Raw genomic sequence first — 71974 nt, forward strand, 5'->3', positions numbered from 1 at the left:
TGGAAATTTCGAAGATTTTAAAATTTCGATAAAAATTAGTTGGAAATTACTATCAAAATACGGAAATTTTTAATAAAACTTTACCATATGTTTATTTAACATATTATTTACTAAATTGATAAAAAATATTAAAAAAACCAAATTATATAGTAGGTTTCATGTAATATAAGGTGAATATAATGCGCACTGGAGCAAATATTGTTCAATAAAATTAGTATATTTTTTATACTCTATAATTTTATTATACATTAAAATATAAACTCTAATACTCTATATACCATAATACTCTTTATATTCTATAATATATATATTAAACCATATATACTCTATATTCTTTAGCATATTAGGTTTTAGACCCCTTATGATATTTTTAATTATTATTTTATATATAAATGTATTAGAGTTTAGGGTTTAAAATAACTAAACGAAATCTCAAACCTTTTTTTTTTCTTTCCAATTGCTTAAAGACCCCAAACCCCCCCTCTTTTTTTCTCTTTTTTTCTTTCCTTACTTTTTTTCCCCATGCCTCTCTCTTCAGTCTTTTTTTTTTTTTTTTTTTTTCTTTCCTTCCTTTTTTCCCTTGCCTCTTACCCAACCAAGCTTTGTCTTCACTGAGTGTAACAACCAAGTTATTAAATTTCAAAATTTAAGGGGAAATTTACCGAAATTTACCGAAATTTATCAAAATTATCGAAATTTTCCTATTTTCTCTAACTTCATAAATTCACCAAAAATAGCTTGAGACTCCAAATAATTCACCGAAAAATTCTACGGACTCACATTAATGAGTACTAATTTCTTATGATCTCAAAATAGTCAAATTACTTTCAGAAAAATTATGAAAAATTCTACTCTCATAATTTAATTGTGAAAACAATAATAATCGCCAAATTCTTGAATTTTCCTTTTCTAAAATTTATTTCCACACAACTAAGCTCTAGAACTACAACCAAAGGTCTAAGTTAGTTAAAATAAACTGAAGAAAATTTCTAATTCCTTTAAACAAACCTTAAAACAAGTTTGAAAAATTTAAGTAACAAAATTACTGTAAGCCAAAATTTGGGTTTTTACACTCAATGAAGACAAAACTTGGCTGGGTGAGAGGCATGAGAAAAAAGGAAGGAAAGAAAAAAAAAAAAAAAAAAGACTGAAGAGAGAGGCATAGAGAAAAAAAGTAAGGAAATAAAAAAAAAAAGAAAAAAAAAAGAGAAAAAATGAGGGGGGGTTTGGGGCCTTTGGGCAATTGGAAAGAAAAAAAAAGTTTGGGATTTCATTTAATTATTTTAAACCCTAAACTCTAATACATTTCTATATAAAAAAATAATTAAAAATATCTTAAAGGGCCTAAAACCTAATATCCTAAAGAATATAGAGTTTATAGGGTTTAATGTATAGATTATAGAGTATAAAAAGTATTACGGTATATAGAGTATATAAAGTATGAGGGTTTAGATTTTAGTGTATAATTAAATTATAGAGTATAAAGAATATACTAATTTTATTTATTCATTATACTAATTTTATTTAACAGTATTTACTTCAGTGCGCATTATATTCACCTTATATCACATGAAACCTACTATATAATTTGGTTTCTTCAATGTTTTTTATCAATTTAGTAGATAATATGTTAAATAAACATATGGTAAAGTTTCATTAAAAATTTCCGTATTTTGATAACAATTTCCGTCGTTTCTGTCGAATTTTTGTCGAAATTTAAAAATCTTCAAAATATTCATCGAAATTTTCTTGAAATCTAAAATTTAATTCCTTGCTAACAACCCAAATTTTAGCTTATCATAATTTTGTTACTTAAATTTTTCAAACTTGTTTTAAGGTTTGTTTAAAGGAATTAGAAATTCATTAAGTTTATTTTAACTAACTTAGACCTTTGGTTGTGGTTCTAGAGCTTAGTTGTGTGGAAATGAATTTTAGAAAAAGAAAATTCAAGAATTTGGCGATTATTATTTTTTTCAGAATTAAATTATGAGAACAGGATTTTTCATAATTTTTCTGAAAGCAATTTGACTATTTTTAGGTCATTGGAAATTAGTACTCATCAATACAAATTTGTAGAATTTTTCGGTGAATTATTTGGAGTCTCGAGCTATTTTTGGTGAATTTTCAAAGTTGGAGAAAATAGAAAATAGGAAAATTCTGATAATTTCGATAATTTTCGATAAATTTTGGTAAATTTCGCCGAAATTTTCAAAAATTTTGGCGAAAACTTTACGAAAAATTGTTGAATGTGTGTTTCGATTTCGAAACCCTTAAAAAAACGAAATTTAATACCTTGGATGTAGCCCAAAATTGTATATATAGTCCACCCACCTAAAAGTTAGTTAGCCCAATTTTTTAATTCTTAACCCCTTAAAATTAATATTGTACTAAATATATTATCTACAATTAAAAAAATTATTTTTATTGCTACAAGAAATGAAACGACACATTATTCTCAAACCCAATAAAAAATCGTGTTAAACCTCAATCCCTAATTTATATTTCTTTTGTTGAATAGTCCAATGAGTTCATTAACTTTAAGGTACTCACAGCCCAAAAAGTTAATCAAAAGCACTCAATCTCACAAATTTAATTTTAAGGTACAACCATAATTTTAATTTTCAGGTAACATTAAACCACCCAGAACCACAAATTTAATTTTCAAGTAATATAAACCCACCTACAACCCAAAACAGTTTCAGCACTATGCAAACAAATTTAATCGTAAAAGTTTTAATTTTCACTTGCAATTTCAGTTTTTACAGCAGTTTCAGTTTTCACTCGCAGTTTTAGTTATGGAGAACACTCTTATAAAGTCGCAGTTTTAGTTGTCTGACACAGTTAACAAACTCAAAAAGTTGCAGTTTCAGTTTGCATTTTCATTTTGCAATTTCAGTTCATAATTTCAATATTTTTCTAGATCTGAGTTCTAGATCTTTTGACCAAAAAAGAAAAAGCTCCACATCTGCAAAGAAGAAGAACAAGAAAATGATGAAGAGAGACATAGAGGGGAGAAAGAGAAAGAAGAGGAAAGAGAAAGACAAAAAATAAAAAATAAAATGACAATTGATTATATTTCAAAATAAGCCAGCTGACACCCGCTCCTCTAATGCAATTAATAATTACCTTATTGTTAAATAAAATTAATTGGTGCACTAGGGATTAAATAAGATGCATAACATGCACCCTATAGTAATTGTCCACAAATAGAAGCATTTCCCTATTGGCATTCATCATTTGGTAACTTTCATGCCTTATTCTACTTATTTCATAATTTTATTGTTAGGTAATCTACTTGGGCTTGGGTGTTGGAGATTTTGGGATACTCACAACAAATTTGAACCAATAAGCAGTTTTCATAATATAGGCAAAAAAAAAAAAAAAAAAAAGACATTAGGTTTTAAGGTGATAATATAACTAACCTTCCCCACTCCAAAATCTGGCCTCCACTAACAAACTAATATAATTTTATTATAGATCTAAACAAATTATTTTTTTTTTTTGAAAAAAAAAATTATAGATTTGGTCCCACTTATTTTATATATAGTTCAATTTTGGTTCATAATTTTTTTTTTAATTCTGTTTTGGTCTATTTATTATTTCACACTTCACTTGATCCTTCTTATTTAGTCACTTAATTTAATCCAAATAGCATTATTCTATTCCTATATATATTAGCAACATAAGAATTGAGAAAAAAAATGCACAGCAGTATCATAGATAACATTTGAAATCACATAGAATATACAATACAATTATCTTATTAATTAAGTTATAATTTCAGTCACTAAATTAGGTTGGACAATATAGTATTTGAACAATAATGATAATATTATTCTAACATGGCAAATTGTCATGTGTGTAAAAAAATTTGCCACATCAGATTAGATTAGGGTACATTGTTCTAGGCGGCACAAAATATTTTCCCAATTAATAATCCTAGAATTTCTCAGCTAAACTCTAAATTGCTTGATTTTAGAAACCAATTAATTTACTAGCAGCACTGCAGCACTGTAATTTTGAAAAATAAAAATACGAAATTTAATAGTCAAGGATTATTGTGCCTTCCAACCATGAAATTGTCGGTGGTGGATCCAGCTGATGTAAGATGGTAGATATATGCCGTCAACGTGGCCTTATCTCATTCGACTGTGACCAACTGGCAGTCCTTGGATTGTGTAGCACTTCGACCCCGCAATTGACCTGGATCACTCACTCCCCTTCCCGCTAAACCACCCTCCTATTTCAACAAAACTACAAAACTACCCCCGTTTGTGTACCGACATGCTACTGGCGAGCAGTAGCTGAAATCCAACGGTCATATGTTCAGTCATCGTGGTGATTGGGCGTTGAGGTCAATGAATTGACGGCCAATGATTACTGATCAGGAGTGTCAATTTGAAAAAAAAAATAAAAAAATTTATGTGACGAATGTATATGGTTGAGACTTGAGAGTTGATATGTACACCATTTTTCGTCTTATAACACACCATTCTCTCTCATATATTGAATTACGAATTTATTTATTACCATGATGGATGAGTGACACGTGTTATTTTATCAATTTTTTGTGACACATGTTATCGATCCATCATGGTAGTATCGATTTACTATGGTGATAATGCTCACCACCACCTTTTTGTAATTAGCAAAAATAAACTCATTGAATTACAATTCTAAACCTCACCCGAATGACTATAAAGAACAGCCCACCCAACTCAAGTCTCAATCCCGACCGCACTATAAAACTTTCGTGGATATGTAATCGTATAACTCAGATATAGTTTAAGCTTGTTTTGCTCTTAAAGAGTGGGACATACTTTATTGACTAAATAAAGAAAACAATATTATGTATAATTGTAATACGATCATATAAAATAATTAATTTATATGTTTTTAATATAAAGAAACGACATATTTACATTTGTAGTATATAATGTTACTAAACCTTCAACAATATTATAATACGTGAATTGATATATTAAGTGACCATATTACACTTATACAAAATAAGTATTCATAAAAGTCCTAATTCGCGTTAATGATGATGTATTTTTGGTGCTAAGTAAGACTGATTCAAAAGAAAAAAAAAAAAAAAAAAACTTTGGCGAGTGCATGCAGCAAATGGTACTGTACTGTGAGGTGGGTCCCAAAATATCTATTTGGTCCTACAATTCGCCGACTTTACAACGTGGGAGAGAGGAGTAGCTGATTCTATGCGTGCGAGACGGTGTTTGGGTTGTATTATATGGAAGGTAATTTTAGCAGTTCCTTGATTTCTGATCAAATAGATGCTAAGAGCCTAAGACCACGTGATATGCTCCTAAAAAACAATAAAAACAACTCCCTTCTTTATTCATTTTAAATCTTCTTTCTTTAATAATTCTTAAAGCTTGAAACCATTTGCACACCCTTTTTGCCGGCTCAAGTAACTGGGATTTGGTCTATTGTTTGTGCTATTTACACCGCATATAGTTTATAATGATGTCTCATTATAAATCTCACTCCTCCATCAACCATAAAGTCGCATTAATATACAAATTATTTCACTTGGTTATCACATTTATTTGATTGGGGACCATAATTAAATATGCAAATCTGCCATGCTAGTAAATATCAATGATGAGGTCCAACTAAAAATAAGAAAATCTTTTCGGTCTTTTGAATGCGGTTGTGACATTGTTTAGTTAGGTTGTGTTTTGGTCATATCTTAAATGTAAACAACTTCACTCAAACATTTTGATATCATTTAATATCTGCATTATTGTTATTCAATCTTGGATTACTAGTTCATTAAGATTTGTAATCTCTAAGATCGGTTAAATTTTCATCCACAAGACCTAAACTTGATTGGAGGCGAAAAGATACTACTCAAACTAATAATAGCATATTTCTCCTAAAGTTTCTCTTTTAGATATAATTACAAATCAAACTTAAATCACATTGTCTTGACATGGTAATTAGTGAGCAAAAGTTGGAAAGGTTGATGTTATAATGAAATTATTGCACATTTTATACTTAATAATCTTAGAGTATTTTTAGCCATTCCCTTAAATTTGGTAAAAAATTACATAAAGGAGAGCTCTAATCATTTTCTACAATCTCCCTAAATTTCAGATTTTCTTAAAAATTTCCTCAAATCAAGTTTTTTTGTTTTTGTTTTTTTTTTGGCCGGGTTCTCAAATCAAGTTGAATATATGAGAATTTCTAACTCTCTCAAATCAAATTGAATGAACAGGAATCCCTAAACTTTTTATGGTCAAATTTTATATGATTTGAAGAAATTTCAATTTTAATACCTTCCCAAATTTAATTTTTTTCTTAAATTTATTCTAATATTTAAAGAAAATATAAAAAAATGACTAGAAATGCTCAAAAATGCCCTAACCTACCAAATCCCCGTTTCTTTTCTCACTGATCGAACTCTTCTAGACATAGGAAAAGAACAACACAAAAACACGAAGGAAGAAAGGAGAACTGGAGAAGGACCCACTTCACCCCCAAGAAGCTTCACTCAAAGTCTGAAACAACAAAAAGACCAAACTCAGTGGCTTCACCCGTAATATATTCCATATCTAAGCCCCTTTCTTATAAACCCCTCCTTCACTTGTATACTTTCCTCCACTCACACTCTGACTCTATCACTTTACACCAAGCAACCCACAGCTTCCACAATCCCCATCTCTCTCTCTAGAACCCTCAGTTTCTCTCTCTAATCCCAAATCCAGATCCAAGCCAGCCCACAATGCAGCTCCACCCGGCCATCACCGCCGGCACCCTGGTCCTCTCCCTCATCTTCCTCTCCTCCATGGCCCACGCGCACAACATCACGCGCCTGCTGGCCAAGCACCCGGAGTTCTCGACCTTCAACCACTACCTGACCCTGACCCACCTGGCCTCCGAGGTGAACCAACGCACCACCATCACTGTCTGCGCCGTCGACAACGCCGCCATGTCGGAGCTCCTCTCCAAGCACCTCTCCATCTACTCCATCAAGAACATTCTGTCCCTCCACGTGTTGCTCGACTACTTCGGCGCCAAGAAGCTTCACCAGATCACCAACGGCACCGCCCTCGCCGCCACCATGTTCCAGGCCACCGGCTCCGCCCCTGGCTCCTCCGGCTTCGTCAACATCACCGACCTCAAAGGCGGAAAAGTCGCTTTTGCCCCTAAAGACAACGACGGCACCTTCGCCGCCCATTTCGTCAAATCCGTCGAGGAAGTCCCCTACAACATCTCCGTCATCCAGATCAGCTCCGTCCTCCCTTCCCAAGTAGCCGAAGCCCCGACTCCCGGCCCGGCCCAGCAGAACATCACTGGGCTCATGTCGGCCCACGGCTGCAAAGTCTTCGCCGACACATTGTTGGCTTCCGAGGCCCAAAAGACCTACGACGACAGCCTCGGCGGCGGACTCACAGTGTTCTGCCCGATGGACGATGCTTTCAAGGCCTTCCTGCCCAAATTCAAGAACCTGACCACCGCCGGCAAAGTGGCGTTGCTCGAGTACCATGCCGTGCCGGTGTACCAGTCCATGTCCATGTTGAAGTCCAACAATGGACCCGTGAACACTTTAGCTACAGATGGCGCGAGCAAGTACGACTTCACGGTCCAAAACGACGGCCAGGATGTCACTCTCAAAACCAAGCTCGTCACCGCCAAGATCATCGGCACGCTCGTCGATGAGGATCCAGTGGCTATCTACACCATCAACAAGGTTTTGTTGCCCAAGGAGCTATTCAAGGGTGCTCTCGCTCCGGCGCCGGCGCCTGCACCGAAGAAAGCGGCTCACACGCCCAAGAGTTCCAAGGACGACGCGCCCACTCCCGCCTCCGACGCGCCTGCGGACTCGCCGGACGATGAGGACCCGGCTGATCAGACCGCCGATGATAATGGAGCCGTTAGATTTGGAGGAGTGACTGGGTTTGGGGGTTTGGTTCTCAGTGTGTGGTTAGGGTTTTCACTGCTGTAAGTTTTTATTTTTTTAACCACTGGTTAATTTTACTGGGGAATAAGTCAGGCCAAATTTGAGGTAATTTTGTTTCTTTTTTGTTTTCCTAATTGTTTTGTGTGTGTGGGTGTGTTTTTTATTTTTCTTTTAATTAATGGGGGGGAATTTGTAAGGTTGTGATTTGTTTTTTGTTGGTGTAAGTTTGGTTAGTGATTGATATAGATTTATCTATATATACACTTGGGATGTTTCATTCCATTATCATACAATTCTTGCATGTACTTTGTTTCTATTGGGATGTTTTGTTTTGTTTTTTCTATTTTTGCATAATTTCTTTACCATTTTTAAGCTAGCTTAGTATATTTTGGAGCAAGAATAGTACTTGATGCACTAAATTTTAACCCAGCTTTTAGATCTCAGCTGATGTGCTAGAGGTGTCACCGTGTCAATAGAGTCAACATATTATTTGTTTACACCTGGTTCATTTTGGACCTTATTATTTGGTAATTTAGTTATTTGTGCTTGGAAAAAAAGTGGGTGTGATACTTTATCATATGCTTAAAAGGGTGAAGTAGGTTTGCACTTTTTTTTTTTATAATGATATTATTGAGAAGGCACATGGCCATAACGACCTTATGAGCCTGGAGAGTGAAGCAGGTTTCTAATTTGATTTGAATTGTGGTAAACAAGAATTATATTAATGAAAAGAAACATCAGCTTACAGTAGAGGGAGAAGCCAATCTGGCTCATCCTCTATACAGGAGTACAACTGATCCAATAAAGCAACTTGTGAAATATGAAAGGCTATAAACGTTTGATAGACAGAGTTGAAATAGCTGGAGGTGTGCAAAAGGTAATGAATGATATTGCTTCCTTGAATTATTTTGGTGTAAGTAGTCTATCACATATAGATGTCGCATGGTGTTGATTTGAAGTGGTTATGTTGGATTATATATGTCGTGTCCTTTGGGTTGGGGAGGGGTTTTAAAACCCAATATCGTAACTATTATAATATTTTTTCAAGGATCAGAGAATTTAATTAACTAAACATTCAAATAGGTTACTGGTAGATCTTTAACAATAGGGAAAATTTTTTATTTTTTATTTTTATCACAAGTAGTCCTTCAATTTTGACAAAAATAATTTGGTCCTTAAAGTGTAATTTCACTCGTTGTATTTTTCATATTTACCACCATACATCAATATTTTTTTTTCATTTAATTCTATTTGAATTATCGTAAAAAATGGTCACATGAGCTGCTCAAAACCTCTTTCTAGGGGAAAATTATATCTTAAGACACCCGGATAGGGTCCGTTAAGACTTAGGTTGGGGAAGATTATTTTTTCTTTTGTCTTTTTTAATTATTTTATTTTTTATCTTTTTAGTATTTTTTTTAAGGGTAAACTTGAAATTAAAAAGTGACAAAAAATTTATAGGTTTTTTTTTTTTTGGTGGTTATGGGATGTGTACAGACCATTTTACCCCTGAAAAAATAGCCACGTGCATTGTACATGACAATTTGGACAAAATGACAACATTGATGTGCAGTAGTAAAGATGGAGGACCACATTGAGTGAAAATGCACTTTAAGAACCAAATTGATATTTAGATAAAAGTAGAGAGACCATTTGTGATAAAAAACACCGATGAACAAAATAGGAATTCAGGCCAATATGTTCAAAAGAAAAAGAAAAGCCCATATGAAAATTCAACCCTACAACTTGGGTAAAAGAGTTTGTGCTTATGTGCACTCAAAACAACTCATTTGTTTGAAAACTCAAAAATCATTGGCAACTTCTATGTCTTCAATTTTCAGTGTATGCTACACAAAATCTCTAACTTCACAGATCCAAGTATTTCCCTTTGATATCTCCAGTTGCATCTATAGACAAAATCCACGAAAGCCATCAAAAATTGATGAAAATTATGTGCTCAATTTTCCAACTCTATCTGCTTCATTCCTTTGTTTTGCGCATCATAGTTTCCTACAAAACATTTAATGAAATATTCAATATGACAAAATTTAGATAAACAATATTATGAAAATATTAAATTCAACCTTCCTTGAATTATACAAGTTACTTGAAGCCGTTGACTGAAAGACAAGTTATTTTGAAAATTTGTAGTTGCCCCAAAGTGTTTACTTGAAAATGATACATGGCTTCCACTATTAATATATGATCCCTATTAAGAGCACATGATAATTTTATTGAAAATTAGTATTCTTTTTTCACGACAAATGAAGAAATAAAATTGAAAAAATAAGAACAAGTATATCATACTTGAGTTGATACATCGAATATCGAAAATTCATGTCCAATGACCATTTGATCTTCTGAATTGCCACTAATAGGAGTATAATCCTATAATTTAAAACAAGGGAAAAAGACAATTTTGGTCCCTATATTTACCACAAAAACAAATTTGGTCCCTATGGTTTCAAAAGACCACATTGATCCTTGTATTTTATATTGTTTTCAATTTAAGGATATTTTATAACCAAGATGAAATTTTTTTTCAAATTAAAACTAATAAACTCGCGAGTTTTACTAAAAAAAAATCATGTATATAACCTTCAACTTGATTTTTAACAAAAATTGAAATTTTGAGTTTGTTAAAATTGTTCTCATATTGCAAAAATAAAAAATAAAACTCAAGGACCAAATGTAGTGTTTTGAAATCACATGGAGCAAATCTGTTTTCAGTGTAAAACACAAAGACTAAAAATGTTTTTTTCCCTTTAAAAAATAAAACTCATTAGAATTTAAAATATAAAGACTTGCACATAAATTAATAAATTAATAAAGACTTGCTCATAAAAATCATTATAATCTATCCAAATGATCACTCACAAATTTATGAGAGATGTGGAAGATAGATCATTGCAAAGAGAATGACAAAAGCCTAGGCAAGGGTTCATATCATAATTAATTAAAGAAGTGTGAAACAGGACAAATCCTTTTTATCAGTAGAGATTTCATGCCCAACAGAAGAAACTCAATTTTAAGTCTGCCATGCATGGAAGATATATATAATATGATCAAAACCCGTAAAGATTTTATACCTAGCAGCAAAAACCAATAATTATGCTTAGTAAGAGTATCTTACCTTTTTTTTTTGGTAAAAAAAAAAAATTGAGTTAATATATACATCAATCATCGAAAATTCATGTGGCATATGTTGGAAAAAAGGGTCTAATTTGCTATATTTATAGATAAATACATAAACAAATCAATGCTAATTTAATGCATACTCATAACATAATTCAAATGAAAAAACTTTAACATAACTTTAAAATTAGATTGAGGCTAGTATTTGATACTATGTCCTTAAGACGAGATTTCCCCTCACTGGTGCCTCAAGGTTTGAATTGGGAATCGTCTTCCAGGATGCAACGATTTTTCTTCTTCGGAACTCTAATTCACAAGAAACAACGAACACATATTATATTGATTTCTCTTAATAAGTGACTTTGAATAAAACACAAATTGCCTTTTAACTCTTTTGTCTCTATTTTCTCGACTTTGAAATGACAAATGGGTTGAGTATTTATAGAAGATGAAGTGTCTTTTGGAAGAGTTGTGCCTGTTTAAGAAAAGGTAATAGTAGTACCCTCTTGTTTTAAGATATACCCATTCACAATTACTGCAGCTCATAGGTAGCTTTTCCAAGTAGATGTCACTTGTACCTAGGGGTGTGATTTGGATTGGAAAATCCGAATCCGATAGACTCTTATCTGAAAATTTCTAATTTTGGAACGTCCGAATCAAATCCGAAATCCGAAAATACCAAATTTCGAAAATTCCCAAAAAAATTAGATTGGAATTGGAATATATCTGTAAATTTCGATCCGAAATTTTCCAAAGGCATTCCGATTTGATATTTTCGAAATTATGCCAATTTATTCCGTACTTATATAAATATTATATCATTTATTTATTTTTTATTATATGTTTCATTAATTTGTTATTTGTTTCAAACATACACATACATATATATTAAAAAAAATAACTAATACTATTAATATAATTATATGTATATTATAAATATACATGTTTCATAATAACATAAATGTTAACAAAAACACCCACATTTTTTGTACGTGTAATTACTAATTTTTTTTGTTTGTTTTTACTAATAACAAAAAGTAACGTGAAGATTCCAATTTTTTATCTGAAAATTTCAAATTTTTATCTGAAAGTTTCGAAAATGTGATATTCCGAAAAAATCCGAAAATTCCGAGAAATCCGAAAATTCCGAATTGGAATAAGATGTTGAAATTCCGATTTTTTGGAATAGAAATTTCATTCCGAAATTTTTTGGATTGGAATTGGTTAACACCTTATTTCCGATCCGATCCGTCTGAAACACACCCCTACTTGTACCTATTCAAAGATATAATTGGCAAATGGCAAACACCTCCCAAATTTTCTTTGTTTTTTTTTTTTATTTATCCAAATATGAAAATTGATAATTTAAATATTAAATTTTCCAACAATCCTCCACATGATAATATAAAAATTCATTGGAACTAGAATGACAATATAGATTACTTGAAAGAGTTCAGTTGGAAAAATACTGCATGGATCCAGGTAGCTTTTGGCCTTGAACCTTCCTTAGTGAAATACTATCGGATTTACTAACTAATCAGTGAACGCAATGTCTTGAACTGTTCAGCCGTTTGTGTAAACCAAGACAATAATATTCACACAGTACCTCTCCGGACAAATATGGTTCTACGGTTGTGTTCATTTCGGCCTTGAACAATCCCGAATTCATAAGTGCTTTTAGAGAATTCAGCCTGTGAAATTCTCATAGAAATGAACACATTTCACACTTATATAGGTGATTTCCTATTAAAAATGTTCTATCATATTCCACTTGAATTTTCAAGTAATAGGAATCATTAAAAGCAAAAACTTATCCTAAACCACGTGCTACATGCAACACTGTTTCACCATAGGAATGGGCAAGAAAGTATCTCCTCAGTGCTCCAACTAAGTCACATACAATTCGGTTGTCCCTTGGAACCTTGATCTTGGGATCTCCAGTCAGCTAGGTTAGGTTGCCATTATGGCGACTTTTAGATATAGGCTTTAACCTCATTCCCCTTGATGATGATCAACTATCTCTCTAGTCAAATCTTTAATAACTTGGATCCACTCTAGGTTGACTATTAGCTAACTTATGGGAATTAACAGATTCCATCTGCGAGTAGCTGCTTTCACATAAGTCCTTGACGTCATACCTGTGTAGACTTGTTAGTTGTGTATACTAATATCCATTTAGTTAGACACCTCCACATTTTGAGAAATTTATAGGAAGGTCATCACTTTTCATATCTCATATTGTATATTTTGAACTTCTTTTTGGAGATGATTTAAAATGTGAAAAGCAAAGCCTCCTCCACAAATTGTGGTACTTATGAACTTCTTAGGAAAACATCCCTCCACATTTGTGGTGCTTACGAACTAATTAGTAAAGTGACCCTCCACAATTTTGTGGTGCTTATGAACTTTCCAGCAAAATTTTCAATATTTCTTTTCAAGAATCAAAATTCTTTCGGTCTTCTTAAATAAATGTGTAAAACTTTAGCCTCACTCCACAATTCTCTCACATTGTGCGTGTTATTAATGTATTAATCCTATTACCAAGAAGTAGGGAATTTTATTTTCTCTTCTTTTATAGAATAAAATCTAATAAAATAATTATAATAATTACAATAATTATTTGATTCTCAATGAATTGTAACTTAAATACTCTGAGATATATCATTCTTAGAAAAAACAATTACATATGAAGATATTCTCTATCTTCCTTAAACCTTAGAATTAATTCTCATGGCCAATTAAAACACTCCTTGACACCTCGTCTTTTTTCTTTGAACTTTTGGAGTTCCCAAGACCTTTCTTGAAGTGTTTTCTCTTCTTCTTGTCTTTCTTAGCCTGTCGAATCAAATTCTCAATCCTCAACCCCGTGGGCCTATGATTGATAAAGTCCTTAAACTCTTTCCAAGATGAGTGTACTTCATCTATTACAAGAGTCTTTCTCAAAGCTTTAGCAACTTCTACATCATTGACAGACAATTTATCCAAAATAAGTTGAAACTTTATAATTTTATCGAGGACTAGAAGTACTTTTCGTTGCCATAACTCGAAGTCAAGTTCATTGAACTTATTAAACTTCACACCATGGTTAGCATGAACCCCTTTGATGGCTGCTATTACCTTCCTTCCCTTCGTGGAAGTATTCGTCATTTTCCTTCACAACAAAATTTGCAAACTATTTTTGGACACTAAATAATTTGACAAATAGAAAATGACCATGCGTAATTTAAACATTTTACCCAATTTGCAAAACCAATTCTACAAATTTCAATCTAATGCCACGTGTATAAATGGGTAACAACTATCATAATGCATATGTGCACCTCTAAGTGCATGCATCATTAGCAATTTTCAATTCTAAAAAATATAAACCCAAAATTTATATCATATAGTATAAATATTACCACGTTCCTATGCTGGTAAAACCAACATTATCTGTATGGTAGTACATTTAATGTTTAAATGCTATCATGTATTGGACAAGAAACAAAATTGAACCATATATACAATGTTTCTAACTAATACACACTACTGCTCCACATGATTATCAATTTATACATGCATACTTTAAAACCTTTAGAGAAGTCCGTACATTTCTTATTCTTAAAAAATTCATAGTTTGAATAGTTATACTTGATCAAACCTTCAAACATGCATGTGTCTGCATGGTTTTTTTAACCAAGATTAAATCATGTAACGATGAGATAAGAGAGAATATATAAAATATTACAACCATTTCTTATTACTAATATCATGCATGTATAATTAAGTATCTTCTTTCAAAAAGAGAAGAGATTCAAAGCACAGTAAAAATTCAAATTCAATAGTCACGGCAATGCATGTATAGATTGAAAATAACCAACATCAATTCAATAAATGAAGAGACACACTACTTCATAGGTTGTCAAGATTAATCTAAATAAACCCTTGAAACATAAACGCATGCCATTTAGGAATCAACAGACATGACTATCCAAATGCATGCCTTCTTCGATGCCATTTTGGCATCTGTGATTTTACCTTGTTTATATATCTTCACATGCTTTCATCCATAGAGTAGCACGATCAACATCTTATTGGTCAGAATCCATCTCATTCAACTACAAAAAGCCACATGCTTAGAGAACGTATAGCCAAGTATTACATACCTAAATAACATGCTGCGAAAATCACAAGGTTGAAAACCTAGCACTTACCAATTCTTCCTCCAAGCCAACGTACCCCTTTTGTACATTTGATGCTGGTACTCAGACTTTGCACGTCTCGCTTTCTGAAGGTCATGAAGTTCCTACAATCCAAACAAGTAGTAAATAACTAGTATTGCATAAAATAGGATGTTGTGACAGTAATTGAAGGGGATAAAATAGTAATAGTGTTGATTGTTTTCTTAGAACAAAATAAAAATGTATTATATTCTAAGTATACTCGCAAGTGCACGAGTTGCATCAGTAGCAAAGCGTACAGGCACGAGGTTGATTCCACATGGAATGGTTAATAAACAACAAATCAATTTAATTAATCAATTAGAATAACTAAACGGGGGGTTTTGGGAGTTGGAAACACACGCACACATCACCACACGCACACACACTTACAGTATGTTAAGCAGTCAGCCATCAATTCAAATAAGCATACTCTAACCATCCAAGGCTAATGATAAATCAATTTAAACAATATCAAAGTTTGACTGCTAAAAAGGTTTGGCTTGTTACTTTCTCGCAATTGTTCCCCTAAGACATAATTAAGAGCTTCTTAGGCTTCCCATAATCAGTTAACTTACATGTTCCCTAGTTCTAAGTTAAGGCAGCTGTTACCCATGCAAGAGTCATTAAGATCTATGAGAACGTCAAACATGCATAACATATAAGTTTTGGCTATTTCCTTGTAAAGGTCTTACAAAACCATTATCAAGAACAATCTCTTATTCTTTTGTTACTTATGATTTAGTGTCTTTGACTATTTTACAATTAAACCTAATAAATAAATTAGATGCAATTATCCTAAGGTGGCCAATCAAAGGATGCAAACAACTAGCAAACAGATTGAAATAGATAATAGGAATTTGATACGTGCAAACATTAAATCAATTCATCAAGAGACGGATAAACGATTTGTTAGAGCATGACATATCTGAAAATCAACCTTTATCATGCAAAATAGAATAATCTACTACATAATTAAAATAGAGAAACAAAACTGAATTATATAAATAAATTCACAATCCATAATGAAAAACAAATTAATTAAACAAAACTAAAAGCAAACAAGAATTCCACAAGAAAAATTAAAGAACATCACAAAAGGGGGCTGCGGCAAGAAGAGGAGAAGAAGGAGACCTAGCAAGCAGGTGGAACTCACGGCTAGGGTGAACTAGGGCTTGCGGCACAAGGGTCCCTCTTTCTCTCACTTGTCACTTCACCCTCTCTCTCTCTCTCTCTTTCTCTGAAATTGTGAATTTTCTGAATGAATGAATGAATTGTGAGAGAATATGATGTATTTATAGAGGTATGGGATAAATCCTTGTGAGGCAAGGTAAAGGGGTGTGCGGCATAGGCTTAGGGTTTCTAACACATGGGTTGCACGACATAGCTTCGCTCATTGGGCTTAAGTGACATGCGCATAGGCCCTTAGGGTTTCACTTACAGATGCGCATGGGCTTGGCGTGATGGGCTTGTGCATGGACTGCTAGAGTTTTGGCGCATGGGCTGCATGGCTTGCATGGCATACGCATGCATGCATGGGCTGCCACCCTTGATTTCGGCTTCATAGACCCATGACCCATTTGACTTCATGAAGTGTCATAACTGACCCTTGACCATTGACTTTGACTTCCAATTTCGCCCCTATCTCCCTCTTGGATTCGAATTCATTTCTCTGTCCCATTTGATTCCATGGATGTCCAATACCTTCTAGAAGCTTCTGAAACCTTGATTTGATTGAGTTGACTTTGAGCAACCTTTCCTAGTCCCACTAGGATTCTTTGTCCATTTCAACTTCTCATAATGACCATATTGCCCCTAGTGATTCCTAGTCTCATTAGGACTCATTTCCTTAGTAGGGTTAGGTTTCCTAGTTCAACTAGGAATTCCTGCTTCAAATATGATTTCTCTTTTCTGGCTTGACAATGATGGTTCTAGGCTTGATGTTCTCTCTTGTGTCTAGGAATCCTCATTTGACTAGGATTTTGCTCTTTTCCTAGTTTGACCAGGAAATGTCCCAAAACGGCTTCATTTGCTCATTTTTCCTATTTATGCTTCATTTGACCTGAAAACACAAAAACAAGACAAAAAACACAAAAGTATCGAGTTCTAACACTCTAGGTTAGGGAATTAGTATCATAAAATGATGCAAAATGCACACTCATCAAACAATCATTCAATTACCAAGAATCTAGGTGCTAGTCTTGACTTTACAAACTGGTTCCAATTCAGATTGCTCAATGAAGTTATATTCTGCAGGGGGTTTCAAAAGCTTCTCAGGGCATCTTTAAATGGTAGTACCAAACCAATCGTGAGACGGGACTTGAATTCCCTCCATTTAGCACCTGCTGATTTCAGCACCATCTTTTTGCTTTCAAGCGCTACATCAAATGCCAACTACACAAATCAAGTCCAACATGTTAGTTGCTACATTACCCCTTATGGAGAATTAATTAAGGTCAACTAATGATTTTGGATTTTATTAATCATATATATGTTAATATGACTTTACAATGTGTAGCATGTTTATTCTTTAATTAATCACATATATGTTAAAAAATTTAACCAAAAACAAAAACAGAGAGCAAATATAAATGTATACTTACCTCTATTTCTTCCTAAATCTTATTTTTATATTCGTCGTCCACCTCCTTCCATTTAGGGATGGTAATTGGGACCTTCGAACGTGCTAACACCCCAATGTAAGATTGCATTTATGTTGCCAACTTCCCACAAGGCTGACCCCTCTTATTATACTCAACCACCTTCTTAATCTTCATGATTTTTCGCTTCACAATGCGAGGCATTGTCACCATTCCTCGTTTGTTCTTCACGCTGCCTTTTGAAGTAAGTGTCTCCTTAGAATGAGAACTTGAAGCCTCAACAACATTGGATTGTGGTTGCTTGGCCTTTTCTTTTCTAGGTGTCACCTTAGATTTGCCTTTTCTATGTGGAGCCATGGTCTGCAAACACAAATAACATATCAATTTATAAACACTTGGAATAAAGCCTTTATTATTAGAACACACAAGTATACAAACAGGGCAGAGGCACTATCACTATTATTAGACACAGGTATACACATAGGTATAAACACTTTATTACACATAAACAATTGGAATAAGTATTAATTTATAAACTCAACTAAGTTACACATAAAATTGTCATGTAAAAGGAGTATACAAAGTCTAAGTGCATAAGACTTCGTATGCCTAATCAATTCATATGCCCTCGCCTCCGAGTCGCACATATCCGTTTCCACTTTCACTAGATATATCATCAAACGTCTCTACGGGAGGCAGACTTATGGTAAATGGTTGAAGGTCAATTGCAGTGTCACCCAACTCATTTTCCCAAGCACTATCATCTCTATCTGGGGTTGATAATACAACAGACCACCTCACATCGGAAGGGTCTTCCACATAAAACACTTGTTTTACTTGTCTTCCCAAAATGAACTTGTCTGGCTTATGACTCAACCTACTCAAATCGACCAATGTAAATCCAAGTTCATCTATCTTAATTCCATTCCGATTCTCAACCCAATCGCACTTGAAAATGGGTAGCCTAAACTTGTAATAGTCTAGTTCCCATATCTCTTGAATCACTCTATAGAAGACCATATCTGTGATTACGGGGTTTTTTTCTTTCGAACTGGCAACCTGCATGGCATCTACCAGTAGGTAAACACCACTGTTTTGAACCGTTTTTACTTCATCACGTTTCTTGGTGCTGAAATGAACCCCATTAATCTTGTAAGCATTAAATTTCGGTACGTCCAAACAAGGTCCATTAGCTATCCACCTCAAAGTGTCAGGTATGTGATTAGGTGTAATAGAGAGTGCATGCTTCACCTACAAAGATAAACATCCATATCAAATATGCTTCCTGAAATTTAGTCCATGAACTAGTGAAAAAAGTTGAATGTATCACCCTTTTTTTAATCCAAGAGATGAAGGTTCGGTTATGCTTCTCTTGCAACCACCTCTTTTTCACATTGTTGCACTTAGCGCAAGGACAATGAATGAGATTTCCATTTCTCATATTATCTAAAGCAAACTTGAAGAATGCTTCCATCCCTAATAAAAATGCCCTTGATCTTCTATCAGCAAACATCCATGACTTATCCATCTTACAATTACAGTCACAAAAAATTAAAGCAAACTTGTCAATAACTGTAAGTAGAATTCAATATATTCAACTAGCCTAATATTATCCCAAAAATTTCAGTTACAACAAGCTCACGAGATCACACAAGGACAAGTGAGAATGTAGGGATGCAAGGGAATGTTGCTATCAAATTTTAAAATTTCAAGGCAGACTTTGGAATTTCACAAAAAAGCAAATCATGACTCCTTACCACATGATATAGTTTTCTAAAAGTATACAGTAAGGTCAGACACTACTAAACCTTGGGGGTTCGGGTTTGTGTACCAAATGTTTAACTTAAAGGTGAAAAGACTGTAATACCAAAGAGAATTGCTGAGTTTAGTATAAATTAGTAATTATATTCAACCAAGGAAGATGATGCAACTGTCACATTGATTTAAAAAATCTTACACATAATGCAGCTGTCACATTAAATGAACGCAATTCATTTATATCACAGATACAATGCTACTATATATATATTGTATAAAAACAAACAAAGCAAACTACAAAAAGCCACACTAACAAAGAGCACCTGCAGGGTTATTAATTATTCTCCTAAGGTAGCACCAACACTTATTCTATAGGTTCCATTTGATATCATATTAGAACTAATTTCGCACACACACAACTAGTTCACAACTCCAAACAAGCTCTTCAAACAATGCAAAGGTCTCAATTTCAATCACACACAATATATATATATATATACACACACACATATATAACAAAGCTTAGAAGTTGTGTGGGCTGGCTCCCCCTTATCTCAAGCAATTAATCACTATTCCAAGTCCAAGAAAAAGAAACAAATAAGTCACAATTACTAGCAGCTAGGAAAGGTTTTGTTTGAATACAAAGTATTAGTAATCCACTCCATACTTTCTAATTTCTCTTTGTTTCAAAAGTGTTTTATGATTCACAATAATAGGCCCAACGAAATGGAAAAGTATAGAAAACCGAAATTAAATAAATGCTAATTAAATAACCCAATGAAACATGGAAATTTCTTTCTAAAACCCAAATTGATTTCAATGTCATGCAAAGAAACCAAAGATAGATCATTGTTGAAACCTTAAAAACCCAGAAACCATTTTAAGGAAAACCCCCAAATAACCCAAATCGATTTCAATGTTTGGCAAAGACACCCAAGATCGATCATTCATGAAACCTTAAAAACCCATAAATGATTTTAAGGAAAACCCCTTAATGAAAACCCATAAATGAGATTGATTATATGGTCCCATTCCGAAACTGAATAAAGCCAAACATTTAAAATCCTAGATGGTATTTACCTGAGTCAGACAACAAGAGAGAGTCTGGGTGATAGCTCGGGCTCCGTTTGTGAAGGAGAAACGATCGAAGACGGAGTCTCTAATCGAAAGAGAAAGTCTGGTAGAAGACAACCTCTCTGAGAGACAGATATGAACCTTGAGGGAGTCTCTAAGCGATGGAGCTGAACGTTGAGGGAGTCCCTAAGCGATAGACTCGATCAGACAAAGGGTTGATCGTGAATTGATAGAGCGAAATTGAACGTTGAGCGCGAAACTGATAGAGGGAAATCGAAAGTGAAGGTTGAGTGAAAGGTGTGAAGTGAGAGTGAATTCTGGGAAGGAAAGTGACAGAGGGAATGTGAAAATATCAGGAAAGGGACATTACACAACGGGCTTAAGGTACAGTGAATTTTTTCATGAAATCATTGTACACCGATTTTTTATATATCTCTCGATTACACAACGCTTAAAAGTTCTATTGTGTAGGCAAAAATAAATAATCAACAGCCCAAAAACCATGGGATTTCATGCATTAGTACAACAATTTTTTAAAAAACCATTATGCTTTAAAACTACACAACAGTTTTAACAAAACCGTTATCTATTAAATGTTGTCTGTTTACATTATTGTAGTAGTGGTCTGAACATGAGTTGATTTTATAAAAAGGTTCTTGTGTCTGTTGAAGGGAAAATTGAAGAGGCACTTTCTTTCTTGTGTGGGAAAGGTTTCTAACAAGACTTTGGGCTATTTGTCAGGGCTTTTGGTTTCCTAAAAAGCTTCTAATAGGCTGGCCAATCCCTTAGAGCCTTTTTAATTGAGTGTTTAGCCTAAGGCTCTAGGCCAAATCCATAAACTTGTCTATGTGGAATAAAACCACATTTGTGTTCAAAAGGAGTAACAATTAGTTCTAACTAATTTTAATTAGCCTAGTAACACCCTCAACCCAAAATCAATAAAATTTGGAGTGTTACAGTGGGCTTATCCTGTGTTGTGATGTTGTGCTTTCTTTGGCTACAAATTTTGAAAATGTGATTCGTTAGTGCAAATATATGCTTAAACTTTTGACTATGTAAATGAAAAGCATGGATTAAGTGGTAAAAGAATAGTTAATTGTTCTGTTGAATAATTAGCGATACAGAAACATGGCTACTATATAGCAAGTAGCACATAAGTTTTCTTCAGTATATCATTTTTGTAGCAACCATTAAAAAAAGTTCAAGAAAGAAAAAAAAAAAAAGAGTACTCACTACTCTAGGCTTTTTCACCATTTCAAAAAATTGGAAAGCCTCTTACCTAGAAATGGGAGGGGCTTTCTCTGTGCTCATTGAATCAGTGTGTTTGTCCTTGCTTTCCTTGGTTTCTACTAGGGGGCTGTGTTGTCCTTGGCTGCAAAGTTGGATAACAGTATTTCTTAATATAAGTAAATAGTGGAATTTAAGATTATGTAAATTAAATGCATGATTTTTGGAGATTGATAAGATACTTGAATAAAATTGTAAAGTAACTAAATGAATGCATGTTTAGTCTACTCTTTCAAACATAAGTAAAGAAGTTTAATTATCTAATTAGAATAAAGTAGGTAATGTCAAATATTATTAAGTAAGCAGACATTGTGAAAGTCAAATCGAAGAGCATTTACAATGTTATGCTGCTAAAGTTAAAGCTAAAACTATTAAAATGTTTAAACAATGAGGTTTGAGGTGCTGCAAGTATAGTAATTGGGCAACCAAGAGTATTCAGTATCCAGTAAATTTTATTTGATCAGTTTTGAGTGTTTACTCAGTGATCTATGTTTGTGTAATTGATTGAAATTTCAAGTTCCTAAAAAATTAAGATGAACGTTAGAAATATAAACAACATTGAGACTGCAATAAGAGATGAAGTGTTGAATGAGGTGGAAATTTTTGAAAAATAAGATAATATATTACTCACTCTTTCAAGGGTGGCTGCTTCTAGGCAAACCTCCTGGCTAAGTCATCAGTTCAAATCCGATAAGGGGCTTTGATTTTTTTTTCATAAATCATAAAACTCTGGCCCCCTTTGTGAGGGGGCACCCCTTCTCCCGAAGTTATGGGGCTATTTTGCAGAGTTCCTTAGAGAGAGTTGTCTCGCGCCCCTAGGTATTCTCTACCGATCTACCTGTGTCGATTGTAGTTAGAGTCGATAGCTCTCCTAGGGTTCCTTCATCTTGATCCCTGGGGAAGAGGATCAAGTTGGCCCTTGCGAACTATTAAAACATTTGCAAAAGATAATAACATACATATTTATTCATAAAAATTATATATTTGGGAGGAAAAAAAATATGTATCTATAAACAAAAGGCAGAGCCATCTGCAACAAAGAACAAAGTGATGCATGTGCAAGTAAGAAGAAGGAAGTGCATCTGCAAGCAACAAGAAGAGGCAGATGCATCTGCAAGCAAGCTAATGAAATAACTATAATCACATTTTTGGCTTTTTTTATTTTCTGCAGATAAAATTTATTAATTGTTGGTAAGATTATAAAGATATGTAAAAAGTTTTATTGGAAATGAATATAAAACGTTAGAGTTATAAAGATTATTGTTATGTTGTCAATGTCAACGAAAATGAAAATTTAGGAGACAAATGTTGTTAAACATAAATATAGTAAATTGAGTTGTGATCAAGCGTTTAAATTTCGAAGTTTTCGGCGAAATTTTGCTGAAAATTTCGTTTTTTAGGGGTTTCGAAATTTTAACACGGATTCGACTAAATTTCGGAAAATTTCGCCGAAATATTCGAAATTTCGCCGAAATTTCGAGCGAAATTTCGAATGCCCCAACAGCCAATTTTTTTTAATTTCAGAGAAATTTCGTCGAAATTTCACTCACAACCCAGAAACCCAGCCGCCTCACGCAGTCACTTACCCAGAAAGCGAGCCGCCGTCGCCTTTGTTCAGCTTCACCACTCAGAAATGCTCGTCTTTTGTGGACCCGACAGGGGGGAACGCGGCAGGGGGCGCGGCAGGCGGCGCGGCAGGGGGGGCGAGGCAGGCGGTGCAGCAGGGGAGAGAGAGAGAGAGAGAGAGAAGAGAGAGAGTGGAAAGGTTTTGCTGGAGAGTGGAGACTCGGGGGGGAAAGAAAGAAAAGGGAAGGAAGGAAAGAAAAGGGAGAAAAAAAAAAAGAAAGGAAAAAAAGAAAAAAAGAAAAGAAAAAAAGAAAAAGAAGAAGAAAAAAAGAGAAAAAAAAAAAAGTAAGAAAGAGAAAAAAAATTAAAAGGTTTAGGGTAGATTGGAGTTTGGGGCCTTTGGACAATTGTAAAGAAAATAAAATAGTTTGGGTTTTTATTTGGCTTTTTTGGAGTTTCATTTAGTTGTTTTTAAATCCTAAATTTGTAAACTCTAATATATTTTAATATAAAAAATAATTTAAAATACTCTAAAGAGCCTAAACCCTAATATCATATACCATATTCTAGTTTGAGGTTTTTGGGCAATTGAAAAAAAAAAAAAATGATTTGAGATTTCGTTTGACCGTGTTGGAGTTTCGTTTAATTGTTTTTAAACCCTAAACCAATAAACTCTAATACCTTTTTATATAAAAAATAATTAAAAATATCCTAAAGGACCTAAACCCTAATATTCTATACGATATCTTAAATAATATAGAGTATAGATTATAAAGTATATAGAATTTAGTGTATATATTATAGAGTATAAATAATATATTAATTTTATTTATTCATTATACTAATTTTATTTCATAGTATTTACCTTCAGCGCGCATTATATTCATCTTATATCACATGAAACTTACTATATAATTTGGTTTCTTCAATGTTTTTTATCAATATAGTAGATAATATGTCAAATAAATATATAGTAAAGTTTCATTCAAAATTTCCGTATTTTGATAGTAATTTCCATCATTTCCGTTTAATTTCTGTTGAAATTTAAAAATCTTCGAAATTTCCGTCGAAATTTCCATCGAAATTTCCATCGAAATTTCCTCGAAACCCGAAATTTTATTCCTTGGTTGTGATGAAAGAATTTGTAGTATTTTGTAGGAAAGAACAAACCTGATTTTGGATTTTTTTGCCGTTGCTTTAGTTTTGAATGCTTTCAGTGGAAGTTGTCTAAAATTGAAGTACTTTGCTTTGGAGCATTTACAGTAGCAGTTTCCTTACCTTTCTCTTCAATTGCAGCAAGACTTAAAGAAATGCAAAGTAGAGGAAAAATGAAAAGGCATTACTAAGTATCAGACTTTAATTTAGTGCGAATAATGAGCAAAGAGACTAAGAATAAAATCAAGTATAAATTATTGGTAGAAGACTGACGTTTTAATTTTTTTTGGCTGTATGCAGGTGAAAAGTGCTCTCTTTACTGCAAGATTCCCTTGTGATTTGTTTTTTCTTTTCAAATTGCTGGATGATCATATGGGAATAGGTGTGATTGGAGCCATCTTGGATGAGGGTGATGAGGTAGTAAGAAGCAATTTTTTAGGCAACTCTTTCTCCTTTTCTGTGGCCACTTGCTGATCAGATGGAGTGGAGGTTGATTCAATAAGAAGAGATTCTTCGTCAAATACGGCGTTGTTAGTTCTAGGAATTTATAAATTGGCTTTCCCTTGCCAAAACCATTTTAATTATTTTACATTTGCCACATTCAACAAGCTCTAGGATATAATTATGAATCTAGCTTATTAGAGTTTTGGTTTGGGTTGAAGAAATCAAGGTTGAAAGAACAAAGCGTTTGGACTAAGGTAAAATGCATTTCATGCATCATATCTGTTTATAGCCCATTACATATGAGTCCATTTGACAGGACCGCCCCCGGGATTTACCCTGAATTCCCGAGAATGACCCTGTAGGGACACCAACACCCTCGCAGTGTGGGTCCCACTCCTTCCAAAAACTTTTCGCACAGATATGCCCCGCTTAACAATAACAATCTCCAAAAAATTCAACAGAACATCTCAATCTAAACCAACACACAATCAAAAGTAAATAATCCCAAGTATATCACTCGAGGGGTGAATCAGAGCATATCTAGATAATTTATACAATCCTCAAAAGAAAAAGAGCGGAAGAAAACATAGATGAGACGTGCCTACAACAATTCGAACGTTTCAAAGAGTAAGGATGGCTCGACGCTCAACTGGCACGACCCTAAACCTTTTCACCTGGGGGAAGAAATATTTAAACACAAACTAATGAGAAAAATCTCAATGAGTGAACCCAAAATAACTTTAACTGAAATCCTTAAAATCTTTCCTTCGATCAAAACTAAAAACCAAATTTTCTCATTCTGAAATCCCCAGTTTCAAATCTCAAGTTCGCAATCTCATCCTTAAATCATAAGAATTATGGGTAATCTCATCAATAATCAAATCCCTTATTATTTGTATATAACATAATCTTAACAACTTCACAAATAATATCTCCTTTGGAATCATAAATATAGGAAATACAAATAAAAACTTCTCAATAATATCATAATGAAATAAAATCATCCAGAGCCATCAACATATTCAAAATTATCACTGTAGTACCCATAAACTATTATCAATGCGTATACACAAATAAAATGTGCATGCAGATACCTTTTATCAATACGCACACACAAACAACGTGTGCATGCAGATAGCCATTATCAATACGTACGCAGATACAACATTGGGACACACAGCCCAAAGCTAGTATGTGTGAACCAATGGGTCCCAAAGACCTATAAACATCTCATCCAAAACCCGGGGTACGAACCAGTGGCTTAAAATCATAAATCAATATCCATCATAATATATATAAATATCTCATACTCAAGATAACTCATAATAATAAGTTCAACAATTCTCAAATCATTACTCTATAATGATTTTGGAAAATAAACCTTTAAAATCTCCACATAAAACTCAAAGGTAGAAATCAAGAATTTTTCGAATAATAATTCATGGAAGGTAAATAATTTAATTTTAACTCAAGATAATCAATACGAGTTAAAATCATAATTATAAAAACATTTCCAAAACAAAGTCCACTCACAAACTTGACGAGCTATCCCCGAGGGTCGCCGGTAGAATCCTAAGCCTTAAACGTGCCAAAAAGCATTTGAAACGCTCGGTTTTCCTTCTGATTGTCTTGTACACGATTAAAGAGTTAAAACGGGTCTAAAAGAACCTTAGAATTGAGACAGGAGCAAAAAAGGCCATTGTCCAGTCCTAGCGCCGCCGCACAAGGCTGTTGCCGAAGGTGAACAGTATCTTTTCCGGTGACATCTCCGATTTCAACACAATTTATATCAAAATGACGAGTGCGATGAGAGGACCAACCTTTAAAACTGGGCCAACTCCAAAAAATGGCTGGAAGTAGTCAGAAAACACCAATTTCCAATCGGCACCCAAAATGCTCAAGTTTCCAAATCGAGCTTCAATCGTCCAAATTGACGAAGGAGGAGAGTACTGGGTTGTTCAAAGTGGAAAGGGAAACAAAACCCGACCGGTGGGGGGTCGCGAGGTGGCCGGAATCGGCAAAAAATGCCGCCGAGTGCCGCACACTTCTCGTCCTCGATCTGTGCGTTGTGGTGGTTTGATTGGGGAACGCCAGTTGAGTTGGATATGCGATGGGGAGGGCTTCAAAGCCCAAGGTGGAGCGCCGTCGGAGGTGGCCGGACAAGCCCTCACGCGCCGGTGGAAACTCCGGCGTGAGTGTGGTCGTGGGAAAGGGTTGGGTCGCAGGGAATTTCTGATTTTGGGTCTTTCTGCGATTTCTAAAAAATAAAATCTTTTTATACTTTCACTCCCAAACTTTAAACACTTATAACTTTTAGTACAAAACTTGGAATCACGATCCGTTTCTTCCTACACGCTCGTGAGCTCGAGATCCATCCAACCATGCCAAAAATTGGAACAAAAGACTTAAAAATTAAAATGGGCTTCCTTTAAATGCAACAATGCTCACTTAAGGGAAAATTCATAAAGTCACATCAATGGTCCACAAAACATTAAGAATCCTATCTTACGTTTGGGATGGGTAGTAACAACATACCCCGGTGAAACAAATTTCGTTCTCGAAATTTCAAAATAAGTACCTGGTTAAGGGAAATGCTGTGGGTACTGAGCTCGCATCTGTTCTTTTGGTTCCCAAGTCACTTCCTCCACTGAGCAACTCCTCCACAGAACTTTTACTAGTGGAATGGTTTTGTTGCGAAGGACCTGGTCCTTACGGTCCAAAATCTCAACAGGTTGCTCCTCATACGACAAGTCATCCCTCAACTCAATAGGTTGCTCTTCCAGAACATAGGAGAGATCTGATACATATTTACGAAGCATGGACACATGGAAAACATCATGAATCCGAGAAAGTTCTGCTGGTAACGCAAGTTTGTAGGCAACTCGCTCGATGCGTTCTGTAATCTCATAAGGCCCAATGTAACGAGGGCTCAACTTGCCTCGTTTCCCAAACCGCATCACACGCCCTTCCAAGGCGATAACTTCAGAAACACTTGATCACCTACTTCAAACTGGAGATCCTTCATTCGGTTATCAGCATAACTTTTTTGTCTATCTTGGGCCGTTTTTAGTTTCTCTCTGATTAGTTTAACCTTATCTGTTGTTGTCTGTATAAACTCAGGCCCCTCAAGTTTCCTCTCGCCAACCTCATTCCAATAGATAGGTGTTCTACATTGTCGTCCATACAACGCCTCATAAGGAGTCATCTCAATACTTGAATGATAGTTGTTATTATAAGCAAATTTTATCAAAGGTAGATGAGTATCCCAATTACCTTTAAACTGCAATACAGTTGACCTTAACATATCCTCCAAGGTTTGAATAGTTCTCTCGGACTGTCTGTCAGTTTGTGGATGGAAGGCTGTACTGAACTGTAACTTGGTACCCATAGCCTTATGTAAACTTTTCCAGAACCCGGAAGTGAAACGGGTATCTCTGTCTGATACTATGGACACCAGAACTCCATGTAACCTTACTATTTCCGACACAAAAAGCTCTACAAGTCTACCCAAAGAATAGGTCTCAAAAATAGGCAAAAAGTGTGCAGACTTGGTGGGTCAATCAACAATCAGCCAAATACCGTTGTGCCCACTCCGAGTACGAGGAAGCTTAAATAAGAAATCCATAGTAATATTCTCCCACTTCCACCCAAGAATAGAGAGTGACTATAAGAGTCCTGAAGGCTTTTGTCGCTCTGCCTTCACTTGTTGGAAAATTAAGCACTTAGATACGTACTTTGCCATTTCTCTCTTCATGCTGTTCCACCAATAATGTTCTCTCAGAGTACAGTGCATCTTAGTGCTACCCGAATACATGACATAGGCCAAACTATGGGCCTCATCAAGAATCTCCCTCTTAATTGCCTCATCTGCAGGAATACACAACTTGGAACCCATAACCAATGTTCCATCATCTCTGATTTCATAACATCCTTTAGACCACTTCGAACTTCTTCTCTTATCCTCAACAAAGCTGGATCAAGGGGTTGTGCCTTTCACTCGATCCACCAAAATAGGTCTAACTCATAAACTAGCTTGTAAAACAGGTTGATCCACAGGTGCAGGCAAACTAGCTTTAGAATTCCTCAATTCCAACCATAAAGGTAGATATGTTGTCCTAAGGTAGGCCAACGAACTCGATGCTAATTCATCAGAGATCCGATTGAGGTGTTCTTGGTCTCTAAATGACCATTAGGATGTCTAGTTTATGCATACCAAAAATCAGGTCGAAATACTTTGTCAATAAGTACAGTTTCCAAAAATAGTGACTTGGGGTTAGAGATTACGAAAACCAGAAAAATGAGGTTTTTGACAGAAAACTCAAAACTCTCGACTCTCTTGCCAAACCAAGCAGACCAACACACCCAAAGCAACACCAAGATGGATTCACAAGGTTCACAAATAAGTTTAGAGCTCTTTACCCTAAAGCACAGCTTGGTTTCACAAGACAGTAGCTTCAAACCCACATGCAAGTACACCAAATCCCTTTTCTAATCTTGCATATATCAAAGATGAATCATTTAACAACCACTCAGTCTAAACAAGGCAAAAAAGGAACTTGACTCATAAATAAGGGTAGGAACTTACCAAGAAGAATATACCTATACTCGGATTGTACATGCATTCACAAAATACAATTCATATTAGTGATCAGCTTGAGAAATGACCAAGTCCTTGGTTTGATTGACAAAATGAAAGGTTTTTTGGGAACAAAGTCAGAAAGGAAAAGAGGATTGAGAAATCCAAACCTTCCTTAACTAGTTGCTACGCACGCTCTCCTTGAGTGAAACAAAAGTCCAGCATCCCCAAAACACGAATGAAGGTCTCAAAGTTAGTTCAAGGCCTTGGTGAAATTTCTAACTTCAGAGAAAGAATCTGAAGGGCAATCGAAACGTAAGGAGGTAACATGCAAAGGGAAAACTTACCCAAAATCAGTCCTCACCTCTTTTATTCCCACAGCTGAGAGACGACGGTCTCCGGCTTCTCTCTCTTGGCTCAAAGAATTCCTCACCCAGTGAACTCGAGAATTTTGTCTGAGGTTTGGTTATGTGGGTGCAAGACTGTTTGGTTATAGAGGAAAATGAAAGAGAGAAGATGCAGAGAAAGAAGATAACACACAGAGAAAAGGAAAAGAGGGAGGTGAAGGGTTTGCGTATGTGAGTTTACAAATGATGGCTGATTGGGTTTCCAAAACTAACAGCCATCATAATTAAATAACGTGTTTGTGGCTGTCTTATGGGCTAGGTAGGTTGCTAATTGGGTTTTGGGCCTAGGTTAACCATATGTATTTAAAGAGTCCAGCTGGTTTTAATTTCTCATGCCAAAGAAAATTAATTGGGCTTGGATTTATGTACTAGGGTCCAAAATAAATAATTGGGTTCAAGGAAAAATGATTGGGCTTCTGAACAAATGGGAAGCCGGTCCCCACTTGCCACGTGTCACACTCTTAAGCTCGGGTTTAAGGGTTCGGGTGTGAAATTACTAAATTACCCCACCGAGGTTAGTCACCGTTAATCCTCGCTTCAATCACAAAGCACGAGCAACAAAATGAAAGGAAATAAAATAAAGTAGAAAGTAACAGTAACAAAGACAAGGGTAGTTCTGTCTATAAACAAAAGTAATACGAGTTACATTTACAACCAAATTAAAAGTAGTGGTTTGACCTACAAGTCAACCATGGTTAAGTAATACCGCAAAAAATTCACTCCGAATTTTACCGAGTATCACAGTGAAGGCCAAGATTGAGCTTGAGGGAGATAAACCAAGGTTTTTTAGGATGTATATTTGCTTTAAGGCATTGATGAAGAGGTTTGTGGAAGGATGCAGGCCAGTGGTGGGGTTGGATGGCTGCCATATTAAACGTCCACATCTTGGGCAATTATTTGCAGCTATTGGAATAGATGCCAACAATGGCATGTATCCAATAGCCTATGTCATTGTGGAAATTGAAAATAGGACAACGTGGACATAGTTCTTGGAACTGTTTTTACAGGATGTTGGAATTGAAAATATTCATGGATGAATGTTTATTACAGATAAGCAGAAAGGGTTATTGAATGCATTGAAGGAGCTTAAGCCACATGCAAAACACAAACATTGTGTTAGGCTAGATCTCAACCCCCATGATCTACCTCATCTACATCTCAACCCCTCCCACAATCCTTATCAGTGGGATCCCAAGTGCAGACAACTAACAAGAAGTGGCTAGAGTCACTTGCAGAGAAGGTAACTATAAGAAAAACTAAGCATGCAGCTAGAAAGATGGCACAAACTTGAATTCCAAGTATGAAAGACATCTTTTGTTTTTTGGCATCATGAAGGCTATGAGAAAAGGAGACCAAATTGTTTTTGAAGGCATGTGAATGTTTTTGTTAGTTGATTTGGGCTTTTTTTGAGACACATGTTGCAGACCAGTGTTTGTTGTTGTTGTCGACTGATTAGGCCTTTTTTGAGACATTGAAGCTTGAATGGTGTTTGTTGTTGATTGATTAGGGTTTTTTATTTTTCTTTTACATTAAGGGGTCGTTTGGTATTTCGGCTATACTACTCAAGGTCCCCTCGAGTAATACTCGAGTGATATTCAAGAAACTATACAAGAGATGTGTATTTCGGCTATCCTACTCGAGTGATACTCGAGAAACTATAGAGGAGATGTGTATTTCGGTTATCCTACTTGAGTATCACTCGAGACCTCGAGTAGTACTTGAGTGATACTCGAGAAACTATACAAGAGGTGTGTATTTCGGCAATTCTACTCGAAGGCCTAGAGTAGTACTCGAGTGATACTCGAGAGGACAACCAATAAGAATGACACATTTTAAGAGTTGTCTTTTTAGAGTTTACAGGTGCACAATACACATTTTAATGCAAATGGAAGTTACTTTTTGGTTTCATTTTGAAGTGCAATTCATAGTATCATGTACCAGCCAAAATTTTGTAAACCTCATAAATTAGAAGCAAATACCATCATTTTAGGACAAAAATAAACTTGCAAATTAATTAATGCCAACATTTTTTTCTCAAATTAGACTGGAAAATTAGCCTCAATTTAACTATAAAAAGCCAACATTTTGTCTAAAATAAAAAGCATCAATTCTGTGTCATGTCATAAATTCCATATATTTCATTTCATAATTCACCCCAATACATTCCTCATTCTTCATCCCCACTGAAAATCCACAAAACCATCTCACATCCCATATTCTTAACTCTTCACAACCTCACAACCCATTACTCAAATCCCATATATGCATACCAAAATCCCTCACTCTAACTCACAACCCATTACACAAACATATAGAATACATAAACCCAAGTGAACAGAAGGCAAGCCCAAAGCATTTTCTCCAGTTTTTTTTTTTTTTTTTTTTTTTGGCTTCTCCAAGCTATTAATCTTCTTCAATAATCCAAGGATTATTTGCCTTCCACACTTGCAGATTTCAGGGTCATACCAATACCAGTAATCGCACCCTCCATTATTTTGCAATATAGGTAGACCAAATTAAAACTCTAAACCCAAAATTTCTGTCAAATAAACCCAAAATCCAAAAATTCTGTCAACTGCCACATCAAACTCAGAAAACAACCTTCTGTCTTTCTCTATTAAGTAACATCTATCAAACCTCCTTCTTGGGTTGGCATCGGTCTAGGATGTCCTACGAACAACCAATCTTCCATAGTAGCAGCGGAGCAGCGCATGAGGCTTCTCCATTTCATACATCTTCGTTGGTCAATGAGGTCTGAGGTAATTTCATGCCTTTTCTTATGAAATTTGATTATTCATTCAGCTATTTATGTTTATATGGAAGGAAATTAGGTGGGTTTGGGGGGAAAAATATCTCTAATGGCAGGAACCAAGTAGAGTAGAGGCAAGGGCTGGCGCCATGTTAGGGTTAATAGATGTTTACACTTAAAAAGACAGAAAAGCCTCTCAAATTTATGAAAAATTAGACGGAAGCTAACAAAGGTCTAACATTAAAATTTTTTTTAAATTAAGGTGCCACATTGAGTCACAAAATTTATCAAGTAGTGAAGTAAAAAATAAGTCAAAATTCATGTGGATAAATTGATAAAAAGCCAAAAAATAATTTACCCAAACAATTATTTATGGAGGGCTGGAGCGTCATCACACTAATTAAACTAGTGGCCGCGAACATGACCAAAAAAAAAATCTAGTGGCCGCGAGGTGTTGACGCCTCTGTCCTCCTGAACTAACCACTAACGGTGGTCCCCTCCTTCTTTGCCTCCACGTGTCCCAAATCAACAAGGGCGGCTATTGAGACCGGGACCCACATGACGCAATCAGAGCTACCATTGGTCCTAAAAAAGAGTGGAAGTACGTCAGCACGCACTCCGTTGCAGAGTTATTTTCCCGCATCCCCAGCCTTGCAGTTATAAATACCCAAAGGGCTTCAGCTGTAGAGTTGGAGACTGGAGTTGTGAACAGAGTGAAAATGAAAGACTTGTAGTTGTAGGGAGCATCGAGCTTCGGTTTCGAAGTAGAACCCTAGAATTCGCTGTGTTTATCCGCGACTTCGAAGCTAGACCCATCAGGGTTTGTTTTCTTGCCTATTTTTGTCAATTATACTTTTCTGTACAATTTGCTTATCATATGTGAAATTTCAAGCTTTATTTCTGTTGCCGTTGTTCTCTGAAATGTGATTTTTGAAATTTTTTTTTTGGTTTTGTTGTTAGTGTCACTATCTGTTTGATAAAATTAATTGAGATTTGTTGTAATGGTGGGTGGGTGCTTATTGCTGCACTTGACTTGAATGGTTTTGTCCTCTCCAGTATCCACTGTGTTTATCTGTGTAAAATGTGATATTTTTAGCTTGTTTTCTTGTGAGGAATGTTTTGGATGTTACTTTGAGAAAATGGTAATGGAATTGTATGAATATTACAAAAAAATTTAGATTTTGACTAGTGAAGTATAGTTGCCATTCATGGTAAGTTCGTGAATAATCAGTACCATTTTGTCAATTACGAGTGCTGTTAAATTTTATATTGGGTTTATTTGAGTTAGCGGTCCTTCACATTGAGAAAAAATTCATATTAAATGAGGTATAACTCAGTTGTTTTTCCTTTTTCTTTTTGGGGGGTTTTCTTTCAGGTTTGCTGTGTTTGTGACTTCTTTTATGGTTGGAACAATGCAAATTTCTGTAAATTCATTGGACCAGGTCTGTGAAAACGGAACTCAGCATGTTGAACTACTTCCTGCGACCATTGATGCCCATGGAGGAGTTATTGTAGACATGAAGGAAGCTATGAACCCTCAGGCCTTCCTTACTTTGCTTAGGGCTTCAATCTCACAGTGGAGGCGAGAGGTGCTATTATCTGTTTCATTTTTTATTGGATATGAACTTGTTCCATTACATGATCTTGGTTTTTATTTAATAGTTGATTTCTTATTTGACTGTATGATATGTTTGCTAAGTTTTTATACCAAGGTTGTTTGAGTAATTCTATTGGGGTTATTGCCTTTTGATTTATGCCGTAGTTTCAACACTTATTAATTTACTATACATCTAGTGATACATGTCATTATGTATTGGTTTTGAGTTGCTGATGCAAGGATGCGAATCATGATTGTAGGGATTTGATTAGGGATTTAAGTTGGAATTGGTTTTGGATTAGCTTTTATAAGTTGGCTAGAATGTAACTCTTTCGAGATATGACTTGAATTATGAAATATAGGATCCTACTGCTCCATTATTGTTCTTCTCTTCCTTTCTTATTTCCCTTCTCTCTGTCTCTCTCTGTCTCTCTCTCACTCACTCACTCACACTTTATGCTCTCTATGTTGTTTCTGCATTAATTTGTTATCAGAGTCCAACTTTGATCCGTTGCTGCTGCAATTTCTAAGTTGCTACCATCTTTTCAAAATCAAGAATTCGATCTGCCGTTGTATTTTCAATCTCTTGCAACTTTTCAAATCCAAAGCATGCCTTACTGTCGATATTGGCAAAAACCTAGCACTATCATGCCCCTTGTCGTCCATTTTATTGAAAGCACCTGTCATCAACGTAAGCCATTTAATTCACACGCAAGCCAGATGTTTCCCACACGTCAACAAACACACATGAGACTTGTTTAGAATTTACCATTCATGTGCTTATCCTAGCATACTGAGTCAAATTGAGTGGACTCAATTTGGTTCCATCTGAGTTGTAGTGAGTTAATCAGTTTTTACTTTAGTTTGATCAAGTGGCTTTGACCTAAGTTGTAATTGAGCTTATCGATTCATCCTGAGTTTGGTCGAGTTACAAGCGAGTTCACTCGAGTTTGCCTCGAGCCACATTGCATTGATTGAATTTGTCTGAGTTTGGTTGAGTTACAAGAGAGTCCACATGCTTTTGGATGAGTTATCATTGATTTCAACGGTTTTTCCAAGTCCTGGTTGATTCTGCCCGTTGGAAGATAATATAATTTTTGACCTGCATAACATTGACCAAACCTTTGCTGAAGTTTTTAATCTTAAATTTTTTCTCAATTTCCACATCATCATGAAGAGCTTAAAGAAAACTATGAAAAATTACAGGTGCGGATATTTCAATGGTCAAGGATAACTTGAAACTTTTGTTGGTATGATTATCATATGATGTAGGCACCAAGCAGGGGAAGGAAGATTACCAAGTGCACAGAACATATAAGGAATCTTTTGTTAAAATTTCTGACATTTACACGCAATGCATTTAATCCAATCCTAAAGGGTTTCGTTCATTTCTCTGTAGAGGAAAACACTAAGGTAGAATTCATGCTATTTAATGTGTCTGTCAAAGGAAAGGTTCATAATTATTGATTGTACAGTTCAAGATCAATTGAATTGTATGGATGAAAATAATTCTTTGTTGATCTTTCCAGTTGCTACTTCTCAGTTGTGGAGAAATTGGTTGAAGCTCCAAAGTTGTAAATGCTCATACTGCAATATTACAAACTTGAGATCAAGATTTTTAAATCCAGTGGAGAATAATGGAGAATTAAGGAAATTCTATTTTCAGGGATTTGATAAGGGATTTTAATCTGAGTTGATTTTGGATTAGCTTCTATAAATTAGCTAGGATGTAACTCTTTGGAGATAGAATTGAGTTGAAAATATATCGAGTCTTGTTGCGTCTCTGTTGGTTCTGCTTCATATTATAGTAAGAATATGGAGTACTTTGATATGTTTTAATTAAGATAAATATGGTTTGTTACATCATTTTATAAAATAATCATATTTTACTCATTTCAGCTGTAGTCTTTTCATCTTTGTGTGAGAGGAATCCAAATGGTTTGCATGGTTCATGTTGACCAAATGGCTTTGAATTTTGGAGAAATTGCTCATTGTCAAAATTTCACATTGGTTTGCAACTAGCTTTTAAAAAATCCTTAGGTGTTGACTTAAAGCCAAGTATTATCCTAAGAAATGCATTAGGGTTGATTAATACTGTAACTGACATAGGAAGTTCAAGGTGTTGTAGGAGATAAGATGTACAGATCCTTCTTTTAGTACAACATAGTATCACTTAGTATATGATATTTATCAGGTAACTCGGCATGCCAGCTGTTTGACATGTATGTATGTTTTTATCCATCTACTTTTATATGTACGTATGTATGTATGTATGTCTGTGTATATGTGTGATTAATGAATTTGGAAACAGTATATTTTATTTTTGTGGATATTTAGATTTTTTCTTTCCTCTTTGCAGTAATTTTTCATATTTGATATACAGGGCAAGAAGGGTGTTTGGATAAAACTGCCCATTGAACTTGTAAATCTTGTCGAAATTGTAGTTAAGGTAATTACTCTGCAATACTATATATTTTGCAGTTTAATTGTCTCCATGCACATTTTGGTAATTTCAACCGATCAGGTTGATTTTGAATTATGTTCAGGGTACAAAAGGGAATGTGACTACACGAACTAGCAGACTGTCCACTTATTTTGCATGCACTGTTTCCAATCTGTCATATGTCATATGCATTGATCTATAAAATCTATGAAAAGTACCGTCATTGTTTTATTTTCATATAATTTGTTTAGGTTTTTTTGCTTTGTTGTGACTGTTTTTCACAAAAAGCAATATTTTAGTCTCATTAAATAAAATAAAAAATTGGGAGCTATGTGCCTACTTAGAACCTGGAATGGTCTGTGAACTGATACTCTGCATAGTGTTGGCACTATAAATTTTAACTTAAAGAAAGTAAATTTCAACAAAGAATTAAATATCTTTTTTCCTTTTTTTTATTAAAAGAAATATATCAGGGAGTTAAGGTTGTTGGCACTATAGATTTTAACGTAAAGAAACTAAATTTCAACAAAGAATCAATCTTTTTTTTTATTTTTTTTTCGTGAAAAAAATATGTCATGGAGTTAAGGTACTACACTTTACACATATGATTCAATGATAGCTTTATTTCATGTTCTGTCCATTGATATTGATAAATCTCTTGTCTTGACTTACATCTCTTATGTTGATGGCAGGAGGGATTTTGGTACCATCATGCTGAGCCACATTACCTCATGCTTGTTTATTGGATTCCTGAAACTACTAATACTATACCTGCAAATGCTTCACACCGAGTAGGTGTTGGTGCTATTGTTTTGAATGATAAAAGAGAGGTACTCCCTCTTATCTACTATTGCTTAGTCGTTTGGATAAAAGTGAAACACTGAGTTCTTAAATTTCTATGATTTTTAAATCTTGTTGTTTGATACTGGATTCTTTTTTATTTTTAAAAATAGATGCATAAAGTAACTTATAGGAATGGTTTGTATGGACATCTTTATGTCAATCTTTGACATTAAGATAATGGGCTTTTTCCGAAAGGTGAAGCAACTTGATCAGATCCTTGCATTGTAACGGTAGTTCAAATTAGTTCTCTCTCTCTCTCTCTCTCTCTCACTTGATATCAATTAAATTCTCACCTTTCTTTATCCTTTCCAATTCCTTCATTGTCAATCTAATGATCTATGACTCAAATATGGGTTTAATTCAACCAAATATCCCCTTCTTCTAATTCAGCCATGTGCATACTTTATATGCAAGCTTTTCAGTTTGTTTACCACCCTTGTTCTCATATGTCTTTCTGATGCATTAGGTTTTCCATTTGTTTTCAGTTTATCAACCTTGTCATCATCTGTTGTGGTTTTGAAATTAGATTTCTTCTATGTAGATGCTTGTTGTCCAGGAAAAGAGTGGTAGGTTCCAAGGAACAGGTGTGTGGAAAATCCCTACTGGAGTCGTAGATGAGGTATGCACCTTAACAAATCAGTTTTTTAATTATTCAAAAACTGTGGTGCTTGTTACTTTTGGACATTAAATGAGCTCTTCAATTACAGGGTGAGGATATTTTTATGGCAGCTATAAGAGAAGTCAAAGAAGAGACAGGAGTAAGTTATCAATGTCTATAAATATATATTTTCACACCCTGTAGTTCATATTATGGTGTGATGAAGACCACTGCTTTCACTGTTTCAGATTGACACAGAATTTTCGGAGATATTAGCATTCAGGTACAAGTTTTCACAATATTGAATTCATGTACAGTTTAATTGAATTATTTAAACATATCATATTTGATTGTAGAAGCAGAAATTAAATCATATCTGTTGCAAAAGAGTCACACAACATGATTGGAAACTGGATCACAAATTCTCCTGGTACTTTTTCCTGTGGACCGATATGATATCTTTGGTTTTCTCAATTAGATTTCAAGGTTGTGGCTTGTGGTTTTATGGTGCCTCACCTTAAACATTGCCATTAACAGTCTCAATCACATGATTATCAGGTCCACTCTTAGGGAAACCATCCTCATACTCTGTTCTTTAGTCATTTGGGTAATTCTATTTGCACCCATTGAATAAACCAACAAACTCCTGTTCTCCTCACACCTCACACCCACTATAAAAGTTTAAAAATCTAAATTTTAAAACACCTCCACAATTCTTAGAATACCCCTCATAATGTGTTTTTTCCCATTTACTTGGGCAAAGTGCTGGCCATATCTGATTGATGCTCAACCATTGGCCATATATCCTGCTGGCCCTCGCCATGGTGTACCTGTCATGACGGTCGGGGGGTAAGTGAGTCATTTTTTAAAAGGTTTTTTGTCCTTTTAACTAAATCTTTCTAAGGGATAGTACTGTAATTAAAATTTTTGGTTAGGAGTGGGTGCAAATAGAAGTTAATAATGTGGATGCTAAAGTCATACTATCCTTTTTTTTTTTTTTAATTAATCAACAACTGTCCTCCATTAGATTTGAACTCAGGACCTCCTTCCACAAAGGGGAGACTGGGTGCCACTAGATCAAATGGTCACTGGCCGTACTATTCTTTTTATGTTGTGCTTTTTGGACTAAATGATAAAATACAGCTATCAATCATGAGAGTTTTGGCTGTAAATTGAAAAGGAAAAATGTAAATAATTCTGTAGTTAGCAGAGTAGAGATATTCTTCTGACTGATTAAAAAGCAGGCTTTGGATTAAGTTAATGGTTCTTTCGCTAATCTGGTCTGGCTCCAATTGTATCTCTGACCCACTCCTTCAATCACATATCTCAAACCATATTTCTAATGAACATAAATTGTATAAGAGTATCTCTTGAGAGATTCAAAACTTCCCATCATGCAATTGCTTCTCATAATCGAGTTTATTGAACTTCAAATCTTTTCTTTTCTTTGTCATATATAGTATATGATATGCATTGATATATTCATGGTTTCATGTTTTTTATGTATAGGCAAGCACACAAGTCATTCTTTGAGAAGTCAGATCTATTTTTCGTGTGCGTGCTGCATCCTCTATCCTTTAACATCCAAAAGCAAGAACTGGAGATTGAGGCAGCCAAGGTAATTCTTGACTGAGAATGTGTGACGTACGGCTCAAATTTAATTTTGAGAGATTGATATGTTTCATAAACTTTGTGGACGTAAGCAATTATTGATTTTATTTTCTTCCACTTAAGCAGTTATGCCCAAATTCAGATTTTCCTTATTCTATATATTTTTGAATGAATTGAGTCGAATGCATTTAACAACTGACTATAATTATGTCGCGTGCCCTGCCTTTGTTTCTTGTAGTGGATGCCACTTGATGAATATGTAGCTCAACCAGTCTTCCAGAAACATGAGCTGTTCAAGTACATTTTCGAACTTTGCTCAGCAAAAGTAAACAGGGACTATGCTGGATTTTCTCCACTGCCTATAACATCATTTTTTAACGATAAGTTGAGTTATTTATACGTAAATAGGCAGGATATACAGTGCCTAAGTTCTTCTGATCAGTCCTAGATGCTTGCATCATTTCTCTGTAACTCTATATTGTTTTTTGATTTTAATGTATAAGTCCCCCCTGTGTTGCTCTACTTGTGTTTTCTGTTTGTCATTGTGTCACACAAAACATGGTTACTTAGCGTGTTAGGGATTCTACTCTATATGGGGTGGGTGTCCAGGAACTTGATAAGGGAAACTACAAGGACAAAAAGGCTCTTGTATGAGATCAGCCATTTACGATTTTTTTGGCTGCATTGTGTTGAGTTGAGATTATCCTACTTTATGTCACACATGCTTTTCAAGATGAAAGAGGAGTCAAATCTTCTTTGAGGATCGAGGAAATAATAGGACAATTATGCCATTTGTATGTGCCTAAAGTGTGTCTGCATACGAGTGTACTGGCACTCATGCATACTAGGAAAAAAAAAAATTCTAGAGAGGGATATGGGAATCTCTGGCGGCCTGAATGATCCTTTGTTTTTAAATTTTTTTAAGCTTCTTTTTTCGGTTAAGACAAGGTTTAACTTAAAGTTATACAGTTGCAATCTTGCGCGGGCTTGAGTTCTCTTTGGAAGCTGGGTATAGTTCTGTTTTGTTGGAATTTGATGCACAGGTTATTGTGTTTCGGTTTTACAAGGTGGAGTTGGATTTGGCTTCAAATGGACACTTATTAGAGGAAGCTAAGGGAGTTTGGTATCATTTTATTGATTCTTCATGTACGTATGTGCCTCATACTTGTAATGGCGCTGCCTACTTACTAGCACGTTTTGCTTTGAATTGTGGTTCTCATCAAAGTTGGGGATCTTCTGTCCCTTCTTGGCTTGAGTCACAATTACTTGACAATTGTAATTCTCCCTAGTTTCTAATGAATTGCTTCTTTGATTAAAAAAAAAATATATAGTTATACAGTTGAGTTTGGGCTTCTGATTTAGCACTTGAGTTTGGGCATCAGTCCAAAATCTAAGAGTTCAACCAAGTTCATTCTTATATGGACATATTTGGTACTAACTAGTTATTAATTTAGTGGCATTTTGTTTCTCTAATTTTAAGAGAGTTCTCAAATTCGAATTTTCCTTTTCCTCAAATAAAAAAAGAATAAACGTATTTAGTTCTTCAAATGATATAGGATCTCACAGTACGGGATCCTTCTTAAGAAAGCTTCTGCATACTTTTTTGGTAGAAAGGTATAGTACTGCATACTTGTATACCTATATATAAGTTTAGTTGTAAATGAAACTGAAGGTGAAACTACCGAGTGAACTGATAACTTTGGGATTTGAGGGGACAAAAAGGTTTGCTTTAAAGCGATTATCAACCGTTGATAATGTGGCCCATATTGAAACTTCATACATCAACAGTTGAGAGTATTTCGTGCACACATCATGTAGTTAAAGAGGCCATAGAATTAGCTCAAGTGGTGAAGGTGGAATTATGATATATATATATATATATATATATAGGATTCGATTATCTCCAATATAGCAAAAAACCAAAAAAAGAGAAAAAAAATAAATAGAAGGAATTTTTTTTTGGTGAGTTGTCCTTATGTAGCAGCATGCATGTAAGTTAAAGCTTGTGATGTTATTTGCACATTGTTATGACAGATGGTCTGCCATGCGGCACCAAATCCGGAATTCAGAAGAAAAAGATGAAACATCCAAACCAGAGTAGGAAGCTGCATGCTGGTTTATAAATATGAACAATTCTGGTATATATCGTCTAATCCACCTGAAACCCACCATTACTCTGCTCTTACCATTTTCTTTTCATTTCTCTTAATTTCTAGCCCCCCGAAGAAGGATTAAGATTAAAAAATGTTTCCTGCAAAACTTGTGCTTCTCATACCAATTTGTGTGTCTGTCTTGTTCAACCTTGTTCTAATTGGGGAGGTTTCTGGAGATGAAGCCCTGCCTTCTCCAACAGCTACATGCCAGTATCCATGTGATCCAACTCAAGCTTCTCCCTCCACACCAATTATCCCAGGGCTCCCTCTATATGGGCCTCCTCCACCACCCCCATACCCTTTTCAAGGGCCACCACCACCATTCTCATACCCTTATCAAGGACCACCACCACCACCACCAAAACAGCCTGGTCATGGAAAATATTGCCCCCCAGCTCAGTCCGGTAGCGGCGGTGGTGGTGGTGGTGGTGACTGCTGCCAATACCCTCAGTATCCCCCTCCCGCCGGCGGCGGCTCCGGAGGATATGTGTCTTACCCTCCTCCAGGTGGGTCCGGAGGATATGTGCCTTACAATGACAACCATGCAGCCGCTTCATCTCCTTTGTCAATTATCTTTGTTTCAGTTATGATGCTCCTGTTTTCCTCTGCTGCTTTCTTTTGAATTTGCTTCTTAGTATTAATTTTCTGCTGTTTTTATGTAGGAGTATATTATAAATTAATTGTCTGAGAATTTGATGTAGTAGGCAATAAGTACGCTTGTTAATTAATTCTCATAGGTACTACCGTGCTTTTAAATGTTAACTTCCAGTTGATAATTTTGTTGTGAGTCATGGTTGATGAGGCTCTGCTTTCTGCACCCACCATCAATAATTAATGGTAATTGCAATGAGGAGGGATATATGGATGGATTTCATGTAAAATGTACTCAATGTAATGATCTTCTCACTGCTTCGAGTACTGGCTCATTCTTGTTCTTGTGCGTGTATGTTAGAGAGAGAGAGAGAGAGAGAGAGAGAGAGAGAGGTCGGTGGGGTTTGTTCTTTATGGTATAGGTGGCATGCATGGCTAATTTTGCTAACATTGTGACGGGCTTTGTTGCTGTTAGAAGCCAAATTGAATTGTCTCTCTTACTCTTCGATCACAAACTGACAAAGCATCTTCGAGAAGAACTTATCCACTTTGTATGTTATGAATATGAGTTTGAAGAATGCCAAAATATGTATTAATTGCTCCATCACTTCTCTGGCGAATTTCGCGCTAAGGGGTACCCACGATTAGCCAGCAACTATTTCACATAGTTACCAACCAGTTCAAATATTCTCCTAGTGCTGAATTTTGTGCTTATGCTAAACTAGCTACATCCTTTCATATTCCTATGCTATCACCTTTCCAACATAAATTTTATATTATAAACACTAAACCCAAAACGTTTAATTCTAAACTATAAAACAATATATACCGTTTTGGATGCAAATGCAATATTAATACGAAAAACATAAGCATATGATGCTATTTTATTACATAATCAAATGATGGTAACAAAATAGCTAAAATCTAATTATTCATATGTTTTCTATTGTGAGTTTTGGTGAATTGATGATCTCATTAACCAATAACAATATTTATACAAGTACAATATAGGCCCAATGGCTTAGGGCACAATTAAGTAATTAATACAAGGTAATCCTAGTGTTACAAGAGCTAAGGCCCACACATAATTAATATCTAACACCCCCCCGCAAACTTGGCGGTCCTAGACAGACGAGTTTGGATTGAGCAACAAATGACGTTGCTTGAAGAGGGCCTCGGTGAGAAGATCAACCGGTTGGTCGATGGAAGGAATAAAGAGAACCCGATGACTTCCAGAAGCAACTCACTCACGCACAAAATGACAGTCAAGCTCTATGTGTCATGTGCGTGTATGAAATACTGGGTTGGCAGCCATATAAGTAGCGCTGAGACTATCATAGTAAAGGAAAAGGGGAAACACAACCGAAAAAGCACGTTCATGTAGAAGGTAAGATAACCAAATTGTTTCAGCACACACATGAGAGTGTTGAACAAAATTTTTAAATAAATAATAAATATTACTCAACATAATTTCACCCAAATTCATTTATGGAATAAGGGTTTTTATTATTTTGGGTACGACCCATTCAAGATGGAGTACATCTCTTAATTATAGTCCCTTGACTCAAGGGAACACCCTTTGATTCCAAATGCAATGAAACCAACGGATCACTTTGTGAGTGTTTAGATTTCCAATAGATAAAAGACCTATTGAAATGGAATTTATTTGTGATTGCGGTTGCACCCGTATTTTAGGTTGCCTACGTACCCACTGCAGGATCAAACCACACGTAGTTCCGAATTTTTGGGAATTAAATGGGTAGATGACCCATTTAAATGATTTGTGTAATTTTAGAGCTCTTAGATTCGACTTGAGAAATTAACTCAGAGACTTTAAGTGTGAGACAAATTTCTAGGAAATTTGGATGTATTTGATTTGACTGTGGTTGCACCTAAATTTTAGTAGGTTGCCTACATACCCATGACGGGATCAAACCGAATGTAGTTAATTACAATGAAATTTGAGAAATTGCGAAATTAATTCGGTAACTTTGTGTGAGAATTAATTTCAAAGAAATTTGGAGTAATAGAAATTTGATTTGACCGCGGTTGTATGTGAATTTAATCCACATTGCCTACGTACCCATTGTGGGATCAAACCGGACGTAGTTCACAGTTTTTGAGAGATTTTATTTGGGTTGTTTTGTTTCTACTTGGTTGGCTTTACGCCATTTTGAAGGGTTGGTTTTGTACCAATTTGAGAGGTGGTTTTGTACCACTTTTTAGCTTTTTGAATTTGAAGTTTAAGATTTGAATTTTTGAAAGAGGAATAATTTTCTAATTTGGCTCGATTGGTTTTGTACCAAAAGAAGACTTAAGATTTTTTTTCCTTTTGATTTTGAAGTAGGTGAACTTGACCCGATAAATTAAATTAATCACTTTAAGTGCACATAATTAATTTAGATTATTTTAGATCATTTAAAATTTTGGGCTTGTAGAACATTAAGATGGGTAAAAAAAAATGTGAACCCATCCAATCAGGCCCGAATTGCACATTAGTTTTCTCCCTCTGCTGCCTTAACGAACTGCCAGCCCATTTATCCAAACTTGCGTCAGTTGGCCAATTTTATTTGAGACCCACCGTACATAAGTTTCCTTGCCTCAATTGACTTCCAAATTGGAAGAGTAAGCTTTGGACTGAACCATCAATACTTCTAAACCCACTGAAATTGGGAACAGAAGTCATAGTTGAACCTGCCAGGCTTGCAGCGGCGGCTATAAATAAAAGCCATGAACCTTTGCACAATACACACCTCCTTCAATTGTGTTTTGTAAAGAACTCCCAGAGAAAAAAGTATGCAGCCTCTTTTTCTATCACGTTTTTTTCATACTTCCTCCTACTTCTTGCAAACAACAACTGACTTCTTTTTTTTTTTTTTTTTGCAGGAAATTCCAAAGATAAAGCTCGTTGCGGGTTCACAGTAGACAGACTGATTGCACATCTGCAAGATTCTTTTGTGAGGCTCTGGGGTAAGAAAAATTGCCCGTGACTTTTTCTTTTTATTGCCACCCACAACAATTAGATTAACTTAGCAAGCCTTATAACAGCCAAAGAAATCTCCAGTCAATTTGCCATGTGGAGCTCTCAAAAGCAAAACAAATATCTTTCTCCTTCTTTTACCTTTTTCAAAGGTCTGATCCCCTTTTTTTCTTTCACATATTTTCTCTTTTGTTTGGTGTAGATTTCAAAGACTTTTTGACTTAGAGACTTGAAGACTTTTAATTCTTTCTTACGTTAGTCATAGCTCACATGGTAAGAAACAAAGCCTCCAAAATTGTCTTACTTTAAATATCTTCCTTTTCCTCCCTTTTTTATTTATATATTTTTTTTTAACTTTTGCACCCCACATAACTTCCTCCTTTGATATTATTCTCCTTTTCTGCAGGTTCCGTAGCCAAAAGGTGAGAAACAACTCCTCCTATATGGAACAGATAGACATCGCCTGTATGTATATTTTCTAAAATTGCTTGCTTTGTGTAGGGAGTGATCAAGGTGTGTGAGGACCATTCTTTTCCTTTGCAGTGAACGAAACAAAACAAGAAACTTTCTTATTTTTTGAGGCTCCAAATGTAAAGGTCGACATTTTTCGTTTGAAGAAAGAAACAATTTTTGTTTACTTCAACTCTTTTATTGCCATTGGTTTTTTTTTAAAACTGACCCTTTATTTTTGTTTCCTTGCAGGTAAACTTAATATCCTCCTAATCAGCAGACCGATTGCACCTTTTTCTTTTGAAACTCAATATACCATGTATACGGCAGAATCCACTCGGTGTTTGAGGTACATGGATTCATCAGAATCCTTTATAGTTTCAGCCGAAACCAAATGGGAGATGGATTCAGCTGAATCCTTTGTTGAATTTTTTTGTGGTTTCAGCCGAAACCGATTACAAGAGAATGGATTCAGCCGAATCCTTGATAAACTTTGTGGTTTCAGCCGAAACCAAATTGAAAGGAGCCATGAAAAGAAGTGTCGTCTACCTAGTGATAGCGAAGCTTTGGCGGATGCACGTTCCTCAGCTTCTTTCTTAGAGAAGTCGCCTTTTTCTGCAGCCTTTCGGTGTTATTTTCTCCATGAATCCCCTGACTCCATGATGCCCCCTTTTTATAGGCATCGTAAGAGGTAGAGGATCAGCTTCAAAGAGGCTAAGGATTATCTATGAATTCAAAATTGAATTCAAAACTTGCAGATGGATAACCAATCTCCTGCATTTATCCTTCATTCTCTATTCTTTTAAAACAAAAACTTATCTTATCTTCTGGTATTTTATTTTGCAGGCATTTTGATCCGCTGGGCCCCAAAAACGTGAGCCCATGTCCTTAATCTTCTCCTTTTTTTTTTTTTGAAAATTTATATCTCAACAGTTGCTCCCTCAAGCGAGTTTGTAGAACAACTTTCTACGTACAACGCTTGATGATCTCTTTCATTGTGCTACCAATTCTAACTCCCTCTTTTTTACTTTGCTTTTAGATTATGGATGCACGATGTCAACTTACTGCAGACCGGGCGTACGATAAACGCGGTCATATTTTGTCAAATGGCCCGGCCCCATTACCTGAGATCCTTATCTTTGTCCTCCATTCACTGTGACAAGAAACATCTTCAAGACCCAGTGGCTTGGTCTTCCACCACCAACATACGCTCCGGTCGCTTTGAATTCGACCCGTATCTAGAAGACGGGGCTTTGAGGCTGGGTCAAACATACGGCAACTTATTTCAGGCTCACACTTTAATGAATGTGAATAACGATCCCGATGGAGACATTGCGGAGAAAGTTGGGCCAGAATATTATCCAGTACTAGACAAGATGTTGAAAGACAAGAAAGATTGGGGCACAGAGCTTAACTGCAGGGGCCGAGTTACCAGTAATGCACGTATCTCTTCATGGACTGTTCTTATACTGAGAGATTTTGGGGACATCTTGGAAGAAGCAGGTATATTTGGTGCGGTTGGCATTTCTTGCTTCTCCTATGATTATTGCCCAGACGTTTTACGAGCATTTTGCGAATTATGGGGCCAACTGGCTAATACTTTCCATCACGTAGCTGGTGAGATGAGCATTTCTTTACAGGATCTCAAGGCAATTGGTGGCCTGCCAATTTTAGGCGTTCCGTACAAAGAATTTATCCCTGAGAACAAATATTTACGTGGAGAAGCAAAATACCCCTTTACCGTTAATGAGCTTTTGAGAATCCATTCGGACTTGTGTCTTGCCCATGGGGGAAACTACGTCTACCTAGAGCAATGGTCCGCTCATTTTTATCGAGGGAAAAATCTTTATGACCTAGACAACAGAAAATATGAGGTCAAGCGACCAGTGCCGTTAGATGTCTCTGAAAAAGGATCTTGTGCCGCTTTTATAGCATTCAGGCTTAGCAGATTTGTACTACCTTCCAATAGCCTGAAAATAAGACCAGAAACTTTCTACATGGCATGCCTAATGGCTGAAGGGATCAAAGTTTCTCTTGCACCGACTGTCTTAGGCTACATTTATCACGGTCTTGGGGAAATTGCAACTGACCCAAGGGGCCCTGGTAAATCTCGTGCCTGCTTTCCACTTCACTACGTTATTGGCTGGTTAGGCGAATACTTTCCTTATCTATACCAGCAAAATCCTGACAGTGCATATTCTGAGCGATATCCCCATCTAAAAAGATACGCCGATATTGAAGCAAGAAGCTTAAAAATGGATCATGCTCGAATCGTCTTTAGAGTCGACTCTGCGCATTATTGGGCTTGTTCCTGGGACGATAGACAAGCAGGTACCTTTATGGATAATGGTAGCCTATCCGAGGACCAACTTGAAATCTTGATTTGCATTCGCCACGCATTACTACCTGTGAGAGTAGGTGAATATGCTTGGCTAGAGCCGTATTATCCGAATAGATTTGCAAGGCAATTTGGCTTTGACCAAAGTGTTCCTATGAAGCAACTTGTTCTTAGTGTCCAACAGAGAGAACATTGTAGTTTCCTGGACATGGCGACGACTCAAAGGTCACTTTATAGGAGCGACACATCAGCTCTATTTCACATCCCACGCTTTTTCTATCACGGACAGTGTACATGGTGGTATTGTTCATGGTGGATGAGAACTTGCGCACCGTATTTGAAACTAAATGTGTGGGACATTTATGAGACTTTAAATAGGACTCGTGTTGTTGATAGAAGAAAATACTTTCCTATTTCAAGGCTGAAGGACATTTCCATATTTTCCAGAAAGAAAAACCTTTATGAAGACAAAACACAATCCATATCAGATCAGCAAAGCAAAAGTTCTCGTTCTCCTGCCAAAAAGGATGGGAAGATAAATAGAGGTGAACGGTCCAATAAACGTCATTCCCAATACCGTCACCAAGACGCAGGCGTAAAGCGCTCGCGATCAGACACATCCGTTAATTTTCAGGAACCATCCACAGACGTCCCTGGTATGGATGACATTACACACAAGACAATCTCAGCCGAGGTAGCGAACAGATCGTTGACAGATCCTTTGAGTAATCTTCCAAGTGAAGTTGACACGGAGAATACCATTATCACAGAAAGGACTGAATCTAATTCTCCAATTAAAACGGCTGACCTTCCAATTATTGTGGCCAAACTTGTAGTTATTCCTAAGCCTGTGGGAATAGGGGCCTCTATTTTTGAAATTTTTGGTTCCAATGTGGCTTTTTCAAGACAGGCCTTCATAGCGAGTGAAATAGAAATCATCTTTGATCGTCTTTCCACTTCCAAGACACCAGCAGAGCTATTGGCCCATCAAAAGGAAATTTATAGCTCACTTGAAGTTTTGCAATCCCTGATCCGTGTGATTGGAGTCGGCATGACCATTTTAAATGGCTTTCGGAAGTTATTGACAAAATTTTTAAGACCGCAAAGGAACTTTCTGCTCATGCTGCAACGATTAGACTTGATGACGATGTTGACCTTGAGCTCATTCATGCCCTGATTTATCGCAACGAAGAATGCCTAGCTGCTAGAGACACTTTTATCACACAGCGAGCCGGTATTTTAAAACGAATTGAGGATTTGACCGTTGAAGAACTGCATATCATCGAGGTAGAGATGCAGATTCGTCAGAAAAGAGAACTTCTTGAAGCCCGAAAAAGTTTCCTTCATGAACAAATAAGAAGCCTCGATGGGTTCATAAATGATCAAGATCAACTAAACCAGAAGCTCCGACATTCTAGGATTTCTGCGAATAAGGGGAAATTCCGAGTTTTTGAGGCTGCCAGAGCTTTGATGGAAGCTCAAGAGGAAAAATTTAGAGAGTTGGTTGATTCCCTGATTTCTTTTTGCAGCAAGGAGAAATAGAGATTCTGTTTTATTTCTTCCATCATTCATTTTTTCCGCAAAATCTGCTTTTAGATTTACTGTTGACGTTAGTAGGACTTGTCTTGTAATCCTCTCAACCTGAGTTCTTTAATAAAGAAAAGTTACATTTCTTTCTTTCCTGCATTCAAAATTCTTGAATACTGCATGATGTATACTAATATCATTGATGGAAGAAAATATTTGGTTTTGGAATACTATGGCTGCATTTGACTTTTGGGACCAAATTGCCTACGTACCCTGTTAAGGGATCAAGCCAAACGTAGTTCACCTCTTGTTTTTCGGGGAAAAGAAAATTTTGAATTTTGGGCGGCTGCACCTAGTTTTTGAGACCAGACTGCCTACGTACCCCTTTTGAGGGATCAAGCCATCCGTAGTTCAGAGATTTTTTTTTTTTTTTTGCCCTAATTTTTGCTTGGACCGCCATTTCGGGTTTTCAATCTAACGGGCTTGCTCTAACTTTTGCCTAGATCGCCCTTTTGGGTTTTCAATCTAGCGAGCCCTTTTTTTTTTTTTTTGCCCTAATTTTTGCTTGGACCGCCCTTTCGGGTTTTCAATCCAACGGGCTTGCTTTAACTTTTGCCTAGATCGCCCTTTCGGATTTCAATCTAGCGAGCCCCTTTTTTTTTTTTTTGCCCTAATTTTTGCTTGGACCGCCCTTTCGGGTTTTCAATCCAACAGGCTTAAGTGTAAAATTTTTTGAGAAACCTGCCATTTACACAAGAGTAAATACGATCTCCATCAGCATCGGACAACTCATAGGCCCATTTGGAAAAAACCTTAGAAATAACGTAGGGTCCTTCCCATTTTGATTGAAATTTTCCATGGGTCTTTCTGGTAATAACAACCGGTCTTCAGATAGTCAGAACCAAGTCTCCTACTGAGAAAGATCTGAATTTTACTTTCTTGTTATAGGTGCCTGCCACTTGGGCTTGATAGACTTCAAGTTTCTGTTGAACTATTAGTCTTTTCTCGTCAAGCGCTTCTAGCTCTGCTAATCTGACCTTTACATTTTCATCCGGGTCCGTCAATTGAATGGCCACCCTCAGGGACGGTAGTTGGACCTCTAAAGGTAAGACCGCTTCTGAACTGTAAACCAAATTGAACGGAGTGCATCCAGTCGATGTACGAACGGTTGTCCTGTAAGCCCATAGTGCTTCAGGGAGACGTTCATGCCAATCTCTTTTATTTCCGGACATCATTTTCTTCAGAATATTACATAGCACTTTGTTAAAAGCTTCTGCCTGACCATTTGACGATGGGTTGTAACTTGCAGAAAATGAGTGCCAGATATTGTACTTCTCGCACAGCTTGACTAAAGCTTTACATTTGAAGTATGTGGCATTGTCTGAAATTATCTTTGATGGAACCCCAAAACGGTAGATTATGTGGTTCCTGATAAAATCTGCAACATCTTCTGCTTTGACTTCCTTAAGAGGAATCGCTTCTGCCCATTTGGAGAAATAATCTGTCCCAGCCAAAATATACTGATGTAATCGAGAAGATTTAGGCCTTATGATACCGACAACGTCTAGTCCCCAAGTTTCGAAAGGCCATGACAACATTGTCGGATGGAGAGGTTGTGGAGGCTGATGTATGAAGGCTACGTGGAGTTGGCATGCCTTACAGGTGGTTGCGAACTTTATTGCATCTTGTACTATTGTCGGCCAATAGTACCCTAACCTTTTTAACTGGGCTGCGAGTTTTGGACCAGCCTGATGAGCACCACAAGTTCCAGCATAAGTTTCAGAAAGAGCACGGGCCGCTTCATTTTTAGATAGGCACCTCAAGAGTACCCCGTCGAAGTATCTTTTGTATAAAGTGTCATTTTGATAGATGTATCGGGTGGCTCTTCGCCTTACTTCAACTCTTCTCTTTGAGTTGGTCGGTAGTCTTCCCTGCCGAAGGTATTCTACAATAGGCTGACGCCAATCTGCTTCTTCCTCACCCTCAGATACAGTCACATTATTGGCTTCATTAATTTCTTCAATACGTTCCAATGCTGGGGGTAGTAGTCGACGTTCCCCAACGGTAATCTGTATATCTCTTTCATCAAGAAATGTCAAAGACGCTGCCAATTTAAACAACGCATCAGCCTTATCATTTTCGGACCTTGGGGTATGGCTAATGCAAATGTCTTGGAATTGTGACATCAGATACTTCGCTCTCTGGTGGTACGGAAGTAATGCATCACTTTTGACTTCATATTGGCCATTTAGCTGTTTAACAATAAGCTGTGAATCACCAAATGCTTGAAGACATTCAATTTGCATTTCTATAGCAACTTCGAGGCCAATGATGAGCGCCTCATATTCTGCCACATTATTTGAACATATGGCTAGAATGGAGAACGAATACGGGATCAAGCCCTCTGATGGTGTGATGAACACTATACCTGCCCCCGCCCCTCTTTTCGTGGATGACCCGTCAAAATAGAGTCTCCATGGAGAAGTCTCTGTTGTAAAGACTTCCTCATCTGGTAAATCTTCAGGTAGTTCCATATTATCTGGAACAGGATGTGCGGCTAAGAAATCTGCAAGTGCCTGCCCTTTTATGGCTTTCTGAGGCACAAACTTGATCTCAAATTCCGACAACAGCAGAGACCATTTTGCTAGGCGCTCTGACTGTACTGGCTTTGACATCAAATATTTGAAAGGATCTGCTCTTGAGATCAAGGTGACACTGTGAGAGAGAAGATAGTGTCGTAGCTTCTGTACTGGAAACACTAAGGCCAAACATACCTTTTCAATGGGGGTATAATTATTTTCTGCCCCCACGACTGTTCTGCTTAAGTAGTAAAGAGCATTCTCCTTCCCTTCATCATTGTTTTGAGCGAGCAATGCCCCCAGGGAACGCTCCAATGCAGCAATATATAGGATTAGGGGTATCCCTTTAATTGGCGCCATTAACACTAGAGGTCTCAACAAATACTCCTTAATGCTGTTAAAACCATTTTGACATGCTTAATCCCAAATGAATGGTACGTCCTTCTTCATGAGCCTTGAAAAGGGTTGGCATCTCCCAGAAAGGTTTGAAATGAACCTTCGTATATAGGCTAGCCTTCCTTGTAGTCCTCGTAATTCCCTCAAGTTGCGCGGGGGAGGCATTTCTTGGATTGCCTCGATCTTGGCGGCATCAATTTCAATTCCTCAATATCTGACGACGAAACCAAGGAACTTTCCAGACGTAACCAAGGAACTTTCCAGACGTAACCCCGAATGCACATTTTAAGGGGTTAATTTTGAGTTGATGCTTTCGGAGTCTGTCAAACACCCTTTTTAAATCGTTCAGATGATGTTCCCTCTTTTTAGTCTTGACAACTAGATCGTCGACGTAGCACTCAATAGTGTTATGAAGCATATCGTCGAAGATGACCGTCATGGCTCTCTGATAAGTTGCTCCTGCATTTTTCAAACCAAAAGGCATTACAGTATAGCAAAATACTCCTTTAGGAGTGCGAAATGCTGTAAGCTCCTCGTCTTCAAGCGCCATTTTAATTTGGTTGTAGCCCGAAAAACCATCCATAAAGGACAATGCTCCGAATCTGGTTGTAACATCCACCAAGAGTTCGGTAATAGGGAGTGGGAATTCATCTTTTGGGCATGCTTCATTGAGATCTCTGAAATCAATGCAGACTCGTATTTAACCATTCTTTTTCTTGACTGGAACAACACTGGCAAGCCACGTAGGGTACTGGACCTCTCGAATGAAACCAACATCTTTTAACTTGTTGATTTCTACTTCAATTTGGATTGCCAGCTCTGGGCGGAACCGGCGTCGAGCTTGCTGCACATAACGACATTGATTTGATACATTCAACTTGTGAACCGCGACTTTTGGATCTAAACCAGGCATGTCTTGATATCCCCATGCAAATACATCCTGATATTCTTGTAGGACACATTCATAAGCCTGTAGTTCCTCTTGAGTCAACAGTGCGCTAACGAAGATAGGTTTTGGTTCGTCGGCTGTTCCAAGATTAATTTCTTGAAGTTCATCAATAGTGGCTTGACCTCCGTCCTCAATTTGAGATGGAGTTGGCTGGGCAATATCAATGAATTCTTCTGTTCTTTCACCGCTGGCGATTCCTTGGTCCTTTGTAGATTCCTCAACAATGGAAACACAATTGGCTTCGGTGGAATAATTTGTTTTTTCCTGTCTCTTGGCATCGTTGACTATTATTCTAAATTTTCTCTTCTTATTCAATTTCCATTTTCTTTTTTGAGATTTTTTTGTTGAAGTCATCCCAAGTCGTTGAAAAACTGAAGTGTGTGATGACTTTTCAAGACGCTGAAAGACTGATTTGCGAGGTCTAGCTTCAACTTTTCCCAGCCGCTGAAAGACTGAGGAACGAGGAACCACATCTGATTGAACCTCTCGGAACATGTTCTTCTCGTGGTCTATAAGAGTACATGGCTCGAGGCTTTCCGGTTCTTGTTCAGGGAAAGATGCTTTGAATATGCCATTTTTATGTTGCACTGTGAGATGAGTCGTCTCTTTCCTGGTTTTACGCCTTTCGATTCTTATCTTCAGTGGAAACAGTGTGGGCATTGTAGTTGTATTCTTGTAGGAAACCACCCTTTTACTGTAGTCTCCCCTTTTCTGGACAGAAATGACTAAGCTGCTCCCTGGGATTGACTGATCAATTTTCCGTAAAGGCCGAGTGTAGCTCGTCATTAATGATGTCATTGTATCTTCTACTGGAGATAATGCCCTTTGACCGGGTTCTCTTTTAGCCTTTAGAGAATATTTGAAAACCACTTCTGACTTCGAGTTGAGGTTGCTTGAGTTTTTGCTAACAAAAGAACTGGTTTGGTGAAGTGTTTCTCCAGTCTGAGCTGACTTTGATGCTTTAGATACTTCCGAATCTGAAGTCTTTTGTTCGTCAACTTTGGCATCTTTTCTGTACTTGCCTGTAAGCTTAATTCAAACCTGTTTAGATTGTTTCAACGCTTCGACCTTCTGCTTTTCCAACTCTGTTTTAAAGCCCATGCTTTTAGTGGTTTCGTCATCTTGTGATACAATAACAAAACCAGGCGACTTATACCACTTTGCATCAGAGTAGTTGACTTCCTCAAATTCGAACGGGTCAGTGTCAGCAACAACTTTCTTGACTCTTCCGTCCAACACAAACTTGAAGCACTGATGTAGTGTAGAAGGCACAACTCCATATGTATGGAGCCACGGCCGCCCAAGCAAGGCATTGTAGGACGTCTTGGCATCGATCACATAGAAGAAAACTCTTGAGATTAACTCCTCAATCTTACATTGTAATCCAATGGTACCCATGACTCTCTGTCCTTCTTGGTTAAACCCTTGGATTGTCATTGTTGAGGGAGATAATTGTCGAGGTTCCATCCCCAAGGAGCGGAGTGTCTTTAATGAGATAATGCTTACAGTAGAACCACAATCAAGCATGATTCTCTTAACCGGCGTGTCTCCAATTTGGCCTGAAACATACAAGGGTCGGTTATGATCTTGAAACCCGAGTAATCGATCACTGTCATCAAATGTGATTTTGGATAGACAACAAGTGCAGGCTTTTTGTGTCACAACTGCTGATTCTGCTGTCTCCATACTTTCCTTATAGGATTCTGGATTGGTTAGTGCCATAATGAGCGCCTCCCGAAGCTCGCTCGACATTCGTAGAGCGTCATAAATACTCAAAAGAGCTGGGATGCGCTTCAAATGGGTCAGAACATCATATTTGGCCTTATGCGGCTTTTGAGTATCCTTGACCAGCATCTTTGCTTTGTCCCTTTTAGGTTCATTTGCCACTAAAGTAAACAATGGGGCTTCATTCGAAGTGCTTTCTTTTTGGGACGGCATGAGAATCTTCTTAGTGTTGGTCTTGTCCTCTTTAGAGGATGGGTCAACCACTTCTTTGTCTTTATTTTTGTCAGCAGAGGGAATGCGTTGACCAGAACGCAAGGTGATTTCACCAACTTCTTTCTCACCCTCATCGTCAATGAAGGTCACACAGCATTGCACAACTTCGTCCTCTTCTTCCCCGGAATCACTTGAGAAGAATTAAGCAGGTAAAAACTCTGTAAGGGTGATTGGCACCCTTGGTGGTTGTTCATACTCCTCCTCTTGAGGGACTTGAACCTTCTTTTGTGCTCGTTTATTCTTTTTCTTATTCTTCAAAGATGGTTTAACTATACCCAACCCGAGAAAGCATGAAATTATGTATAAAATTATAGCCATGATTGAATGCATGTGAAATTGTGTTTTTGAGCATTGAAATTGATTATACTCATGCTTGTATAATTGTGGTTTTGATCTTTGAAATTGGATATGCTTATATTTTAAAGAAAGAATGATTTGGTTTCCTTTTAAATGTTTTAAATATGCTGCCATTTATTAATTAAATTATTTGTTTGAGCTTAATTAGGCCATTTCAGTTATCTTACTTGTTATTGAATTAATTGTATTGAAATGATTGAGTTTTGTTGGACTAGTTGAGTGTGTGATCAGCTGTTTTGGTGATGCTCACCCCTACACAGTTTGTTAAGTTGCAGGAAACCTCTAAGAAAAAAGAATGGTTAGCTTTATAGACATTTCGGATAGCGAAGGATGAAGGTTTGGAAGTAGAGAGAATTCACCAAGGAATAGTATACCAACACTACCCACATCTGAATACTCAAGTGATGAGGAAGATGATTCAATTATGGATGAGTTTGTTACTATCCATTTTTGTTACTAACTTTTTTATATTTTAGTTGAGAAATCTGTGGAATTGATTATTTAAGGATTAGTATCGCTCAATTACTTACCTATTATTTGATACCTCTATATGTTGATTTTTTTATACCAAAATTTGGATTTAAAATAAAGTTTTCACTTTCAAATGGATTTCAATTTCTTATTTGATGTTTTGTTTATTGATTTTAAACAAAGGATCTGTCTTTTTACTTAGAAATTGATTTATCTTAAAAAGTGAGTAAATAAAAGCTCACAATTTTACAAAGCTTCCAATTCGATACACTCTGATTACTTATTTTGAAAAATGGAAAAAAATTCCTCCCTTTTTTGGAGTTAGTTAGTTTTTAATTTTAAGCCTTACATTGATCTTCAATCTTGGTCTGTTCTTACTTAAGGTTTTGTGAAAGTAAGGTTAAAGACCAATGTGGCACTCCCACATATCCAAAATGCTAGACCCCATTTTGGGGTGTGACACCCACTGGTTTGGAGAGTCAAAAACAGAAGACTGCACTTGTAGAACATGCAAAACTAGTTGAAAGCCCCACCAACAGTCAAGATTACACCCTAGCTTGATTAACCCCATCCTTAAATTTTTTGAACATTGAGCAGCTAAATGCTGCAACCCTTTTAATTATGGAGACAAAAACATTGTCCCACTAAGTCTTTTAATCTTTTTTTGAATGCTGATTGGTTTATTAAGATATCAAAACAATATCTTAACATAACAATCAGCATATAAATTTTCTCATCAATTCACATTACCAATATACTAAAATTGAACAAAAGGATTGCTGTAGCTTAGGAACAGTACTTACTGTTCACTGAAAAGACTTCTTTGCCCCTCTGGTTTTTTATTTCAGTTGTTTTTCATTGTAATTTTGGGATAAGTTGAGCCCGTTTGGGTCATTTCACTTTTACTTACTTTTTACCCCTGCTTTATCGATTTTTTTACGTTTCTGACATTCTTTTGGTTTTCTCTCACAGCTTTTTTTTTTTTTTTTAGTGTGCTGATTTTTTCTCTTTGTGTTGGCAAATATGGCAGTCATTTTTGTTAAAGTTAAATCTATATATGCTTGACTTAATACCCAAAAACAATACCTATTTTCAGCCGTATTAAGCTGAGCACTCATAAACTGTCTTTCATTTGAGCTACACACATATCTCTATCGTAATTTTTGTAGTACTTACTTTTTGATAAATTCTAGAATGTGGAGTTGCTTACCAATTAAAAGAGAATGGAAAATGATCTCTAAATCTCAAATATAACATTCTTTAAAACTCAAATGATGTGAAGAGTTTTTAATTCATGTGAATGACTTTATCAGTTTTTAGATTGATTAATTGTAAACATAAACAATTTACATGCCAAAAATTATATACATATATATATATTTATAGAGGAAATTATAAATTTGGTCCACTTATTTTATACCTAGTTCAATTTTGGTCCATGATTTTTTTTAAGTTGTGTTTTGGTCCACTAATTGTTTCATTTGTTCAATAAAGGTCCAGATTTCTGACTTTAAATCCTTTGGGTTATGTTTTCTTCAATTATAATTGAAGTATAAGTTATATTTCATCATTTCTTAGTCATAGGAATCAATTTAGAGTATTAGAATTTAAGAGAATTGAGATTGAGTGAAGTTTGAAAAATTGGCAGTTTCAGGTACCCTGCTTTGGGGTCAATTATTTTGAGTTTTAGAACTCCAATTTGAATGATCTTTATATGATTGTAAAATGGAGATGCATAGCTTTAAGACAAGTATATGTTTGCTAAATTTGGGTGAGATTTGATAGGGTAAAAGGGAGGCCAAATTTGAGAAAACAAATCTGGACATTTATTGAACAAGTGGAACAATTAGTGGACCAAAACAGAACTTAAAAAAGATCGTGGACTAAAATTGAACTAGATATAAAATAAGTGGACGAAATTTGTAATTTCTTCATATTTATATGCCAATACTAGTTTCAAACTCAATACGGATTGAGATAAAATCTTTATGGATGACATGGTTGCAATTAATGTTATTTTCTTGAGTGATGTCTAGCTAGCTTATCAAATGTGACAATGTTTTTGGGCAAATATATATATATATATATATGCTTGACTTAATATATGTTTGTGAGTTAATCGAGTTCCTCATCAATTATATGGTCACTTATTCTAATTAGTCTTTTATATGATTTGTTGGTGAGTGCCAATTGGTGAATCATTTTTTTTTTCACTCGCTAGATTAGGATGAATGAAGACAGATAATTAATGCAAGGTGAAATGATCCCCAACAAAAATTTTCATTACTAGAATAAAAAAGTGAGAGAGCTGAAAAAGAAAAATGCTAGAGTAGGAATAAGAAATCCTAATTTATGTTGTTCACTTTTTATTGGGTTTTGTTTTGCAATTGTGCCGTATTATACATATATGCTATATCTTTATGATTTGTTTTGAAATCTATATACTTGACAGTCCTCACTTAAAAAAAAAAAAAAAAAGATCTGGAGCAAGTCAATTTAATAAACTAAGGGTCAAATAGCCTTTTTCGTCATTTTAGTAGTTTAAGATTTATGTAGTTGATTTCATTTGGTTTATGACCCTGTTTTCCACATTAGGAGATGGTGTTGGTTTGCTATGGTTTATTTTCTTCATGTTTAACATGTGAATTTAATTTGCTGTGGTTTCTTTTCTTAAAAATTTAGTACAAGACAGCAAGGGAAAGGACAACCCCTTGCATGAGATAGCAAAAAAGAAGAGAAGCCTCATGGAGAAGACACAAAAGCAGTCAGAAACCCACCAACAACAGTGAAGATGAATCCCCAAAACCCTTTAAACCACCTCTGAACACCCATACAAAAAGTTTTTGAACAATGACTAGTTAAATACTACTTATCTTTTGTTTATAATGTGACATACAATTATCTCACCAAGTGTTATAATATTATTTTAAATGCTGTTTGGTTTTTTAAGATATGACAAATATCTTAACATAACAAACAACATATAAAGCATGCTATCAAGCCACATTTTATAACTTATGCTTGGTGAACAACCATTGATACCAATCTTTGCAAACATATTTAGTTTTTTACATGTATGTAAAAAGTCTCATCTTTCCATTAAAATTATATAAGTTTTCCATTAAAATTTTATGAGCTTCTCCACATTTTATACTTTTACCAACCGCGGCATCGCGCAGGCACAATTACTAGTTTTGTAACTAAACCATGACAACGCAAAAATATCTACATTGCCATATGCATGTAAAAAATTTATTCTTTATGTAACAGATTTACTCTTTTGTTACAACTCTATTAACTCTTATACTTAAATTTTATAATTTTTAAATACATTTTAAAAATTGTTTAAACTCGTAGCAACGTGCGGACGCGATCACTAGTTATATATTATATAAACTATAATAAACATATATAAACAATAGTAAGAGATTTTGTTTACTCTATAATAAGTATTAAAACAATCTATAAATCGATTAATATATAATAGTTAATATATATTATAACTTATAAGTGGTGGTTCGGTTAAAACAAAAAAATTTTAATATTGAAAACCAATATTAGGGTCCACTTTACTCAGAAAAGAAAAAAAACAAAAAAAAAAAACCAAACCGATCCGGTCGAAACTCGGTTTTTTTTCCTTAAAATACTCAAAAACTCTCTCTCAGCAATAGAGGCGAGGGAGAAAGAAAAGAAATAACAAAAGGGCCTCTCACTCTTCACCTCCGTTCCTTCTTTATTTTTGGCCACTCCACCTCCGTTCCTTTGATCAAACTCTTTCGAGAGATAGAAAAAGAGAAAGAGAGAGAGAGAGAGAGTTCTAAACAGAGAAAGTGGGATACCAAGCATTAGAGTGACTATGTCCTTGGGTTATGCAGAGCAGCTTTCCTACATAGAAGATGTGGGGCAAGTGGGAATGACTGAACATTTCGACCCACCTCACGTTTTGCAAGAAAAAGTGTGAATCTTTTTTTCTCATTCTCTTCATTTATCTTTGAGGCCCGTTTGTATTGCTACTTGTTGTTAAAGTTAATGACTTTGTTGATCTTCTGGAATTGTGATGATGCCTATGAATGTTACTTAGGTTTTTTGCTTAAATTTGGCGCGATTGTGGCATTAGTTTGCTATGGAACATGGTTGTTTTCGCTATTACATACTTATTAAGATCTGATATCCGGGTTTGGGCATTTATTTGCACTTTGATTGAAATTTACTTGCTTTGTTCATCAATGAGTTGAGATTTGTGAACCCATTTCAGTGGGTTGTGGCATTACTTCAATATCTGTGCCTTTGTTTGATCACGAACATGCAGGCTTATAGTGGTATAAATTGTAAGTTTAACTTGTTGAGATGGAATGTAGTTGAAGTATTCTGATGGAGTGGACGAAGACACAACCTGTTTCTTTCTCTTCTATGATTGATTTTATTTTTTTATCTTCACATTTAGTTTTTCTGTGATACTGTTTGTGCACATGGGTTGTGCAACTGTGGTGCTTTTCCAGTAAAATCTTTATTAAAAATAAGGTATGCTGATGGAATGAACGCAAACCATGATTATACTATTTAGATGTTAACCCAGAGTATGCATGGTTTGCTTGAATTGGAGTTTCAATGCAATGTGGGTCATAATTTTCAGGTATAGAATAGGAGTTTTAATGCAATGTGGTATTGGATTTCACATGAAGTTCTCCTCTGTGTGTGTGTATTTGTTGCTATAGTTGCATTGTTGTCTTGTTGGTATTGAGGACATAGATATCTTTTTAAGAATTTAAGAGTCTTGGATTATCCCTTAGTTTTCAAAACTGTTATATTTATTCAATAGTTCAACTTTGTTAACATTTTTTAAAACTAAGGATTTATAAAGTAAATTTTTTTAAGATTTACTCAAAATATTTTCTAAAGGTGTTAAGAAATCCTTACTAACTGCAAGTTACATTTCATATTTGTTCACTTTTGAGCTTGCATATCTTCATGATCTTGTCTTTGTATGTTTGTTATGCTAACATAAGATTCTGTGGTATGCATATTCGTTATGCTAACATAATTTTTTGGCAATGGCAGATTGAACGGCTTGCCATGTTGGTACAAAAGGTTTGAACCTAAACATCTCCTTTATCGTGATAAGATTTGTTTACTTTTTCATGTTTGAATTTTCTTTTAATAAAGTTCTCTGAGACTTTTCTTTTTACTTGCAGAGTAAGCATCTAGTGGTGTTTACAGGTGCAGGAATATCGACTTCTTGTGGTATACCTGATTTTCGAGGTCCAAAGGGAATTTGGACGCTACAGGTGAGAATCATAAAATCTTGGATTAAATTTTTAGCTTCTCTTTGTGCTTCTTTGTAAAAACATTTTAAAGATATTCCATCTAGTGTGATTCTTCTTGATTGGAGGGCATGCCATATTCAATGTAATTTGTATTTGAGTTTTGAGGGTCTTATGTTAGAAATGATGGACTTCTCACCCATCACACTTGTTTGTATCTTTTTCATCTTTCTTATTAATAAAGTTTGTCTCACTTGTCAAAAAAATAAGATTCCTAACATCTTTTTCTGCTACATCAAACCATAGTGGATTAACTAACTGGGAGAGGAGCAACTGCTTTGAAATATCTATTTATCTATCTATCTATCTATCTATCTATCTAATATAATATAGTCATTAGAAATTGAGAAAAAAAGAGTCCTCATTCTTTCATACCTTTTTGGCTTGTCCAAGCTATAAGAGAATTTATCATACATGTAAGGACCCAAAAAAATTATTAATAATAAAAGAAATACTCATGCTTCTGTGGAGCTCTTTGGATGGTAATGATTCTATTTACTAGTGCAGCGTGAAGGCAAAGCCTTGCCGGAAGCATCGCTGCCTTTTCATCGTGCAATCCCAACCTTGACTCATATGGCTTTGGTTGAACTGGAGAGGGCTGGCATTTTGAAGTTTGTTATAAGCCAGGTATGCATTATAGTATTCTTTGGATACTTCTGAAATTTTGTTATTTTTTCTTTCGTCTTTTTTATCTTGAAGATTATTGATAATTGCTTCAAATTAGTTATTCTTAGTCATGTGGCTTAAAACCTGTTCATGCTTTTGATTCTAACATGTGTCTTTGAGGTTACATTTTTCCTTTGGGAAATTCATTTTCTGTAGAAAATAGTCATATACTCACTATACCCACACAATGTTCCTATTCTACCCTCATCTTTCTAAAACCTTATAAGAATATCAAATTTCCTCACTATATGCAATACCTTTCATCATCCCATACCCAACACCTTTCATCATCCCAAACCCAACAAAACCATTGAAGAGGAAAACTGACCCACCCACCCCCAAGTCAATGCCGGCAACACCATTCAACTTAGAGGATTCACTTGACATAAAAAATGGTGCTTTTTGTTGGATTTTGATATAAAAAAATGGTGTTTTTTGCGGGGTTCATGGTGTTTATTTCTATTGGGGGGCCCATATGCATCAACTGCCCATATTCATGAAAAATTTCAAAACAAAAAATGTAAAAAATATAAAATCGTACCTCATTTGGAGGCTCCCAAAGAATGATTTCACCCTCCATTTGTAAAAAAAAATCACTTGTTTGGATCAAAGGGAGTAGATATATAGAATTTCCCTTTTCCTTTTTCCTATTCCTATATTGGCTTTGGGGGAAGGGGTCATCTGGAGCATATAGTTTGTACTGCTGACATGTATGTTTGCACTCTGGGTTTTCATAATTTGGGTGGCGTTCAAAATACTCTCTCTCTCTCCAGCCATGCTATTTTTGTCTATCAGTCTTGCACTATTTTAAATAGGTCATTCACCTCTCTGCTTTCTTATTATTATCTGTTACTTACTAAATGCTAGAATGTTGACGGCCTCCATCTTCGATCTGGAATACCGAGGGAGAAACTTGCTGAGTTACATGGTAACTCCTTTATGGAAACCTGCCCTTCTTGTGGAGTCGAGTAAGGCTTGCTCTTTATCAGCCTATTCTATTATTTCAGTGTGCCACATATCCTTGTTTTTTGTTTTGTTTTCTTTTTTTGGGAGTCTTTTTTTTGAAGAGGGGGGGGGGGGGTGTTAGAGTATGTTGTGCTGAAGTTAATATTCACTTATACTCTGTATGGCTTGTTTCGGTCATTCATTAATCAAAATTTAAACTTTTAAAGGTATATGCGGGACTTTGAGGTGGGAACTATTGGACTGAAGGAGACTTCAAGACGGTGCTCAGATAAAAAATGTGGAGCAAGGCTCAAGGATACAGTTCTTGACTGGGAGGTATTGCTTACTAATAGTATCGGTGCTGTTTGGATGTCCATGGGGATGAAATAAATCTATTTATTTTTCTTTTCAATGTGGGAGTTTAAATTTAATTTGCTCAATCTTTCAACAATAGAAAGAAGTTACACCAAGTGTTTGGTGTAGACACATGAAAATAAGTGTTTGGTTACAGAATTAGATTCCTTGCCTCTTTATGGTTGTCATTGTCTAAGTATTTTAGGGATGTTCATTTTAGTGTTATTTATCTTTATTGTGCAGGACTTTGTATTGATCGTTTTTTTTCTTATTCTGGGTTTTTGTAGGCTTTCCTGGCGGACAGCTTTTTCATCTTCTTTTATTGTTTCTGTTATGTTTTCCTATAAAATTCCTGTTTCCTATGAATGAAAATGTTCGATGTAGTAAGAACTGTATAGCATTTTTGTTGTGGTGCTCATGCTGGGGGTAGGTTTATAGATGTTGACCTGTCTAGCAATGTGTAGGTATGTAGGGCCCATGCTGGAGGCTGATTTACCACATTTTCTTTTGTCCATGTAGGAAACCTCTTTGATCAAGAGTCAAAGTAAAATATTTACTCCTTACCCAGAAAAAAATAAGTAAATATTAACTTGCATTTGATCTGTACTAATCAGTTTCAACCACCTAGGCTGAGAAATAGGGGGAATATTTGTTGGCTCATGGCTGGTTCTTGCACCTTATTAAAGTAGTTGTTTTTGAGAAACCCTAACGCTCTTTGCGCGCAGGATGCATTGCCCTCAAAGGAGATGAATCTTGCTGAGAAGCACTGCAGGATGGCTGATATTGTTTTATGTTTGGGGACAAGGTAACAACAGAGTTACGAAATTTAGCCGTCATAACTGTGGCTTTATTTTTGTAAGCAGCGCGTCTTGGTTTGGTTAATGAAAAAATTCATATCTATTTGCCTCAAACTATCCAGAAAATATGGGGTATTTTTAACCCTTTCAATATTTGATTTTTCAAAATTTTATATTGGTTCATCTTCTGCCATTTTTGATATTTTCATTTGACATCCCAATGCATATTTAGCATTTTACTCATACTCAATATCTTGACCAAGTTCTGATACTCATACTTATATTTACCAAGTTCTGATAGTCATTTGATCACTGTATTTTACTCATACTCATATTTATGATAATTACAATTATTTTTTCGTTCTGATGGATTTCATATAGTAAATAGTGATAATTAATTGAGAATCCTGAAATGGATTTAACATCTTCGTGTTAATTATCAAAACTACTAGGGAAACAAAGGGCTTAATCAGACTAGAAATGATTAGATTAAGGCATGACTCTGTGATGACCTTCTTCTAGGAAACATTAGAAAAACTTGGCCTTGTGATCATTATTATTCTGCAGTTTGCAGATCACTCCAGCATGCAACCTACCTCTGAAATCGCTCCGTGGTGGGGGAAAGATTGTAATTGTAAACCTTCAGGTAATTTTTTCCTTTGCTCCAAGTAAATTTACAGTTGGGCCTTGAGAAAATAGAAGAAACATGCACTAGAAAATCCATTTTTGTTCAACTTTTTGGCTGTTGTTTATGGGCTGTAAAATATTGAAGATGTATCTTGAATTTTCTTAACAGTTGAAAAACATGAGCCCAAATCTCATTTCATGTAGAAAATTGATATTTAGAACTTTTTCTTTCATATAGATTGATACTCTTTCCTTTCACTGCTACTTTAGTATGCCTAAGTTCCATGTTGATGTTTTACTTATATGCTCCTCATTGATCTTTCAGTTGTCTATAATTTGCTTTTTTCAACTTCACAGAAAACTCCGAAGGACAAGAAAGCATACTTGTTGATCCACGGGCTTGTAGATAAGGTATTGTAATTTACAACTTAGTAAGTTGGTATGCCGTGATTATTTTTTCTCTTAATTCTGATGAAAATAGCATCAGTGTAGAATTTACTGGACAAGTTTTAGTCACCTTCACTTGTTGTTTATTATGTCCCTAAGTGCTTTGATCTTGATTATTGATGGACTTATACTTAGATGATATGCAAATAATAAGAGAAAACAAAGACTGTAAAACACACACAAGATTTGTTATCGAGGTTCGGCTAACTTTGCCTACGTCCCCGTGTGATCTTTAGAGAATCACAGCTGCACTATGAAGATTAGAAAGAGATTACAAGAACCTATTGAAAACCCTAACTAATCCCCAAAACCCGAGCTTCCCTTCTCTCTATCACTCTTGGCCCCTTTTGTTTCTGTCTCTTATGTTCTTAAAAGAAATTCCAGCAAGCCTATTTATATATATAAGCTGCTGATTACATTCCTTAACTTATTAGGATAGCCTAAACCTTCTACAATAGGGAAAGGAACTTTCTTTCCTAAATCTAACCTTAAATCAACTAGGAATACTAAAGAGAACTATTTCCTAAAGCTACTAGGAAATACTTGTGCACACTTTTCTCTAGTTTCCTAAACTGATTAGGAATCCTAAAACCAACTAGGACTTCAACGAGCCAAACACAACATCACTGCCATTGGAGACCTGTATTACCCATTTTGTATATCACACACACAAACACCCTCAGGTCTCATCTGGGCTTTATTAATAGATGTGTTAATCAGAATGCTGAGGTTCAATTTGTTTATTTTCTTTCACACATTCTGATTTGGTACCCTGCACTTGCATTATCTGTTCATTTGGCCAACAGGTTATTTCAGGTGTCATGGACTTTCTAAATCGTCAGATTCCTCCATTTGTTCGGATAGATCTTTTTCAGATCATTCTAACTCAAGCCTTGAGTATAGGTAATTTGGATGGTTGAAAAATATTTTGTGCAGGGTGGAGAGTCACACATTTGTGCATTTTAAGTTACAGCTCACTATGACATGTACATAGCACTTATTAGAAAACCTTTTTTTTTCCTTGTGGATGAAAAATATGAACATTGGGTTTGGTCTGGCAATGAAGCTCATCCTTTTCTTTTGAACTTTCCAGCTTTGATGTCCTTGTGTTACCGTTCTTCTGCAGAGTGTACCTGAGGATCATGTTTATGGATATCTTTGTTTTATAGCAATGAAAAATGCCTCTTCTATTATCTCCTTTCCTTAAGTAGGCATAACTCCTCCTGGAGACACTTGGATCAGAAAACCTTTCATGTGGCTTGCTAGGCAACATACCATATTTGTCATAAGTCATAACATATGCATTCACATACATAGACATATGTAATACAAAATAATAATTATATACTGTTTTAAGGCCAAATTCGCAAATGGTATGGTTTGGGTGATATTTCAATGTTACACTTGTGGTTTAAAAATTTATTAATTACACAATTGTGGTACAATATGTTTTCAGTCTGTCATTTTGTCAAACTGCCTAAAATTCTACCATGTGTGTGTCACGTGCTGAGTAGATTTGTCTTTTCATAGTTGAAATGATCATGCCCTCTTGCTTGAAAAGACAAATTTACCCATCATGTGACGCGCACATGGTAGAATTTAAACGGCAATTTGCGAAATAACTGAGATTGAAAACATGTTGTACCACAAGTGTCTAATTAAAAGTTTTTAAACCACATGTGTACATTGAAACATGACCCAAATCACAGGTACCATTTCTGAATTTTGGCCTTGTTTTAAATAGTTGACCCTGTATATGAAATGATTACTCTCTCTTATGACTTCTTGTTTTAGTTCTCACATGAGACATCAAGTCCCAGGAGTTCGCTGGATTGTCCACTAATTAGTCAAGGCTTTGGTTTACAGCTATCTCACATTCCATTCACTTGCATTACAGATAAAAAGTATGTGAACTGGAACCTCCGGGTAGGAAGTGTACATGGACAGAAAGCTCCATTGCCATTCATTAAATCTGTTGAGGTGAAATTACTTTAAGAGACTCATTCTGTTGATCTCAATTCTTTGTATAAGTGAGGCTGAAATGGCCTACTGCTATTCATTTTTTATGGCTTATTCAATTCCTAGATGCATGACCCCCCATTAATGTCATTTTACTGACAGACCAGATCTTAGATTTTTTCTTTTTGGTATTTTACAGGTCTGGCCCTCTGTAGAAACCAAATAAGTGTTAATTTTGAAGTGGTTGACCATTGCACCAAAGATGAACCATTGACATTTTTTGTCTATTGCTTGATCTTGGAAATGATGCACTTAGTGAATATAGGGCAGTTATGAAACCCATTATAAGAAAGACATCTCTTACATCTTGTTGTTGGATATTTCTTAACTTTTATGCTATCACTGAGAATAGGAACTTGTTTATTACTTTACCTCAGAAATGATCGACTTATCCAGTGACGGTTATTCCCTTTTTGTAGCTTAATCAAATTTTTAGATACATGGTTGCATTCTTGTCATTTTATTGACTGGCCAGATCTTAGGTATATGTTTTTGGAAATTTACTGGTCTGCTCCTCCATAGAAACCAACTAGACTAAATTTTGAAGTAGTTGAACTTGACACACCAATGAAATCTATTATAGCACCAAGTCCAAATTTTCCAAACCTTTTTTTTTTTTTTTTAGAGCACTGAGTATAGGAACCTTCTTTTCGAATTAAAAAAAAAGAAATAGGAACTGGTTTACTTTACATTGCAATTGATCCACTTAGTGAATGCAGGGTGTAATGAAAACCATTATACACGACATCATTTGCAAAATCATCTTGTTATTATATGGCTTTCCCTGATTTTGCGCTAACCCTCCTGTTGTGTTTGCATCCCAGATATCCTTCTTAGACAATCAAGACTATAAAGAAGCTATTCTACAGAAGGAACCATTTCAACTGAAAAGGTAATGCTAATAGCCTAATATGGATCAACTCTATTCAATTTTGGATTTCAAACAAGATAGGTTCAGAAATACTTGAAACTTAATTGTAAGAGATGTCAGATTTAAATTTATTGAAAATGAGAAAACTGTGTGATCAGTAAAGATTCTTATGGTCCTCTCCAGAAATTTGTATTTTTTATTTTTGAAATTTGCTTTGTTGTGTTTGAAAAATGTACTGGTGTGCCTTTAATTGTAACCCTTGATGATGTAAGTTGACTTGGAGAGTCCAATTGCATAGCAATTATAATCTGTTCCCAGGTCTCTATCTAATAGCCTGTTATCTAACAGTCATCTTCTCACATTTTTGTATTCGGTATGCATCAGGAGAACCTTACAGTCAAAATCGATTGAAATGGTTTTGAAACTCAACTTCAGTGATGGTTGTGGCTGTCAGTGCACAGAAATTAATATACCTCTTAATTTTAAGGTGAGAAATTAGAACAATCATCTCCTTGTTTCTCATATGATTTTTCACTTTGCATAGATAGGTCAATGTAATAGGATTATGGTTGTTGGTTTTCAGGGTGCTTCTTAATTTTAAGGTGAGAAGTTAGAACAATCATCTAGAGAGAGTTGTAAAAGAAACGTACAATTTTTTTTCTCATTAATGATTATCCAGATTTTGCTATCCAAATTCAAATTTGAAATTCATGTTATAATATATTAGTATAATCTATACATTAAATGAAGAGAAATATATATACATTAAATGATAATTATTAGCTACACATTAGGGAGAGGCAGTTTGGGGATTGAAAAAATCGAATTAAATGTTGACGTGTAATTAAAATTCTGATGTGGCATTTAGTCAAAGGACTTGACTACAAATTCTAAAAACACTATAGGTTTTAGTTTAAAAACTTACCTAGCTAAGAATGAGAGTCTAATTATTCCCGAACAGAATTCATAATTATCTGTGTTAAGAACTTGATTTTTAAGGATATTGCCCCTTCTATTCTCAAACAAATCCTAACAAAATTGTGACTTATTATTCTGCAGGTTTCGACAGAGTGTTTTAAGCTTGCTAAGGATGCCATAATCCAAAAGCTCAAACACACAGCAATTCAAGAATCGTGTTGTGGGCAGAATGCAGTTGTTGAGAGAGATGTTATCTTGACCCCCAAAACTGAGGTCATTGTATATGCCATTGTAACCAATGTTGTCCAGTACAAGAAGACCAATGAAGCCGTGGAAGCTGATTTTCTAAGTAATGGTATTAAAAGGCGAAAAGAAAGTGTAAATGGTATTGAGACATCTAGGAAGCGATCAAAAGTGCACAGGCGCAAATCTAGGTTTTAGAAACTGTGAATGGTTTATGGTTGTGTTTGGTTTTTTGTAAATATGTTACTGCTCATTAGGACTAACCAACAAGTATGATTTAGGGCCAAAAAAATGAAAGCCCAAAAAGTATGATTAGTAGGCACTGGGTGAATTTTGTTAGATGCTACACTCAGGTCTCCCCAGCTATGAATGGGTGTTGGTACAACTTAACTATAAGTTTGATTTTGAAATCATGTTAGTGGGAATTCCCTGTGGCTTATATTCAAGCTGTTGGTGCTTCCATATGTTTCCTTTTCTGTTTTAATCTAATAAAGTGCCGAATTTTTCTTATAGTCTTAAGTATCTCAAGGTTCATTTGATCGCTGAAAAATGTACATCAGTTGGACTGTTGGAGCATGCATGAACCGACGTACAACCGAAATATCAGGCCTGCAGAACCTCAAGAAATTACAAACTCATGGATGCCATTTGGTTGATGTAATATATGACTGAGGAAGTGCATGTTGTCTTAGATGGGAAAAATTATTAGATATAACCGAAATATCTTTACGTGGTGTAACTAATTTAATATATAAGGGTATTGTTGGACGACATTTTTATCTTTGTAGAGTATAGTATTAATAACATTCATCCATATTATGATACATATGTTAATTATACTACGTGACAGTATATTTTATTATTTTGCTTTAATGATTCACTTGAGTAGAGAAAATGCCTAACTCTTACATTTCCAACTCCTTGTTGAATTGAGACTTTAAAATTGAAATAAAAGTATTGTCATTGTTGGTCAAGAATCAAGACGATGTCATCCACATAAAGCGTAATAGAAGAGTGATGCATTCGAACAAATAGGGAAGAACCTGTGGTTTGAAAACTAAATGTAAGGTGTTGATGTTCAAAAATTGGTTAAGCAGTCAGAGATGAGAGTCATAGAATAAAATTCCCGCATATTCCAAAAAGCAACTCAATGACATGCGAATTCAACCACCCTTTAAGCAGAACATACACACTTACACTTACATTAAAGTTATGAAATTTTTGAGGTCGAACCCAAGTTCACTTAATGATATGAGAAAATCTAGAGTATACAAACGCAAAAGTTGTGATAACCCTCTAGAAAATGCACCGGGATAGGAGAATTTATATTCGTACCCACCTCAATTACTTTTTATACCTCATTTTTTAAAACTTCAACTTTATCCTTTAATAAAATACATTAATATTTATAAATCACAATTTTAAAGAGACTCAAAAGTGAGCATTTATTATTATTTTTTTTTAACTTATAAACAAGGAGTAAAATTTCGGTTTCAAGGAAATTTTCGCCGAAATTTCAATTAAAATTTTGATTTCGACAAAATTAGAAAAAAAACGACGAAAATTGCTATCAAAATACGAAAATTTTGAATGAAACTTAATCAATGTTTATTTAACATATTATCTACTACATTGACAAAAAACATTGAAGAAATCAAATTATATAGTAAGTTTCATATGATATAAGGTAAATATAATGCGCACTGGAGGCAAATAATGTTAAATAAAAATAATTCACTAATTAATAATTACATAAAAATGACATCTTTTTAAGGGATATTTAATCATTTTGAATCAAATTGTCCTTAAAACATATGTGGACAAATAAGAAAATAACATATATTGTTATTTTCTAAACCATTTAACCCAATAACCAAACACAATCCAAATAGATTGTGAGATCCCAAAAAGTTGGTTTATAATTTATTTTGAAGTAAATAGTGATTTATTGATAATTATCTTGTTAATTTTGAGATATTAGAATTTTTCTGAGGAATTTTGAAAGAAAATA

General features: G+C 35.5%; 5 protein-coding genes and 1 pseudogene across 6 annotated transcripts; 3 read left to right on the forward strand and 3 right to left on the reverse strand.

Moving 5' to 3' along the window:
• Positions 1-6642: 6642 nt before the first annotated feature.
• On the forward strand, positions 6643-7976 carry FLA1 (FASCICLIN-like arabinogalactan 1). The gene has a single exon (XM_086248060.1). The coding sequence runs from the start codon at positions 6746-6748 to the stop codon at positions 7967-7969; it is 1224 nt and encodes a 407-aa protein (XP_086104186.1). The 5' UTR covers positions 6643-6745; the 3' UTR covers positions 7970-7976.
• Positions 7977-27724: 19748 nt separating this feature from the next.
• LOC147299647 (GAG/POL/ENV polyprotein) lies at positions 27725-28347 on the reverse strand. The gene is given in 2 exon segments (XM_086231567.1): positions 27725-28102; positions 28105-28347. Coding segments are annotated over 2 exon segments (621 nt in total).
• Positions 28348-33545: 5198 nt separating this feature from the next.
• On the forward strand, positions 33546-40488 carry LOC147299648 (nudix hydrolase 2-like). 2 transcript variants are annotated; one of them, XM_086234905.1, is made up of 9 exons: positions 33546-33694; positions 34250-34463; positions 36855-36920; positions 37607-37744; positions 38299-38376; positions 38465-38515; positions 38604-38638; positions 39865-39973; positions 40205-40488. In XM_086234905.1, the coding sequence occupies exons 2-9, from the start codon at positions 34275-34277 to the stop codon at positions 40412-40414; spliced, it is 876 nt and encodes a 291-aa protein (XP_086091031.1). In that variant the 5' UTR covers positions 33546-33694; positions 34250-34274; the 3' UTR covers positions 40415-40488. The 2 variants fall into 2 exon arrangements, with proteins under 2 accessions (XP_086091031.1, XP_086091039.1); XM_086234913.1 differs by having other exon boundaries at positions 33550-33694; positions 34317-34463.
• Positions 40489-50892: 10404 nt separating this feature from the next.
• On the reverse strand, positions 50893-52944 carry LOC147299649 (uncharacterized). The gene has a single exon (XM_086231579.1). It carries the CDS (start codon positions 52942-52944, stop codon positions 50893-50895), a length of 2052 nt encoding a protein of 683 aa, XP_086087705.1.
• Positions 52945-53179: 235 nt separating this feature from the next.
• On the reverse strand, positions 53180-56245 carry LOC147299650 (uncharacterized; annotated as a pseudogene).
• A 4214-nt stretch (positions 56246-60459) lies between these two features.
• Positions 60460-70594, forward strand: SRT1 (sirtuin 1). Its single transcript, XM_086252363.1, has 14 exons — positions 60460-60710; positions 61814-61843; positions 61948-62040; positions 62584-62703; positions 63610-63710; positions 63915-64023; positions 64767-64846; positions 65406-65484; positions 65823-65876; positions 66719-66815; positions 67810-67892; positions 68756-68823; positions 69187-69289; positions 69862-70594. The coding sequence occupies exons 1-14, from the start codon at positions 60612-60614 to the stop codon at positions 70159-70161; spliced, it is 1416 nt and encodes a 471-aa protein (XP_086108489.1). The 5' UTR covers positions 60460-60611; the 3' UTR covers positions 70162-70594.
• The last annotated feature ends 1380 nt before the right edge of the window (positions 70595-71974 follow it).

The sequence above is a fragment of the Dryas octopetala genome, chromosome 1 (assembly GCF_963921425.1).
Source record: "Dryas octopetala chromosome 1, drDryOcto1.1, whole genome shotgun sequence".
In the NCBI taxonomy this organism is placed as follows: domain Eukaryota; kingdom Viridiplantae; phylum Streptophyta; class Magnoliopsida; order Rosales; family Rosaceae; genus Dryas; species Dryas octopetala.

Excerpts from the sequence above, each read along its gene's own strand:
- FLA1 (XM_086248060.1), top strand. The coding sequence starts at position 6,746 with ATGCAGCTCCACCCGGCCATCACCGCCGGCACCCTGGTCCTCTCCCTC.
- LOC147299648 (XM_086234905.1), top strand. The coding sequence starts at position 34,275 with ATGGTTGGAACAATGCAAATTTCTGTAAATTCATTGGACCAGGTCTGT. Across the intron at positions 34,464-36,854 it reads TCTCACAGTGGAGGCGAGAG|GGCAAGAAGGGTGTTTGGAT; the intron begins GTGCTATTATCT and ends TTTGATATACAG. Across the intron at positions 38,639-39,864 it reads TCGGAGATATTAGCATTCAG|GCAAGCACACAAGTCATTCT; the intron begins GTACAAGTTTTC and ends TTTTATGTATAG.
- LOC147299649 (XM_086231579.1), bottom strand. The coding sequence starts at position 52,944 with ATGGCGCCAATTAAAGGGATACCCCTAATCCTATATATTGCTGCATTG.
- SRT1 (XM_086252363.1), top strand. The coding sequence starts at position 60,612 with ATGTCCTTGGGTTATGCAGAGCAGCTTTCCTACATAGAAGATGTGGGG. Across the intron at positions 62,041-62,583 it reads AGGGAATTTGGACGCTACAG|CGTGAAGGCAAAGCCTTGCC; the intron begins GTGAGAATCATA and ends TTACTAGTGCAG. Across the intron at positions 67,893-68,755 it reads CATTCATTAAATCTGTTGAG|ATATCCTTCTTAGACAATCA; the intron begins GTGAAATTACTT and ends TTTGCATCCCAG.